This window comes from Pempheris klunzingeri, chromosome 17, assembly GCF_042242105.1.
Source record: "Pempheris klunzingeri isolate RE-2024b chromosome 17, fPemKlu1.hap1, whole genome shotgun sequence".
Classification (NCBI taxonomy): Eukaryota; Metazoa; Chordata; class Actinopteri; order Acropomatiformes; family Pempheridae; genus Pempheris; species Pempheris klunzingeri.
In genome coordinates this window covers 9,808,113-9,868,670 of record NC_092028.1, presented here as the reverse complement: position 1 = coordinate 9,868,670, position 60,558 = coordinate 9,808,113, and the positions used below count along the sequence as shown (strand labels likewise).

The 60,558-nt window shown below is 42.0% G+C and overlaps 4 protein-coding genes and 1 non-coding gene across 6 annotated transcripts; 1 reads left to right on the top strand and 4 right to left on the bottom strand.

Moving 5' to 3' along the window:
• The first annotated feature begins 27,025 nt into the window (after positions 1 to 27,025).
• s1pr5a (sphingosine-1-phosphate receptor 5a) lies at positions 27,026 to 29,619 on the top strand. Its single transcript, XM_070848469.1, has one exon. The coding sequence runs from the start codon at positions 27,295 to 27,297 to the stop codon at positions 28,489 to 28,491; it is 1,197 nt and encodes a 398-aa protein (XP_070704570.1). The 5' UTR covers positions 27,026 to 27,294; the 3' UTR covers positions 28,492 to 29,619.
• Positions 29,620 to 31,122: 1,503 nt separating this feature from the next.
• On the bottom strand, positions 31,123 to 34,519 carry spc24 (SPC24 component of NDC80 kinetochore complex). 2 transcript variants are annotated; one of them, XM_070848493.1, is made up of 6 exons: positions 34,480 to 34,519; positions 33,661 to 33,843; positions 32,916 to 33,060; positions 32,674 to 32,778; positions 31,804 to 31,880; positions 31,123 to 31,715 (listed from the first exon to the last, which is right to left on the bottom strand). In XM_070848493.1, the coding sequence occupies exons 2-6, from the start codon at positions 33,824 to 33,826 to the stop codon at positions 31,609 to 31,611; spliced, it is 600 nt and encodes a 199-aa protein (XP_070704594.1). In that variant the 5' UTR covers positions 33,827 to 33,843; positions 34,480 to 34,519; the 3' UTR covers positions 31,123 to 31,608. The 2 variants fall into 2 exon arrangements, with proteins under 2 accessions (XP_070704594.1, XP_070704593.1); XM_070848492.1 differs by lacking the exon at positions 34,480 to 34,519 and adding an exon at positions 34,306 to 34,436.
• A 665-nt stretch (positions 34,520 to 35,184) lies between these two features.
• Positions 35,185 to 41,368, bottom strand: kri1 (KRI1 homolog). Its single transcript, XM_070848576.1, has 18 exons — positions 41,207 to 41,368; positions 41,002 to 41,075; positions 40,799 to 40,901; positions 40,610 to 40,709; positions 39,943 to 39,994; positions 39,797 to 39,846; positions 39,620 to 39,716; positions 39,448 to 39,525; positions 39,250 to 39,359; positions 38,911 to 39,139; positions 38,627 to 38,797; positions 37,897 to 37,972; positions 37,612 to 37,724; positions 37,304 to 37,466; positions 37,066 to 37,196; positions 36,456 to 36,520; positions 36,286 to 36,381; positions 35,185 to 36,198 (listed from the first exon to the last, which is right to left on the bottom strand). The coding sequence occupies exons 1-18, from the start codon at positions 41,289 to 41,291 to the stop codon at positions 35,703 to 35,705; spliced, it is 2,289 nt and encodes a 762-aa protein (XP_070704677.1). The 5' UTR covers positions 41,292 to 41,368; the 3' UTR covers positions 35,185 to 35,702.
• LOC139217400 (Z30 small nucleolar RNA) lies at positions 36,632 to 36,731 on the bottom strand. The gene has a single exon (XR_011585610.1). It is a non-coding gene; the product is annotated as a Z30 small nucleolar RNA (small nucleolar RNA).
• A 3,726-nt stretch (positions 41,369 to 45,094) lies between the features above and the next one.
• ldlra (low density lipoprotein receptor a) lies at positions 45,095 to 56,347 on the bottom strand. Its single transcript, XM_070847297.1, has 18 exons — positions 56,087 to 56,347; positions 52,827 to 52,952; positions 52,570 to 52,692; positions 52,041 to 52,421; positions 51,822 to 51,944; positions 51,586 to 51,708; positions 51,320 to 51,439; positions 50,957 to 51,082; positions 50,036 to 50,207; positions 49,724 to 49,951; positions 49,476 to 49,594; positions 49,199 to 49,338; positions 48,892 to 49,033; positions 48,167 to 48,304; positions 47,744 to 48,037; positions 47,148 to 47,228; positions 46,871 to 47,034; positions 45,095 to 46,751 (listed from the first exon to the last, which is right to left on the bottom strand). Exons 1-18 carry the CDS (start codon positions 56,142 to 56,144, stop codon positions 46,695 to 46,697), a joined length of 2,715 nt encoding a protein of 904 aa, XP_070703398.1. The 5' UTR covers positions 56,145 to 56,347; the 3' UTR covers positions 45,095 to 46,694.
• Positions 56,348 to 60,558: the final 4,211 nt, after the last annotated feature.

Here is a 60,558-nt window from a genome sequence, read left to right as displayed (position 1 = left end):
AAATAGTTGTCAAGATAGTTTCACTCTAAACCAAGAAAATCATGCTCATGGCGTTGTTAGTTAAAAAATCATGAGAAGTCAGTAGGATTCATTTTGTGGAGATGAATCCTATTATAATATCGTGGCATTCCAATTATTCCATTTCACAAGCTAGTATTAATTGGATCACTGTTGTACCAGTTTGCATCACATTACTATTATCATGTTCAACACATGTGTATGACAGCAAAGCCACAATGGCACAAAGAGCTTTTGATTCTGATGTGTGAAGGTATTTTATTGTGTCCAGGTTTACATGCGCATGCGTCTGTTTTATCCTTTTAGATAGGGGATTATTGCCCCATATACATGTACCTCCTTCACCCAATACCACAGCACACATGTTCACAGCACAATGAAGACATTGAATGGCCCCCTGCACTCCTGGTACCCATAAATCTTCCCCATGGATCAGAGGAGAATTCCTATAGTGTGAACCTCACTGTGGCTTGATTTGATCACGTTGGACTGAAACACTGACACACACACTTGCGCACACACGCACACACGCACTACGAGTGCAGTCATGTTGCCACTGACCTCATGATGTCTTCTTTGGAAGTTTGAGCCCTGAGGCAGAAAAAAAGTGAAAACGTTCATGTTAACTGTTCATGTTAAATGTTGACAATAAAGACGTCAGGCTGGACCTGAGCTGAAATAAATCATCTTATAGGAGTTGATGATGCACGCAGTGTGTGAAACTGTCCAGCCTGTTCAAGTGGTCACAGACTAAAATTGATTTTACCGAGCAGCTCTCAGCTGCAAGTGGGGAAAGTCACGAATCAATCCAAGCTACGCTTTTCAAACAAAACCAACTCTATTTCATCTGTCCTCAAGACACACCAAGCACATGCAGCCACACACACACACACACACACACACATAACCAAAGAAAATCTGTTCTTTTACCCTCCTGCCCCCTTTGTGCTTGGCAGCAAAGCCTCAATCACACGCTACTAAAATCCCTCACATGCTGCACCAGCTATATGTGATCTACATGTTTTCTACTAAATTCTTTCTTTTGTGCAACTCGAGCTTTGTGAAAAGCCAGAATCTCTTTTTTTCCCCCCGTCTTTTCTGTCTTAAAGCCCTGACTTTATGAGTCATGTGAAAGGGAAGTAAAACAGACCAAAAGTTCAAATAAACCAAATCTATTTGATGTCTGTGTGGCTATTTATCAACCATGTCAATGCAAAATATTTCCTCTGACCACAGTATGGTGACATGTATGTGATGTTTCAATCCCAGCGGTCTATTTAAAGGTCTGCGCTCTGTCTTCTCTCACTTTTGAAGAACGTGTTGTTAAAGTGGGACAAATTGAACCAGTGAGGTTTGGAGGAATGTGTGTGTGATTGTGCTTCTGTGTGCACAAATGGACACATATTCAACATTAAGGCCTGTGGGGTACTCCATAAAGGCAGATAAAGGACGAGACGGGCTTATTTAAGTTAGAGTTCCGTTCCATCACTATGGCTTATATGATTTCCTGCTCAGTGACCAGGGGAACTGCAGTCTCCTCCATAGCGGGCTGACTGTTGTGTCTGACAGGTGGAGGCAGACTCCCAAAACACAGCTCCATCAGGTGTATTTTTGCACTCACTTACATCACGTCATGTTTCCCAGCTCCGACACACTTGATTCAAATGAATGGCTTGTCATCAGGCTACTGCAGATAATTCGAATCAGGAGTGTCGGAGCAGGGAAACATGCAGGACAGTAGGCCCCCAGGAGGTTTAGGCTCACTGTTTCCTCAGCAGTGTCAAGGTCATGTCAGATGCCCATGTCAAAGTTCACCGACGTTTAACTCAGTGCAACTATACTTTAATTTACTTCCATTGGAATTAATTGATTTTGCTGCTAAGTTGCTTTAAATGCTGGTGTGGTCAGGAATTTTGTGCTTTACAAACTCTATGCAGTCTGGAATTTGTTTTTACGATGCAGGCATATGTTTTCAGGGTGTACTGTACATGCTGCTGTGTTTCATTGTATGTGCATGTACAGTGTATACTTTTAGTCCATATGTGAGTGAGGTGACTGTGATTAGAGGGTGGCGATGCAGTGTTCGCCTCGGGCCGCTTCAGCCTGTTATTTTCTCCTCGTCAGCCCGTGCCCTCAATAGGGAGGGTGGGTCCGTGACCTCCCTCCCACGCACAACCACGGGAGAGGGAGGCACCCGTTTCACACAACCCCTCCTAAGTGTCCACAGACCCCCTCAGGCCTCCGCAGCCCCCCGGCTGAACTCCACATTTTTCATAAAAGTACATCTCTCCTCCTCACTGTGACACAGATGGCTAACATGCTCTCCTCATTGTCCACCATCTGGACTTGTGGAAGTCATCGAAAGCAGTGAACCACTGACACTGTGGCAGGGTCGAGGCAAACTTTTAAGGATTTGGGCTCCCTTCCTTTTAACTTTTTAAACTGGAGCAGATACATTAAAGAGATGTAGAGGGGCCCAGTGGTGACAAAAGTAATATGTCTGAGAGCTTTCTTTGGCTTTCTCTCTTCTTCTTGCTCCCACATTTTAAACCCTCTTTTTTTTCCTCTTTCCCTTCTTTTTCCCGCTGTCTCTCTCTTTGTTTTCCCACCCACGGTATTCAGAAACTCTCAAAGCAAAGGCACCACCGTAAAAGCCCAGGGCCTCGTTCAGTCGGGTCGCCCCGGGCTGTGTAGTCAGGGAAGGAAAAAGACAAAACAATAATAAAATTGTGGTTGGGATGCACACTGTGGACTCTGTTGTGCTGAAAGTTTGAGGTTTGGGTTCATTAAGCTTTAAAGAGACTAAAAACAATAGTGGACAGTGGGGGGACTGTGCTCAACAGCAGCACAATGACTGGCAAACAACTCTGTAGTCCTGCTGTCTGCACTTGGCGGTCTGTTGCTTGTACAAACGATTCAACCTACTAACGTTTCTGACTGAGCTGAAGATGGCATTCAGAGACTTTTGGTAGGCAGGATGTAGAAACTGTTGAGTCAGGACTGGCAGCGTATCAGAATGGCTTTCGACAGAACTAAACAATGCATGTGGCACAAATGACAATGCTGATAATTTAAGATAAAGATTTATTTATAATAGCTGACCATTTGATTGTCAGTGTTGGTGATTTTAATGCTTATCAGACAGCTTTAATTACAGTTAGACGTCGATCAAGAACAAAGCCCTACAATGCCAAGGACTGATATCACTATGCAAAATGTTTTTTGTTTTTTTTATCACTATTCAGAATTAAACATACAATATGAAGGATTTAAAATGTGCTCAGTGAAGCAGTGGTTGACTCCATGAGAACCAAGATTTTAAACATCAGATTAGAGTCGTAGGGTTTCTATTTAGCTCAGAGGGACCGTTCCACCCCCCTGTGGTCAGAGTACATTACCATAGTAAATGTAGGGGGTTTTCACCTTCAGGCAAGATGGCATCACCACAGGATACTAAGTCTGTGTTCTTAATTGAGGGTATCTACATAAAGCCAGTTAAAGAATACACTGGCTTGGTAAAGGCCATTAAAGCTGCACTTATCAATATTTTGTATTAAAAATAGACTACTTGACTGTGTTTAATGTGAAATGGGTTTCTTGTAGTAATGAACCCAAAGGGAATTATCGCCAGATTCGACAGTCCATCTCAGCTCTACATAGTCTTTCAGCATCCTTCAGCTCAATGTTTTGGTTTTCTGGCGCTCTACTGTTTTGGTTCACTCTCACAGCTCTCATCAGCATCGTTTCTCGTCGGAGCTGGCGGCTGTTTTCTGTGAAAAAGCTTTAATAATCCCACTGTGCATTACTTGCCCAGCACCAAACCACACAGTGGAGCATTTAGCGGAAAAAAAATTGATTTTTTTCTCAGGAGTTGGTGGAGCCAAAAACAGAGCTCAGAGGAGAGTGAATATTGGACTCCAAATTAATGAAATGTTGTGAAATGTTTCTCTGCGTGCTGCATTAGTAAACAGGAGGGGGACTTTTTGCTGAGTTCATTGGTTTTCTGCTGCACAGAAACTAACCAAACTGTTTACCTAACTAACCAAAATGCAGCATGTAGTGCATCCTGATTCTTACTCTTTGCGTAAAAATAACCTTTGGCACAATATGGACTATGTTTAGTAGAGAAGAGGACTTGTGTCGTTTTTCCACATTCAATTTTAAAAATGTAAACATAGATATATGGAAAACATTTGTCACTTCCCCACTTCTTAAAAAATAATAAAAACCAAGTCAGCTTTAATTACATTTATTCAAACATACAGCCCACGGTCAGTTCAAACATTCCTGCCACAGCAGTTCCCAGACTCCCACTGCTGCACAGAACTGTAAAACATCATAGGAAACACTAAAATACTCTCCAGAAACACCACTAAAACACTTCTAAAAACATTCCTCCCACTTGGCAGTCTGGGAAAGATTCAAAACAAGCTGACGGCGGAAATGAGGATGACACATAACATCACTCTTTAGTTTGAATCATATTTTGTTCAATTGTTTTGAAGTCAACTTGAATCCTGCATTTTAGCATTTCTGGTAGATTTCATGCATACACACAAACTATGCTTGTTGGTATGATGTTCAGTCTCTCTCTCTCACACACTCACACACACACAAACACACACACAGAACAGCAGGTGCCAATGCATACAAAGAGAAAGTTACACCAGAATGAAATAAGTACGATTAGTATCAGTAACACGCGTATAAGAGGAAAAACAAGATTTGTCTTGCCAACTTCAAATGTAAACCACAGAGCAGAGTGGCACGCTGTCTGTCTTCTGACTATGAGAATTGTGGTTGAAAGCTGATATGTGACTGAAGCTGAAACAGCAATCTGGGTCACCTCGTGTTGCTTATGCCCAACACTTTCTGCAAACTAGCTCATAATACAAGGGAGCTTCAAAGCGATATTACTGTTATTGTGAGTAATTATTTCAGCAAGAATTATTTCCATACCGTGTTTTTAATTTTTTTTTCCCAGGATTCCCAGAGACTCCTGATTGCTGCAGTCCTGTCACTACCTGTCACCTCTTAGTTGCCAGCATTCAGTTCTGGGCGTCTAACGCGTTTCCCACAGTATGCTGTAATAACATCTCCCTGACATCAGCTCCTAATGCAGTTTGCTGGGTTGAGTTGGAAATATTTATGGGTAGTTTATAAGGAGGAAACAAGGGGCCTGTTAACATCATGGCAGAGATGATGGGAATCCAAACACAGAAAGAGACAAAGTGTTATATCACTGCAGAGAGCGAGCAAGAGCATGGATTTCACATTCAAACCAATGTTCTGTTTCTTGTTCTCTATGTGATATCTCATTGTTCCCTGTACACAGGGGCGCCTGTAATCTCAGAGGATTTGACCAAACATTAATCAAGTACAGTTTATTTAAGAATGTAATCCCCATATTTACCAAACTGAGAGTGTGAGATTAGTTTCCCCTGTCATGTTATACGACTTAACTTATGACACAAGACAGAAGAAGTGATAGTGAGGATGCAGAGGCCCTGCACCCCAAGAGAAACATGGCTTGTTTGGAGTTGGTTGACTTATCTTATCAAGAATCACAATGTTCTGTTTAGTATCTCCAGCAAGAAATGCAGAAAACAGGTTTACAGTGTATTGGGGAACCCTAAAGCCCTGCACGCTCATACCTGTCAGCTCTACTGTGACCTTAGAATCCCATACAGCCTGTTTGTGTTTCTGTCACACAAGCAAATCTTCATTCTTAAACAGGAAACAGAGTGTGGTCATACTTGGGAGATTCTAATATATCACAGATGAAATGAATAAATTTCATTAAGAGTTACGGGGTACATATTATGGGTCCCCAAATACAAGTATGAACCTGAAAATGAGCATAATGTCTACTTTAAAACAAACAAACATTTTGGAATGAATATCTTGCTTGCATACCACTTCCTATAGTTGCATGCAGGAAGCCAATCAGTACAGGGCTTTTACTCTTGAAATGAAATCATATTCTGCACTCATTTGCATGTTAGCAGTGGTATGAGGCACATCTGTGGCAAGCTTACCAATGACGTTTGCCTCAAGGCCTCAGCCATTTGAAAGGATAATTTGGAACTGGGACATCATTTCAATGTTGTTCTCAAAAGTACAGCAAAAACACAAATACACACACACCATCTAAGGCTCAAGCATTAGGAGTGTGGCTGCCTGCAGCAACAAAAAGTTGTGTATCAAACAAAATACATTCTTATCCCTCTGACATGTCAATGATGTAAGGAAGTAAGTTGCTCGGTATATTTTTAATAGGATTTCTTCAATTAAGGCTGGAAAATGGTGAGTGATGATGATAGGTTTTCAGCACTGGTATTCATGAGTGGTTAATAACGACCGCTAATAAGAGCAGTGATGAGGGATTCCTCAGGGCTCAGACTCCAGAGGTTAACAAGGACACTTTTTTCAATCATCATGTAAAAGCGCAAAAGAAGAACAACCAGAGAGACTGACAAGGCAAAATGCAGACTAGTGAAAGTAAACAGTTCGTGAAAGACAGAAGAGAGTCTCTTGTTCCATCTCCACAGTACAGATTGTTTTCCCCAGACCTGGCCCTGCGCCTATCCAAACACCCCCGTCTGTGCCTTCCACTGACCCCACAACCCTTCCGCTAACCTCAGGACGTCACACAAGGCCACAGCTGCTTCCCAAATCTGAGGAAAAGAGTGTGCAAAGGCTAGAGGTGGAGGGGATAGACAGAGGAGGGAACTTGTTCCCATTTTAGATACTCGGGAGCATCTTCAGGCGGAGAAACGACTTTTGCGGAGTGCAGTGGTTCTACCCCTGTCACCCCATGGCCTTTTTTTCTTAGAGGGAGGAGGGGGAACGTGAGGGTTGGATCGAGTTTATATCTACAGCTGGGAGGTCAGCTTTCCTCTGGGACAATGTGAGGATATGAGTGTTTGATAGTTATGATAAGAGACTCAGTGTGTGTGTGTGTGTGTGTGTGTGTGTGGGGTGGGGTGGGGTGGGGGGTAATGGGTACAAGGGCAGCCAATCTTTTTTCACTCCCATTTTCTGGAGTCTTTACAGCCTTTCTATTTCACTGAAGCTGTGGAAGTGAAGAAGGGATTCATATCTATTCAATGATCAGCTGATCAAGTGATGATATAAATGTGTGCATGTATCATCTGATCACGGGAAAGACAAAATATATGATTAACTATTTTACTCTATACCATAACAATCATGTCACAATTTTTAAAATCTATTTTCATCTCTTGTTAATATGTTTACACTAAATGCTACGCACAGCTGTGGGAATGTCATTCGTTTTGCAGGTATTTGGGCATAAAACAGAATATAGAACAAGAACGATATAAAATTTTGACCTGGTGATGGCAAAAGAGGAAAAGTCAGGTTCATCATTAGGATTCATCCTCTGGGGACCACGAATGTACGTACCATATTTCATGGCAACCCAGCCAATAGTTGTTGAGATATTTCAGTCTGGACCAAACTGTTGAATGAGGCAGCTCAGGGTGACAAGCTGTCGACCACATAGACCTTTACGGATGTGGACAGACTACAAGCAGTGACAACAGCAGAAAGCAACACAGCCGAAGGAGAAAGAGTACTCACTTTCCTCTATTTTGAGCCTAAATCCTTTGTGTCTTTCTCTCATTGAATACAACATCCTCTCTGTTTGTGATGATGAGGATCGAGCCTGTTTCAAAGGTGACTTCTACAAATGACCACAGTCATCTGTTGTTTCAACATAAACTGAAAATAAACTGGTATACTGACTGTTTATGAGCTTGTTAAGGACTCTTCGACCCTTGACCTCAGGCCGTGGACAAATTCTGTAAATCAAAAAAATGGAAACTCTGTGCATTGCTGCCACAACCATAACTCAATCTGACAAAACCCCTTGCAGACGGTAGTTTGCAGTGCGTATCTGCTTTATTTCCTGTACAATCCGAGGAAATGAAGAGCGCTCATCAGTGGTCAGTGAGGCCATGTGTTTCCTGAACTGCTCTCAATATTGAGCAAACACACATCCTTCTGCGGGCATTTTATCTGCTCCCAGAGCCCACATCAAGGCCTCGGACTATCCTCCAAACAATGGGCTCAGGAATCCCACTCTCTGCTCTACAAGAAAGCAGGCAGTAATTTAGATAGCTGTATCTCTCTGTCTGGACACACAAGGCATGTCAGTGGTATCACTTGTTGAAACAATGCAGTGTTAATTGCTATTCAAGTGACTCTGGGCAAAACAACAAACATAGAGCAGAGATGGGAATTTTAACATTGTTTTAGGGGCTTTGGAGGTTAAACCTCTGATTGCTGCTGTTTGCTCTCTTCTGTGTCTCTAAGCAGTTGCTTTTTGAAGAAGGTAAAACATTTACAAATTCTAATGAAAAGAACGGAAAACAGAGAGCGAAACTTAAAGAAGCAAAACTATTCTGGCTGCTGGCTTCAGCCATGAGGGGATTTTTGGGAGCAAATGCATCAGTATTAAAAAATCTAGTGGGTCAAGAGACGCCCACGCTATTCCAGCCCTACACAGACATACAGAAACTAGTAAATAATGACTTCCTGTGAAAATGCAGAGCAAGAAGTGTTACCACTTCCTTTCATTTTCCTTCTCATCTTTCATCTAGACTTGTAAGAATCCCAGTGGATGTTGTTCAAAATACCGAGCCAAGCAGCATTTTTCAGTCCTAATTAGTTGAGGACTTTAGAGTGCCCCAAACGGCAAAGGAAGCGTGGGTGGAGAAGGTTAAAACTGAGCCCTCTGGGATGGGGGTTATTTTTGAGTTGTGTTATGCAGCATGGGTAATTCTAAGGTCCACTGCTTTACTGTAATCTTGTGCGAAGTGAGACCCCTTATGTGGTTAACCACCCATTACTGTCTGCAGCTCTAGACACAAAACAGTCGATAGAACAGGAAAGAAGTCTGGGCTTTCAGTTAAAGTTTATATTACTTTCTAAAATTTGTAAGATGGGGAACAAATGCGACTCAAATGATTGTGGTGGTTGAAAGACAAAGAAATTCATGGTAAAGCAAACAAATGTGAGGTTCTTCATGCGAGAATAGGCTGGTGCACAGCGGCCGAGAGGATGTACTCACGGGAATACCATTTGCATTAAGAAGGAAATTACTGCTGTTATTTTGATATTGCTGAGTGTTGCTGAGTGTCTCTACATTGTTGTTTTCTGTTTTTATATTATTTCTTTACGTACAAGTATGTGAAATATTATGTTTGTTTTGCTTTCATGATTGTGGAAACTGATTGCATGTTTCATTGTTTAATCAAATGACTATTATTATTATTATTATCATTGTTAATGGCTATTTGTATGTGTGATTTAGATGCAAAATTCAATTCAAATATTGTTTAAAAAAAAGAAGGAAATTACAGTAAAAGCCACTGAAATCACTCACAGTACTTTTCCACTGTACTTTGCGGCCTGTTCTTCATTTAGTTTCATGTCTGCATAGCAAATTGTTTACAAGTGAACACTACATTCAGATATACATTAATCATCCACATGCTATATTTAGTCTTGGAGTAGAGCCGGCAGTGATGCAACTTGTTGTCCAGATGCAGACAGACCTTCAAAACAGCACAACCACGACTGAAAACAGTGAAGTCATGGGAAAGAAAACAGACACACCCACCTCAGAGGGGAGCGCGACGATGCTGTTAACATGTCTGTCCCTTCAGGAGACAGGCAGTCAGGCCCAGGAGAACCTCAACACTGGAATCCTCCCACACAGTGAAAACAGACATGGAGGCTCCGGCTGTGAACATGACGAGACAAGAGGCAGAGGTGTTTATGACCTTCTTAATTTCTGTATTATTTATGCTTTGATAAGGAACTGAAAGAAAAGCACTGCGTGTATCCAACTATCTCTATCAAATGTCATGTTGTGCAATGGAAAAGAAAATGAAAAGGTCGACATATCCCCCATTTTCTGACACACAGTGAGGCCGGTTTGGACAGCAATGTTATGACCTGCACCAGTCATTGGGGAATAAAAGAGAAGAAAAGAAAAGCATGGTGTGTTTGTTATGGCCAAAAACGGCCAGAATCACTCAGTGTGCAGAGGCCCTTAAATAGGTTTTATAACAAGCTGAAAAAACACACAGGAGGGTAGAGCTCGACTCGTCTCTGCCTGGAATGACTGGCAAACTCACTAATCAGCTACCAGGGGAGGAAGTTACTGTTTCTAACCAATAAATAATCCAGTACATAACACCTCATAGATGTAATAAGGACAACTGGGTATCACGTTCAAACACGGCGTCCAATTTAATCCTGTGAAAGTTCTGTGGGCGCATACGCCTCAGTGTTGCTTCCTCACACACCTCACTCAGATGATGCTCAGTAAAGTCCTTCTCCAGCTGAGGAACACTACGAATCATTTCAGGAGAGTTTGTGACACAGAGAAAAATAAACGTGCATTCACTTTATGCTAAGCTAAGCTAACCAGCTGTTGCTTAGTAATGACCATCCAGACATGAGACTGGCATCAACTCTCAACCACAAAGTGAGGAAATGTATTTCTTAAATGTATGTTCCTTGTCAACTTGTAGCTTGTTTACCTCTCCAAAAAGTTTCTTCCCCTCCACCTTTTCTATTCTATTCTTTTAATTCACTGACATTTAAAACAAAACTTACAAATTAAAATTGGTTGTATTTTCTGTAAGACCTTGAATTCTGTGTCTTAAGATGACACATTTCTTACTGTCCTGCATACATGCAGCATTTATTGAATATTCTTGCTTGTACTACACATGATAGGGAATACTTTTTACTTTATGTAGATTTGACGATAACAAGGATGGAGTCCCTGTGCTGAAGACAAAACAGCTCCATTAGGAACATGCAGCGCATTTATGGTTGACAGGAAATTGGTTTTCATGGGAAAAAAAACTCAAACGCGATGGGCAAAGAGGAATTACATCAAATGAGAGGAAAAAACAGGAAACTTTAACTTGATAAAGCTGAGTGTTTGGTGACCCCTACATATTTAAGATCAACAAGTCATTTAACCTGCTGATATCGGCTTATCTAACACAAGATATACCGGAATCCCAAGGGAAAGGTGGCTGCTTTTTACCTTTTAAAAAGTTCTCATAGCTCATAGTTAGTAAATGGGTATGTGTCGGGTTTTATAATCATTGAGATATTTTATTCACATTAATCCGCATAAAACCTTTTAAAAATATACATTTAACCATTTGTTAACCGTTACATAAGAATTTAAACTGCAGTATATGGAAACACGTCTTGTCTGCAGCTGCAGGCAAAAGGCATTCACACATTTCTATAAGCACAAGTGAGATCACAAGTGAGGGGCTAAAGTGTGATATAAATGTGTTATGTGGTGTGCAAGAGCAAACACCTGCTCCACCCAGAGAAACTCAGAAAGGCTCTCTCAAGTTAAATCATTGTTATGGCACTAGAGGCCTCTGCAACTTATACATGCCAGTTCCTCTATACAGTATTTACACTAGAGCAATATACAGGCATTATTTTAAAGGGTACAGGGCAGGATAGAGAATACAACGTATTGCAGTATAACTGATTTCCTAGTTTTGTCTGTTGGCCAGGCCTGGTCTGCACAGTGTAGCACAGCCAAGCCACAGCTGCTGCTGCACAGCGTAAATATTTCACCCTTCATCGAAATACTCTCCCTTTTTTACTGGCACAAAGACATGCTGGAAGTCTGAAAAAACAAATCCTCTCTTTGTTTTCTCTCAGTGGCCTGATTCGCATTGCTCTCGGCCTTTTCATTTCACAGGTGTGCCTGCCATTAGACATTTCAGTCCAATATTTGTCACTGTGCTATTGTCTGTGCTCACTGGCAGTGACATCAGTTTGTTACTCAGTGGCAATTAATGGAATTTGTCTGTGACTAAAAAGTTTGCTCATGCATGCAATTGTGTGTATGGTTTTTGTGTGTGTGTGGGTGGGTGGGGGTGGGGGGGTAAGTCAGACACTTTGGTCATCCTCCCTTCTCTTTGAGACCTCTCTCTCACTTGTGGAGTCAACCAATCGTGTCCGATGGTGAAGGATTAATGATGAAGGAAAACAATTAGTAGTAGTCTGAAAGTAGAGACTGAAAGGAGAATCAGCATATCAAACAATGTGTGGTGTGTCTGTGGGAGGTGTGAAAGAAATGTTTTCTGTCTTTTCTCTACGTTGAAGATTCACCAGTGGATTTAAAATGTGTGAAAGCGATCACATAAGTAATATAATATGAAACCACTTTGGCAAGCGTATAGTAGGTTTTATGTTTCCTTAAACTTAGAGAAATACAAACAGAAGCATTCGGTGTAAAACCACAAATAAAAAGTGCGGGCCACCCTTTACACTCTCTGTGCTGCAGTTTCCTGGGGGAAAAAAAATGTTACAACTTGCAAACCTCGCAAAATTCACATACGTTTTGCGGGTTTGAGACCAGAAGGTTCACGACTCCCTCACACAGGAGTTTATGACTTTCTATAGCTGAAGAGGAAGGGTGAGTTTTTCCCCCGATGAGGGTTTTAATTGTTCCTACTGGTGCATCAACCAGCACCATTTCTACATCCAAGTACGTCCATGTTCACGTTTGACCTAAATCAGAGACACTCTCTGACTGTCTACACTAGCTCAGAAAAGCTCAACCAAAATGTAATGTTGTGTGATGTCATTCACACACCACACCCAATCTGTAATCACCTAGCAAGCAAACTGCCCAATATACAGAAAGAAGAAGTACGTTAACTCCAGCAGGGGATCTCCTCTCTTTCTTTCTTTCTTTCTTTCTTTCTTTCGTTCTTTGTTCGTGCTTTGCAGGCAAACATTTGTTAACTAAAAGATGTGAGAATGAGTGCATGTGCACCAACAAAACAGCCAAGCTAGCGGCTCTGTGAAGCTGTACTTGTATAACACAATAACAAAACTAACATGCTGATGTTTAGCAGGTATAATCTTTACCATGTTAGCACATTTGCTAATTAGAAGTAAATACAAAGTACAGCTGAGGCGTGAGGCGGATGGGAATGCTGTTTTGGAGGCATTTGGTCATGAACCAAATTATGGAACAAATTAAAGTTTTGCCATGATGGTGGCACTAGATAATAAGATGAGGGACCACCAAAGAATTATTATTCACCCTATTACATGCTTAGGCATGTCTTCAAGCTTCAAGAAGTACTTTAGTATCACTCATCTGCTTTCTTGCCGAAGGCTCAATGAAAATAACCATCTATTATCATGTAAAGCTCCTCTGTCTCCCCCTCCCCTCAAGTAAAAAATCTGGGTGTCGTCCTTGACGGCACTCTGTCTTTTCGAACACACATCAATAATGTCACCCGGTCAGCATACTTCCACGTACGCAACATTAATCGCCTCCGTCCTTCCCTCACCCCCGCCAGCACCGCCATCCTGGTCCACTCTCTGGTCACCTCCCGTCTGGATTATTGCAACTCACTTCTCTCTGGTCTCCCCCTCAAGTCCCTCCATAAACTGCAACTGGTTCAGAATGCTGCAGCCCGGATCATCACCAGGACCCCTTCTATCAGTCACATCACCCCTGTTCCCAGTCACATACCGCATCTCATATAAAATCCTCCTCCTAACCTTCAAAGCCCTCCATAACCTCGCCCCTCCATACCTGACTGAACTCCTCCACATAAACACACCCAGCCGGACTCTCAGATCATCATTCTCCATCAACCTCACGATCCCTCCTGCCCGTATGACCACCATGGGGTCCAGAGCCTTCAGCCGCTCTGCCCCCCGCCTCTGGAACTCCCTCCCACCGGACATCAGGAACATCAATACTTTGACCATCATCAAATCTCACCTCAAAACCCACCTGTTTACACAAGCCTACTCACTGTAACATCACTCTGCAGATCTTCCACCCCTTGGTTTTTTAAATTTTTTGACTTTTTAACTTGCTTTTTCACTGTTTGTTTTTAACTGTGTTGTACAGTGTCCTTGAGTGCCTTGAAAGGCGGCTATAAATAAAATGTATTATTATTATTATTATTATTATTAAAGCGTCTTTGGGTTTCTTGAATGGTGTTATATAAACCAAAGTTATTTTTTTCATTATTATCATTATAAACCCAACCCTTGCCACTCTCATGTCTGTGCTGTAAATATGAATGTGCAGCTGGTTAGTTTAGTTTAGCATAAAGACTAGAAACAGAGGGAAACAGCTCGCCATGTAAAACCACAGTAACTTCCCAGAGTCTCTGCTGACCCCGTGAAATAGTTAGACATATACATCCCTGTGAAACCACAACTTGCAGACTTTAAAGTTTTTGTACATGTATTAAACAGCCAAGATATAAAGTGTCAATGGGTGTGTTGTACAGGTGCTGGTAGGTGGTCTCCCCCTGAAAATACTAGGTGCATTTCAAAGATTTCAGCTTCTATAGATACAGTCAAGGCTGGCCCGTCACCCACAAGAGAACACCCTCTTACCTACAGTATTTTCAGTCACTCACTCACAACTGATTTATGGATTTAATGATTCCTTTGACAAGCCGCGCTGTACAACATTAATTACCAAGCTGCTCATTTCCTACCACAGATACCAAATGATGTCACAGGGGTATACAGTGCTGAGAGAGTGCAAAGCAAGTGGGTCAAATATTTATAGAGCTGGACGGAGACGAAGATCGTGCTGAGGAACTAAATTTGTGTGTGGTAAACAGTCTTGGGAGAATTGTGACCGATGACCTGAGCACTTCGAAGAGAAAATTTCTCCAGTAGAAGCTCCATGTGCTTTCCAGACCCTTTCTGTATTGTCGACCAGAATACTTAAATCCTAACAACGCACACATGGCAGCAGGGACTCTGACTGACTGGCTGGCTAGAGGCAGGATCATCTCATTAAAACCGCTGCTATCCAAACAGAACTCAGACTCGGCCCCCTATCCTTCCTGCTCTGCTCAATCATCTCCTTCATAAGCTTTCCACTGAAACCTTGTATTTAAACACAAACCCACTCCATCTGATCTTTAAACCTCATTCGACTTGAACACGGCAATGATCTGTTTACAGTGATTAAGGGCGGCATCTGCCCAAAACTGGTGAGAGTATCATGCATAAACACGTGACTCACAGCGAGGACAGTGGGAAAGGGATTTGGGGGATAATTGGATTGAATTGAAACAAGACGAGGACAGCGGAGCTGTTTCCAAAAAAGATCAGATTAAATAACGTGGAATCTCAAAGGCTAATCATGATAATAGTAACAGCAACCATGTGTTCAAATAAATTACCTTCTCCAGAAATGACACGGCTCTCCTTTCACTTCAGACAGCTCATCATAACAAACAATATAGTGGGATGAGACTATGCAGAAAGACATCAATTTCCGAGAAATCAACAAAAAAAAACAGCCCATAACACAATATGATTGCTTGGAGCTGTGACTGTTCTCTGTGAAAGTGTCCAGATGAGGTAGGCTTTGGGAGAGTTTCGGCTCTCTGGGAACAGAGAGCGGCGGCTAAGGTGCGTAGCTGCAAGGCTACAGTTACTCAGCCCAGAGGGTCAGACATAAGGCTGGAAAGAATATACTCCTTGTCCCCCGGCAACGTTTCACAGTGGCATACCTTGCATAGCTTCACAGCCCACAGTAACACGGGCAGTACTCAAGACAGCGGGGTGTTGGGGTCCCCTAGCCGCCATGTGCTGGGCCCCGTCACCGTTTTACCGCCCAGTCATACGGCCACTCACAGCAACTGGGGTCCCACAACTGTTTCACATCTCTGTTTCATACCTACAGCTTGAAATGACACATCATAAGCGACAGAGTGACCAACAGTGGCCAACAATCACGGGAGCCGGTCTGATGACAAGGTGGACTCATAAATCCGTCAAAAAGCACACTTGACGTCCTACTTTAACTGATTTTGTTGCGTTTGTTTTTTTTTATCATAAAACGGGCCTGAAACTTTTTATTAAGTTTTAGCCAGGATATGGGACAAAGGTCTGCTCAGAGCAGCCGTTAAAAGGGGGACATTTTAGAGGCGCTATCAGTTCATTCAGGGCAGTAAGTGAATTCACTCTCTGAGGCTTTTTTTTACATTTAGTTCAACTTTGGCAAACTTTGACCCGCCTCCATGCCATCTTCACAGCGATGACCTTTAATGGTGGCTCATTAGCTGCGTAGCACCAACCACTTGCATGGGATGCCTGTCTTTTTGGAGTTTATCCTGCTACACAAAACAGGAGTGGTTTGCAGACATAAGTTATTGTTACAAATGTATTTTTCTAAATAACCACGTGAACTTGCACCGAACTGACGCTGGCGCAACTGAGGAGCTCATTAGCTCTGACAGTTTTTTCCCCCTCTTCAGTAAATCGTTACTTAATGAAACAATGCAGAATCCCGAGAACATAATGCCATTGAGGAGTAGTTGAGAGAAGCTCAGAGAGCTATCATGTCTCAGAAACGCAGGTGAGTTTCCAACCTTTTGGTGCACAAGTGAACAAATATTCCGCAAAGACATGCAGATTCATTTTGCTGCATAACTTTCTGGTGTGACGTAACCTTGCGTGCATATTCTACAGTTTTATTTTGACTGTCAGCTAATCTCATGAAAAACAACGAGTTCATCGATATCTCAACTTTCCCATGCCTGTATGTCACGCTCATCTCCAAGCCCATTTGTTTCTACTCTTTAAAAACGGTTTTATTTCTTAAAAAGGCAAAACAATTCTCTAAAACAGCTGCAGTTTTTAGCAAACTGTAACCAAAAGGGAAGAAATAGTTGCAGCTGCAGTATCTGGGATGGTATGTATAGGTGTATGGAATATGAATTTGTGTAGCAGAATTATTTTATTATTATTATTATATTATTGTTTTCCCTTTAATCCTCCTCCTTTATATAGAATAGTTCAAAACCAGCTTCACCTCGACTGGCTACAGTAGTGAAATGTCGCTTACACATGCATCAGTATTAACAATGTAATAGTGTCATAAATAATAATATATCAGTCACAGGACACGTTTTTCTGCATAACCACTACTTTTACTTTTGATACTGTACTTTAAGTTTATAAAAGAGTATTCTTTGATTGTTGTATTGGTAATTAAGTAAAGGATCTGAATACGTCTTTTACCACTGGCTTGCACCTAGAAAAATATTGTCAAAATTGATGAGTTCACAAAGCCAGCAACTGAGTCATATAAACCATGAGTGTAATGGGTATTTTCCTTTTTGTAAAAATTAGTAAGCATTGGCGTGAGAGCAGGCTTATGTGTGTGTGTGGGTGTGTGAATTGAGTTGGGTGTTCTGCAGATCAATGTTAAGAGTGCAGCGGTACGCCTTGTGACACATGGTCGTGTATACAGTATGTGTGATCGTGTGAGCATGCACACTTTATGATTATGTGAGTGTGAGTGTGAGTGTGAGTGTGTGTGAGTGTGTTTGTGTGTGTGTGTGTGAGAGTGTGCGCCAGGCTAGGCTGGTTTTAATAGGTTCCAGAGGTTGGATATATGTCAGCCAATAAAAACACAAGAACTTACAAAGTGTTGAGCAATTCACTTCCTGTAGCAATGGGTTTATCAACTCCGGTGAGGGCTAGACACAAATGACCCGTTCTGCTGGTTGTGTGCACCAGGTTATTATATTGCGATAATACTTTCACACACATTTCTCGTTCCAGCCAAAGGAAATGACATAAGAAGGGGAGAGTAAAATGTTCAAAACCCTGCAACCAGAGAGAAAGAGACTAGTAATTTTAAACAATTCCTTATCTTTTCCTTATTAGACTGATCAGATAGATGAAACACACTTAATGTGCTTGAACATGAAGCTCTGAAGCACATTTCTAAATTTTAAATCCATCCAAAGTGCCTCCTGATGGACCAGCATTCCCTCTCTTTCTCCTCTTTTTATGATAGACTCACATGAAACCAGAGAGGGACTAACAATACTTTTGGTTTCAGTTAAGTACAGGATCAGTGAAACATACCCAGCCTGGCCTCTGTGATGGTCTGGGTGAGCCAAACAGCCTGCTGGTTTCCCCTGCATGGGCCCACACCACACTCACAGAGCAGGCTCGTAATGAAGGGTTTCTGCTCGGCTTTTTTTGGAACCACTATGGAACAATGTACAGATTATATTTACTTCACAAAATGTGCCTCAGATTTTAAGAAGAGAAACGCGTACGAGGGGAGGAAACTTTATGACGTTTGTATGAATTCATGGTGGTGCAGTTTTTTCTTGTTGCACTGCAGAACATCTTTTTGGGAGGTCTTTTTGATGTTCGTCAAGTCAAAAACATTTTTTTTTTGCTGATTATCATCATTATACGGACTATCTTGTAGCAATAAAAATGTTGTTGATGTGCTTGCTTAGTCATACACAAGATGACTAAATCGGCTCATAATATTCCCATCATATATAATAAGTGGCTTTCACCACAGTATTAGGCAACCGGCGCCAAGTAAACAGATGCAATGGAACACAATTACCACAAAGACTAAAGTGGTCAGTTATATTGTGCAGTATCTGTGTTTATTTATATGGTGTGGAGCTGTGAGTAATCCCAAAATACATTAGAAATGCCCACAGGAACTGATTTCACAACAGTCTCAGGAAAATATGAATTTACAATATCTTGTGATGTGACAGACTTATTAAGGCAAAAGCTGTCACAAGGGGCTGCAAAATAGACAAATCATCATTTTAAGGGGGTCACAAGCCAAAAAGGTTGAGAACCTCTGTGTCAAAGAAAAAGAATGAGAGCATGATTAAGTGCAATCTACCCAATATGGCCGAGCCTTTCACCTTATCAGCCGTCTTGCATTTCGCTGCATTTGTCATCTGAAAGCCTTCCTGATAGGAAGTCGGTCTCCTGAGTCTGACCTGTTAAATTTACAGCCTTATTTTCATTGGAGGTGAAACGCTTATACAGTCATTTAGTGAATAGCAATGTGTGTGTGTGTGTGTGTGTGTGTCGATTGGCCAGTGGGAGTGTATGCTGAGGCTATTGAACTGGGACAATGGAGTGTTGTAAGAGGGTATTTTTAACCACCACGCTAAGTACCCTAAAATCACTTTTACCTCATTTGCTATGGCAGTGATAGACTCCATTTATAATCCTTCTGTCTGGCCGATCTGTGACATTTCCTGAATACATATTAGATTGGCTATTGTATTACTAATCTGCCCCTACCTGTTTGCTGCCTGGCTTCCTTCATATACAGCTATGCAGGTTCATTCACTGACTAACACCCTGCTGGAAGTAATTCATTACTTTGTCCTGGGAAAAACAGCAAATAAAGTCCAGAGAATGTGGTTTTAGTGTTCTCATTAAAAAAAAAACCCCACAATGCACTAAAGAGAAGTACAGGACATCTTCTCTTGTATCGGGAGGTTCCTGAAACCCAGACAAAGTCCAAGGATCAGTCTTCGTGAGGAATGTTGAATTTCCCCAACATCATCATCACACAATAGGAGCTGTTTATGACTTAATTCCCTTGTGATGAATGCCCACGCTCCCTCTGTGTGGAAGTGAGGGAGGCTCTTCCGAGAATCTGACCCCCGACAGAGAGTGCTGGTGGGCTGTTGGCGTGTCGGTAATTGAAGAAGTTTGAATAAATCTCACAGGGGCTGGTTTCTAATTCTCATGACTCACCCCGACCATGCAGCCCGTCACACATCCCTCCCCACTTTGTGGGAATGCTCTTTTGCTCTTTCTTCCATTCTGTCCTCCAAGATGAACTCATCCCAAACCGCTGCTGTACGAACAAAACAAGCTTTCATAAAACTGCCCGTTCACATCTCACCCCCCTAACAGCTAATGTGGAAAAAAATACATATGTATTAAGGCATGAGCTAGCCTGTCAGTGACCACTGCATGGCAGCCAGTGAATTGTAAATGACAGTCTCTGTGGAGGATATTATCACCGTGGAAACGTCTCAAATGTCAACTTTAAGGAAAAGTTTTCAGACTGACCATCATACGTTGGTATGATGGTCAGTCTTTACCATGTTTGGTTTTGAAGCTGACATAGGTTCATGTGAGATGAAACTAACCAAAACTGGAGTTAAACTTTTTACTCTCACAGAGAAACCCTATTAGGAAAGAATGCCTCTCTATCCGGGTTGACCTGGTGCCTTTTTGGGGTTTATCAGTGAATGTAGGGCAGGAAGAGGGTAAAGGATGGAAGGTTAAATGCTAGAATGTGGAGACAGAGAGAAGAAAACGTCTGGAGGCCAACATGAAGTGAGACAAAGCCTCTATGGTTTGTAGAAGAAAAGAGCTGTCATCGCCGACACACTGTCATCTGCTGAATATTGCTTTACAGTTTGGTTATTTACTCAAAGACATGCGTGACGAAACACAGGCCGGCATGAAAAGAGGTGAGTTTAAAGGAATCGTTCGGCATTTTGGGAAACAGACGTAGTGGCGCTCTGGCAGTTCGTGAGATAAGAAGATTGATACCATTCTCATGTCTGTGTGCTATTAACTACAGCCAAGAGACAATTAGCATAGCATAGCATAAAGACTGCACACAGGAGGAAAAAACTAGCCTGGCTGTGATTAAAGGTACAAAAAATACATTGGATAGCAACCCTGAAGCTGATTAACACATCTAACATGTCTTTGGTTACTTTTGCAAAGAGCCAGGCTAGTTGTTTCCACCTGTTTACAGTCTTTATGCTAAGCTATGCTAATGAGCTGCTCACTGCAGCATATTCACCGCACCGACATGAGAGTGGTATCTGTCTTCAATCATCAATCTAACTCTTGGCAAAAAAAAAAGCAAGTAAGCAAATTTCTCCAAATATCAGACTATTCTTTTAATAGATGGATATGAGAAGGGTATCTGCCACCTCAGATTTTAAACTTTCTAAAAAAAAGAACAGCTCACAAAGTCACCACAAACGAAACAGAACATAAAGACGGGTCACAAATCGTGTCACAAATCGTGTGACTAAATATGACTAAAGCAATTAAGTGAAATTGGTAGAATCAGTGGCTTTATGGCTAATGAGGGGGAACGCTTGCTGTCAACAATGCTGACTGAGCTATCTTGCTTGAATAATAAATACAAAGTTGATTTCTTCTCTTCGCAGGCCAAGAAAGATTTGCGGTCAACCTAAAACACAGCTCTCTGCAAAACCTGTGGGATTCAACCTCGGTGATGCCATCGCGGATTTTAATAAACACAGCTGTAAGTGAGCTGAGACGAAGTCATGAATATGTAGAAGACGGTTAAACAATCATTGATCTGCAGTATGGAAAGTGTGTGGCAGGAGCCTGAGCTCACATAGAGCAGCTTGCCAGTTTGAAAGTGAGAACTGGTGAAAGGTTTACATAGGAAATGAGGATGTTTGTGTTTGCACATAGACACAACTGACATTCACATGTGCTTGGTTTATGTCTAATCAAAATGGCCCCCGAATGGCAGCCTCTTCCTGTGTTTATTTGTACCGGAAAATCCCCACTGACTTTAGCTACTTGAACAAAGCGTTTTCTGCCTCCTGACTCCTGCAAAAAAATGTTGGAAGTGAATTTAAATTTTGTTTAAATCGAGGAGATAAATGAGTGCATTACACTCTGCAGAGGCTGTGTGGCTTCAACATGAATGCAAAACTTCAAGTGTGTTGTGCTTGTAAAAACAGGAGGCCTGGATGGGAGCAAAACGCTATTAGACGTTCAGATCTGGTGAAAGAATTTACACTTTCCACTGGCCCACTACATAAAGCATACTGTATGTAAATGCCTACTTTTTACAGCAGTCGGAGGCCATTATTTAAAAGATTTGCATCTGTTTGCATGATAGAGAAAACACAATTAGATGAGAAGCAAAAGAAAAAGAGATGATCGAGCTAACAGTGCTGTGCCCGTGCTTGGTTTTGGGTTTGAGGCTGTAGATGCAATCTGATCTGAATTTGCATGCAAGTCGGATAAGAAAAGAAGCAACAACAAACATGCAGACAGAGCAGCTGACTGGAGACTAGGAGATTCAGGTACATTCGTTTGCCTGACAGAAATACCGGACAGCATGGAAGCAATGGAAAAGAAACATATCCAACATTTACATATGTTCTTCCCATTCTCCCTTATTAGGAGCTCAAAGCGAGGTCGCTGCCCTGCACAGCTGCACATGAAACAGTGTGGCAGAGAAGCAGGACTTTGACAAAGGCGGGCTATTTCTAGGATTCCCATAAATCTCTGGCAGCCGTTGCTGGACAGTACATTAGAGTTCCTGTGTTTTTCTCTCTGTTTAAAATGGTTTCTGTTGTAGCTGTTGTCCTAATCAGCACAGATCTCTACCACACAAACACACAAGTGGAGCAAAACAAATCACAACCTCAAGTTAACCTTCACTCAAGAAAGACCTCACTTTCCAAATGGCTTCAAAAACTATGCCCTTCTTTGGCTTCTAATTCGTGGTTAACACCTCATCTTAAATATATTGAATAAAGTTTTTCCTGGTGAAAAAGGAGTTCACTCTACTGAGCAGCCAGTTTATCTGCCTTAAAGCATACATTCAAAAGCTCTACATTTTGGAAAACACATGTAGTGAGCAGCTGGTTAGCTTAGCTTAGCACAAAGACTGGACACAGCCAGCCAGGCTCTGTCCAAATTAACAAAATCCATCAACTGGCACCTCTAATTATCGCATTACATTTCATTTGTTTAAGATGTACAAAACAACAGTTCACAGTTATGTGGGGTTTATGTGCTGGATTATTTCTAGGCTGAAACAAGCAAATAAGACATAAAGTATTAATTAGTGGGCTTTAGAGGTGCTTTAGTTGGATTGTGTTACCTGTGAACAGAGCCACAATGCCTCGGTTCCAGTCTTTATGCTAAGCTAAGATCAGCAGCTGCTGGCTGTAGCTTCATATCTAATGGAGATCTAATGGGGAGTTGTGCCGATTGGCTCATCTGGAAAATGAATACGCTCATTTGAACCATAGTCAAAATCTAGCCGTAGTTCTCAAAATGTCAAACTGTTTATTTATACCTCATCTGAATGTTCCGTCTTCAAGCATTTCCTTGCGAAAAAGGAAAGCAGTTATCATCTAAGTATCTGCCTTACAGCACGCTCTGACTCGACATTGAAAAGTAAAAAAAAAAAGCATTAACAACTGATTGTGTGAATTAGAAAGGTGTGAATTCTTTCTATTGTCTGTCTGAAACATCATTTAAAAAAGAGGTGTGTTTTTAACTGTTAGCAAGAGGTGAGAATGTCACTTTGAGGTGTGATTTTGCATCATATGGGCCACCAACACCTCATAGCAGGGAAACGTAAAAGGTTAAAGTGGGTGATACAGGGCTTTCTTTTTTATAAATGTTTTTACAAAAAGCACCGTCAAAGAAAGACGGGCCAAGCTACATGACCTGTCATCGCTGTCCCGAAAAGAAGGAAAAAAACAGTGAGTCACTTTAGGATTATTTAGTCAAACATCTCATCAGTCACTGACAAACAGCAGCCAGACAAGCAGCAAGTAAAGGAGACAACACAGGCAGCAGTAAATCTAAAGCGGGCTATCATGACAAAAGCAGGACTGGCTGACTTCCTTTCTACAAGCGCATTAACGTCACAGGAAAAATCGCCCAGAGCCAGAAGCGTTGGACAGAACATACTGAATACAGAAAGCCCCCCTCCCCGCCACTACCCACCCCTCCAGGCTGAGAGACAACTGGGTGCGTCGGCACTGGCCGGTCTGTCCTAAAAGTTAGCTTGTGGCCTCAAGGAAGAAGAAGGCAGTGACGGAACAGTTCCCCACTGTGGGGACAAAAAAAGACAGAGCAAGGAGTCCTGCTGTCACGTCTTTGTGTGTTAACTAATCAGAGGCAGCACGCTGAGAGCTTGTCACAGTGGCACTGCGGGGGGTTGACTGCCACTCGGCTTCTCGAGAAGACAAGGGAGGTTCAACCTGGTTATCACTTGGGTGGGCCTCGGGGAGAAGAGGAAAGGCAGAGCAAGCTGACGCCAACTGGAAATCACTTAAATCGGACAAAACAGTGTAGCCAGACAAACAGGTGTGGTGAGAGGAGCTGCTGACGCTAAAATAAGGACCATTCTGTTGATGCAGGAGAAAGAAAAAAAACTTCTTTACAGAGGCTAGAACTCAAGAGCTAAGACCACCAGGAAAGAGCAGTCTAAGATTAAAACGACTACATTATCTGCTGTAAACCCCCGAATCTTCCATTAATACACGCTGGGGAAATGAGTAAGTTGTTGATTATGTGCTCTAAGTGTTGGTTGCACGTCACTCTGTAGTCACAGCTCCCCATTTGTGTGTCAGTTCCTACCAGTGACTTCATCTGTGTTTTTCTCAAGGATATCCCTCTCCTTTCTAGGCACAATGAGGCAGCTTCCTGTTTAGAGAGGGTCCGGTCCAGCCTTCGCTCGCCCGGTCCAGCCTTATGTAATTTCCCCCTTGTTCTGCCAGCGTCCCAGCAATGTCACAGCCGTGGTTTGTGGGGGGGATTCTTATTTTCAACCACCTTGATCGTTGCACTGCCAGTGATCAAATAATAAAGCAATAAAACAGAATAGAAGGGAGAGGCGTCGTTCATCCAATCAAATACAAATCACTGAAATGTCATGGGTGGAGGTTTAGATTTTTGAGACCGGCGAAAACTATTCAAAATGAAAAGTAAGAACTTTCAGTTTCATGAGCTACAGTGTGGAGTTACATGCAGCACAGTGTGAGACGAGGGTGGAGTGGAAAAGAAAGAATGTGGGGCTGCAACAAGCAGTTATTTTCATTTCTCTTAATCAACTAATTATTTAGTCAACAAAATTTCAAAAATAGTGACAAACGACCATTGCAATTGCCCCATCTTTAAATGTCTTATTTTGTCCAACTCACAACCCAAAGATTTAACCTTTATTTTACCAGAAAATGTCCCTTTGAGATTAAAACTGTCTTTTACATATATTCATATTCATATTCTCAATTTGTGTATAAATAAACTTGAATGGTTGGTGTATCAATTAAAGTGAAATGTGACCAAAATCCCTGAAATTGTACTTAAAGTTCATTTTAATTTGTGGCATATATGCATGGAAAGGTGGCTGGAAAAAAAAAAATCAGCAAATCCTCACATCATTGTTCACATCGTCCAATAAAGAAATCAACAAATCATTTTTAAAAAGTAGCTATCTGACACCAGCAGGCACAGACGCACTGGATTTGGAGACTTTTTCTGTGATCTCTCCAGCTGTGACAGTAATGAGATGTAAAGGATGACTAAACTTAATTTAATCCCAGTTGGGAAAAACATTAGTGATCTAAATTTCTTTAGCACTTATCACAACACAATTACAATGCAGCTCAGAGGGGAGTGAAAGCTAGTTGAAGTTAACCGATTGAGCCAGAAGGCTGCTTTAATCTGCTGCAGGGTAAAGTTTGTACAGTTTGATACATGCAGGTATAGATCTAGTGAGATCTAGTCTCAATATAAAAGCATGATGTGGAAATTTAAACCCTCTTGTGAAATCAGAGACATCTTATCCAGCTGTCAAACCTATCAAATGAAAAATATAAACACATCAAAGATTCTCAATCTGAGGGAGGACTGGATTTGAAGAATATCTGAAGAGGTAATTGAGCCTTTTGAACACAAATTATCATTCAAAGCAGATTATTTTAGCAAATATCTGGAGAGAGAAAGGCATAAAAAAGTGTTGTTTTTTTTTTTTTATGTGTGAGCTAAAAGATAATTACAGATTAAATCTACCTGAGTAAGTTCTTTTCTGAAATTCGGGGTGTCTGAACTGCATAACAGATCCAGCCACACAAAGTACTACTGACAAATTAACTTGTGGTTTTTAGTTTTGAGTTTCCATCTGAGTGTGACCTTTCTCTTGTACTGACTGTGGGAGAGAAAGAGAGAGATTTTCACACACTCTGAAAAACCTGAAGGGCAACATTGTAATGAACAGCAGCCACAAGCTCTCTTCAAACATATATTCATTACAAACGGATTAGAAGGTAAAAATACACATGGCAACATGTCTGGAGCAGCCTAACTGTACCTGAGGGCAAACTGATAAGGTGGAAATCTCACTTTCTTCCTCTTTTGTTGAAATGACAAACACAAACATATAATCTGCCACGGAGCTCTGGTCCCTCCTGAGGGCAAATCAGAGGCAAATTCAAGAGGTCAGGCGAAGGAGGGAGGAAGATCGTTGAAGGGCAAAAACATTATAGACCAACCCACTGCATGTTGAGTCCTGCCCTGCTCTACTCTGCTCCCACATCACACTCACATGTCGCTGTGGTGCGGTGATCGACTCTCCTCCGGCCGTGGGATCACCTCCGCTGCTGCTGCTGCTGCTGAAGTTTCGCTGGATTTTTACAAAAATTTTTTACAGGTGCGTGAAAAAAGCATTTTAAAGTTACGTAATTACAGTGTTGGTCTGATAAGATGCCTTCAGATGCGTGAATTGCGTCTCCGCCGCTGCGTAATACATTTGCTTTACTTTATGTTATTGGTAATTTTAGGCCGTTTTTAACTGCATGTATGACAGTTAATGTTGGGTATTTATGCGAACAAATCATTAATCAATAAGACCTAGAAGTCTGTATGAGTTGAATTTGCCGGGTTAGATACAAAAATACATGCGTAAATACGCATATTTATGCGTATTTACGCACAAATTACGTATAAACTGCGAGTTACTTTGTGGCTGTTCTGTCCCACAAGTTTAACACTGACTGGCAGGAAAGCGCTGCCTCTAAAGGACCAAGGAAACAAGTTTAATTCAACGTTGCTTTAAATTGTGTTTTCTCTTGAAGCCTAAAAACTTTTGTCTTAGAAATAGTGGTCACGTTCCGAACTCAGCCTCCCTCATTAATCATGTAGATATGATCACTATTGTGTGTAATCATCTTTGTGTGTTCTGGATATTGGAGAGAGTTTTCTAAATTAATTAAATCCTCGATTTCCTGTAGTTAATTATGGTGATTATTATTATGGTCATTATGGTCATTAATACTAACTTGCTTGTCCTCTTGTTCCATGCAGGCTGACTCTCATCGCCTCCTAGTGCGCGTCCTGGGCATTGAAAAAATGTGATTTTTTTTTAAAGAGGAAAACTTCTCAAACCACAGGAAGTCCTATTTGATAGCATCAAAAGGAACATTTTTCCCCCTGCGAGCGACAGCCGGCTTCTTTTGTCTTTTCAGTGCCAAAGAAAGAAAGAAAGGAATGAACAACCAGAGGACTATGTGACACCTTCTCTGTGGATTTAATTTCAAAATCAGAAAAGAAAAAAAAAAAAAGCATCTACCTCTGGAAGCACTAAACATGGCCACAGAGTCTTTCCACGCTGCCTATGCTGCCGTAGCCCCTTCCGCCATCCCCATGTCCCCCTCCACAGGAAACCTGTTTCATGAGTACCAGAGCAATGCGGTCATCATAGCACACTACAACTACACAGGCAAGCTGAATGAGAGCAAGTACAAAGACGGACTCAAACCAGAGGCCATTGTGTTCCTGCTGGTCTGCCTGCTCATAGTGGCAGAAAACGCTGTGGTGCTTCTGACGATCTGGAAGAACAAGAAGTTCCATGTGCCCATGTACTATTTACTGGGCAACCTGACTCTGTCTGACCTGCTCGCAGGTTTCACCTACATGGTAAACATCATAATGTCAGGCGCCAACACCTTAAACATGACCCCGGTGCTGTGGTTCCTGAGGGAAGGCGGGGTGTTCATCATGCTGGCTGCGTCGGTCATCAGCCTGCTTGCCATCGCCATAGAGCGCCATGTTACCATGGTGAGGATGAAGCCGTATCAGGGGGACAAACAGGGGCGGATGTTTGCCCTGATTGGAGCGAGCTGGGTGTTGTCTGTGTTCCTGGGCGTCCTGCCTGTCCTGGGCTGGAACTGCATGGGACAGCTGGACAAGTGCTCCACGGTCCTCCCACTCTACGCCAAGAGCTACATCCTCTTTTGCATCACCATCTTCAGCTTCGTCCTCATGTCCATCGTGGTGCTGTACGTCCGCATCTTCCGCATCGTCAAGTCCAACACCCAGCGCCTCGCTTCGGTTCCGCAGCGCAAAGGCCTCTACCGCAAGTCCCAGAAGTACATGGCCCTGTTGAAGACAGTTACCATAGTCCTGGGGGTCTTCATCGCATGTTGGCTGCCCCTCTTCATCTTCCTCCTTCTGGACTTCTGCTGTCCAGCCAAAAGCTGCGAGGTGCTCCTTAAGGCAGACTATTTCCTGGGCATCGCTATGTTCAACTCCCTTCTGAACCCCATCATCTACACCCTGACCAGCAAGGACATGAGGAAGGCCATTCTCAGGCTGCTCTGCCGACACTGCCTCTTAACCAAAGACGGACAGGTGAAGAAGATCGGGGTGCCCTTCCTGGAGTGCAGCACCAGTAAAACTGATGCAGCCTCTCATAGACTGGAGGGACTGGAGACCACAGTATCCTCCGGTAACTTTACCCCCTCTACTATCAAAGCCATTTACCCCAGGATGTCTAAAACATGACACAGTGGGACGGAACATTGAGAGCAAGCATTCAGCCAGGCTGCTTCTCTTTTATCTAAGTGTGAAAGGAGCTGACGTTTTGTGTTGAGCTTTGCCATAGCTTTGGCATTAATCTTCATGGAACCGGATAAGCTCGATGTATGTGATCAATGTCAAAATTGGGAGAAAGACATGGACTTTTTCAACTCTCTGTTCATATTTTGTTATAGCAGTTTAATCATGAAAAACAGAGATGGTGAATGCCTGAATGGTAGCTGGTTTCATGAGGAAAAAACTGATTCCATTTGTCTTTTATAGACACTGAGAAGAAGGCCAGTATTTGTCAGAAGATATTCCTTCTGGAGAAAATGGGTTTGTTTTTACACATAAAATGGAATCAAAGACTGGGCTAGGGCGCAAGCATGACATTTATCCTTATCTCCTCTCCCTGTGTAGCATATAATGATACGTCGTCACAAACAGAGCATCCACACCCAAAAGCTGCAGCCAAAACCATGTAATTTCTGCCATGTGAGTTTTGGTCAGCTGGGTAAAGGTCCCCTCAGTCGAGATCAGAGGCTCAGCGGCCTGGAGACGCACTGAACGCGTCATATGGAGAGTTGTGCTGAGCGGTTTGCAGCTCTGGAGGTCCCTCAGACATATGTAGCGACACATGATGAATGACTAAAAGCAATTAACTTGACAGTGGAGGTTTGTCGCCGCCTTCTCGGGTTCTAACGAGCTAGAATATGGCAGTGATGTGTTGTAGCTTGTGGACAAACATTAGTCTTCGGTGATTTTGCTTGGAGAAAGTTCACCATGAAATGATAGGAACTGAGTTTTCTTGTGAAAGAGCACAGATGTAATCTCATCCTACACAACAGAGTGTGTGGGCTTCAAAGTGCCCGGGAGTTTAACCAAGGTCACATAGACATGACAAAGAAGACGTTTTTTCCAATTGTAATATTGTACATAAATGTAAAGAGAAGAAATATATATATTTACTGATTTCTTAGTATTCTTTGTAGATATCTATAGCCTTTTCTGAGCTTATCAGAACTGCATTTTGTATTGTAAAAAACGTCAGTTAAGTTATGATGCCAGTTTTATATGTGCACTGAATAAAAAAAAATATGTGAATGATGTTAATACAGAGGTTTGTTTATTATTTTCCACCGAAGATCCAACTTTTCACTTGTTAGTCTGAAAGCTTCACATCTCTCGCTGATCGACAGTCTTCCTGTTTCTCACTCCTAAACAAAACTTGAATATACGCACACACACACACTGCTGTGATGATGCATACAAAGTACAGAATTATAAACTACAGGAAAAGCTAAATAATGTAAATTACATTCAAATAGATTTACTATGAAAATGTCACATCTATTCCACAGGCTGAAACAAAAAATATTTATTTTCTCATTTTTATTCCACACTGATGAGATTTTAATAATTTGTAGTTATGAAACAAAATACTCTGTAAATACAGACACTATGAACATGACTTGTTTTTCTTAAGCACCACCAAATGTTACCATGTGAATAAATACAGTGAGCAGAGACAGAAACAAACGTCCCTGCAGTGTATAATTTTTCTATGGAGCATAAAAAGCTCCGTTTGTTGACACAGAGGTCTTCATATAACACGATGGTAACTTCTAAGGTTGTACTTACACTTCATAAATACAGCACCACCACTTACTAAAGGCCTTTAAGTTACACCATAACATAACATATCACAAGTCAGCTAGTGTTTAAAATTAAAAAGGTACACAAGCTGATGACGAGTGAAGTATTAACGGTGAATCTAGTAAAACATAAGTGATAATTAGTTGTGGGTCTACTTTACTGTGTTGAGTATTTACATTGAAGAGTGCAAACCTCAACCTCTCACTCAAACATGAGAGACTTCAACGTGACAAAGATGAAAGTAAAAAATATGGCTAAACAGATAGGGTCTCAGTCTTGTTTTACAAAAATCCACCTCTATACAAACCACTTGTTAACCACTTAATATGATATGCGTCTGAGGTGTGGACGAAGTTGCAGAACTGAGCTGTTGCTGCTCCGTTTACCGTAAGGAAACCACATACTGGTGCCTGTTTCCTCCACGTTATGGTACGTGTAGGAGTGTTAGCACCCCCAACAACCTTATGTCAGCCACTCGCCATGCTGCAGTGGTACCCAACTGTCCTTTTTCAAAGAAGGAGGATGCCTCACTTCTCAGTAGAGCAGATGGGAAAATACTAAAACCACACACTTGCTTTGTGAGGCATTAACACTACGTGGGCACTATCATAGCCGCGTGAATAGAAGGTTATATTTCAGACAGGGGAGATTAATACCAGACAAAATGTTAGTCTGTAATCAACTTTTCAAAATAAAGCGTCCTTAAACCCACCCGCCAATGTGAGCCAGGCACGCTTTGTCTAAACTATAAACAAAGGGGGTGAATAGGACTACGAATCAGTGTGATGCTGATCTTTAGTAAATTTACAATAACTCTTTACCACATGTTGCAACTGACAGTGCAAAGTAGCTAGCAAGCAGGCAGAGAAGTTGAAATAATTAGCTAAAAGTAATGAAAAATTATTTGACTAATTAGTGAAATGCATGGATAAACGGTTAGAATTGTTATCTTCTGCCTCTAGTTGTATAGTTGTATGTTTGCAAAGGTAAAGGCTGCAAATAGTGTTAAAGAGCTCATCAGTCAAAAACATTGGGATCTATGGGCCTAAAGTATAGTAAACTAGTCTGACTAACACATCTACGAGCCTCCTGTGAAGCTTTCTGCAGCATCTCACTGTCTGCATCAGCAAATGGATTTTGCTCAGTTGTTGTGGAAATGGCTCAGTTGTCATTCTAAGTTTGTGTAATACTAAGAAGACCGTATAGGCATTCATGACTGTTCTCCAGCGCCATCTAGTGGTCATCGCATGGGTCAGCCTCGTCTAACACTACAAAATGTCCTAATGAAATCATACTGCTGAAACCCAATTAGAGAATAAATACTAAATCAAAGGTCTGAGATATTTAATTTGTGAAACAATATAAATGTTGTATAGAACAGTAGAGAAGAAACACATTTACAGACAAACGAAAGTAACGTACTAACAGTTCTGACAGCACCTCCATCTACCATTCAGTGCTGACGAAGCCCCACAGCTGGTCGCTTATGTCGCTCCGAGATCGCTTAGAGGTGTCAATGTTGACGGGAGTGGCCAGATCTGCCCCATAGTGCACTGCAAGAGGAGAGCGTAGACTGATGACCTGAAGCCATGTAAACAGGCACACAGGATATACACAAACAATGACAACAGGAGACTGTACCTCCTTTTATGGTGTTGGGCTGTGTGTCATATTCCCACTTGATCTTGGTTATTAGATAGTACACCTGGGCCACATATCTGTTGAGAGAAGATTCAAAACTAAAACCAGGAATTAAATTAAACTAGTCTTTTTTTTTTTTAAGTGCTTGTTTCTGAGTAAACATCTGTCTGTCGAGGAACAGCTGATTATTATTTGACTGCATCATGGAAGCAACTAATCTTTTTTTTGTTTGTTTTTATCAGTTATTGTATTTATTATTTTCTTGATTAATCATTTTTGTCTATTCAATGTGAGAAAATAGTGAAAATGCTCATAACATTTTTCCAGAGTCCAAAGGTGAAACCTTCCAGTGTCTTGTTTTGTCCATTAAATCCAGGTTGTCTGTGTTGTGTTTGAACTCTTTAATGTCACTTTAATCTCTGTGTTTTTAAAATAAAAAGGTTTGGCATTTCTGCTTAAAAAATGAAATGATTCATGAATTATTTGCCAGTTATTTCTGACAATCAATTAATTGATCAATCGTTTCAGCTCTGAGCTGCTTTATGTCCAAGAAGGTGGACATAAAAAACGTGCAGTAGACTGACTTGAACGACTTCATAGACATGACCGTCAGAAAGACACCATCTACTATGGGGGGTCGGTACTGGATTACATTGTGAGATTACTATACAGTACTCTAGTTATATACAGTGAGATCCACCCCCCGTACACATCTCCCTGCAGAAAAAATAACTAATACAATAAGTCAGATCCACACTTACTTGTAAGTAATACAGTCAATAAAGAGCGTGTGGTGACTGGCAGTAGTGTCAGCAGGAGGACAATCACTTGGACCAAAGGCTCTGTCATTACTCAATATCTGAGACTCACACTGCTGAAGGGATGACCTCGGTGGTGTCCTCATCCACCTCATTCTGAAGCGTCTGAAGCTCGTGTTCGGTGTTTCTCAGACTCTCCAACTCTCTCTGCAGAAATCTGGGCGAGGATTAAGGACGCTAACAAAGAAGGGGGCAACTAAAGCAAAAGCAAGACAGGATTCATAGATGACACTGAAAAGATTTGGACTCTCGTCTTTTCCGTGCACACACACACACACACGTTTAAAAAGATACTGTAATTCTGAGTCAGCCATCTGGCTCCTGGCCGTACACTGCCTCAGCTGGTCCTCCAGGCCCTCCAGCTCATTCTCCCTTTGCTTCTTCTCCTCCTCCATGTCCAGCAGCCTCTGGCCCACACTCTCCTCAATCTGAGCCATTTCTGAGGGAGGAAGTGATAGCAAAATGACAAAAGAATAAGAACACTGAAAATGAAGATCAGGCTGGATCCTTCTCATGTAGAAAGTTAAAGAAGGTAATATTAGCACCCAGGTGTCAGTAGCCAATGTGATTACTTACACCCAGGGGTATGATGGAAAGGAAATAATTTGTGTATAATGTACCCTACCATTTATATTTGTATCCTATTTTGGCTCCTTAAGCCGTTGAGGCATGTAGCTAGGACATGGAAGCAGCTAAACCATTTCTTTGTCTAAACATTACCTAACTGAGCCTGAAAACTGAAAATAATAAAGAAAAAAATTAAAATAAATCAACTATGTCTAACAATATAAAGTCAACATTGACTTCTGGTTTCACAGTGGGCATGAACCCTGATGTCCTGAGTTAGATTCATTCATCCACCACGATGTCAACCACACACACACACACACACACACACACACACACACACACACACACACACTTTGTCGCTCTTCATACCACGTCGCTGGCCAGGTGCTTTATGTAACCGCATAGCTGCCATGTGTAATCAGACTATACAGGACTGAAAATAGATCATGAAATGTCTGTGATTACTTGCCTTTTAATACCTGCGTCACAATCTTTTTTGTTTCCACTTGTTGGTCAAAAAACAGGAGATGCTCATCCTTCACTCCTCTCTGGTTCTCTGGCTGGCTGCTGTTGATGAAGGCCACCAACGCCTCCCCCGTCTCCTCCAAGTCTTGAAATTTATGACCTTGGGACATTGTGGTGATACTGGCAGCTAGAAAGCACACGACAGAGGAGATTTAACTCTAAATACTGTGGGTTTCATCAATATTCAAAGGTGTTACTCAACTACATCAGTGACGAAGATGTACATTGTTCTTTAATGTACAAAAAGTGCTCATTCGAACTGTTGACGTCTTTATCAACACAATGCTTGGTAGTTTTAACTAAAAGGACGCATTAATGACTCAAAGTAAAAAGCTCAGATATAAATACAGTCAAAGATACTCGAGCAAAAAGTGAAGTATTTTCCGTTTCGAAGTGAAGACGAAAAGAAGAACGTGAGTTGGAAACATCTGAAATAAAAGTTACCACAAAACCACACTTGAGAAACTAATTTTAGCAAAATATTAATTTCGTACACTAAATCTGTTGTTGAAATTTTAACTTAACAGTCAAAGTAACACACTAGACATGTAACACTGGCTAAATAAATGAAGCCCATCGCACTGTTTACCTTGTTCACAGCGACAACAGCACAAACGTTAGATACGTGGCTCACTAAATTATGCTAAAATGAGACTGACACGCATTAAAACTTACAATGTTATCCACTGTACTGTCTAACTAGTGAAAACAGTGTTTACGGAAGAAATAAACTCGTTTTGGTAAAAGTGAAGCAGTATCGTACCGTGCGACTCTCTTCCGGGATTCAAATTGAGCGCGCCTCTTCTTCTTCTTCGTTGGTCTTTCATCTCGAGCAGCCTTTCACGTGCATACCGCCCCCTGCTGTACAGGCAGGGTCAGGGAGTTTCTCTGAGACGGTCAGTTTACCGAAATGTATGCGTTTTGGACTCAAGGAAATTTGCTCACTTCTTTTTTTTATCATAGATCTCTCGTTTCTCTTGTTCCACAGGCCTTCTGCTTTGTTGTAGCTCTCCTCTCGTTTGGCACATTTACTCATCAGTGTGTCCGGTATTATGGAGAAACCAATGTAGTTTTATGGGTTTGTGTCCTGGGTATTAAACGTGTTACAACAAAGAAATTAAAATGACACCACCCCCCCGGATCTACAATCTACAGAGGTTATGAACACTAATCCAGTTTTTACATTTATTTCTGACAAATATTGACAACGTGTTAATTCTGTCTTCATTGAAATGATATATAATCTCTTATGCACCTCTTTAATTTAAATATGCCACCAATTCTGACTTTAAAGCACTGGTTTATGATACGAACAAACCAAAAAAAAAACATTTCTAGTCATTTCCGCCAAACCTTTGACTTCGTTCAGGTAGTCTTAAAATAAGTGTAGCCCAGTACAAAGGTACACTTGAACTTATATGGTGTATGTTTTTGTTTTAAACATAGAACTTAATGAAATTTAGCCAGTTTGTGAGGAGTTTACATTTACATGACTTCTATCCAGTCCAAACATTATAAGAATGTACTGTTCTGGTTTATTGCCTTCATTGACTCGACTCAAACCATGTACAGTTTATCTACAGTTCACACATTAGCGAGAATCAGCTGAGGAAAGGCAACGGCCAGCATACCTGCAAGTGTGAATCAATTGGAAATACAGAAGAAAGTGCATCTCACAAGCATTAGGCATATCTTTATTCTTCCATTAAACGTAAGAAATAACTTGCCTGAAAATGCAGCAGTCAAATTTTAACTTGAGTTTGAAACCTAATACAATGAGAAATGGGTTCAATTACCTATCAAGCTCATTTTATACTCCGTTATAAAACATATGAACAGAAGAATCCGAAGTTAGCCACCATTTTTAAATAAGTCACTGAGGCCATAAAAAAAAAGAAACCTTTTGATTATGAGTTTCATTCTTGGACCATAAAAACCTATGGATTGTACTGCTGACAGCAGAGATGGTAGCTCAGCGTAGGCCCTTTACCCCTCCTTGTTTTTCTGCTTCTCTTTCTTCTCCTGCGCTTTTCGTTTCTGCCTGCCGAGCTGTCTGAAGAACAGTCTCTTGGGGTTCAGACCGTAGGCCTTCAGTCTCTGTCTACTGAACTCCCGGCCGCCTATGTTCACCCCCAGGGATCCTGATGGGATGCGTCTGCCCGACTGCTTGTGCTTCTTGGACCATTTTGGCCTCTCAGTCCTGTTTTTCACCTCTGCTCTAACGGCAGGCTCCTCGGCTGTACCCACCGCCTGGGGCTCCTCTTCCAGCTTCTTTTTCTTGGGCATCAGAAACTCCTCGACCTCTTCAGCTGCATCATCCCCTGCCTCTCTCAGAGTTTGGGTTAGCGTCTCCTCTGTAGAGCCAATGCCCGAGACAGCCCCGCCGTCCTCAGCTCCTGGCCCTTCCCTCTCAGCGTTCTTCAGACGATCTCTTCGCTTCTTCCCCACCTTGGTCTTAGCTTCTGCATCCTCTTTATCTTCCCTGCAGATTAAATAGAGATATATTGTTATGGAGGGTTTATTATCAGGGGAACACAGCTGATTAGGATGTGCACCGTTTGAGACTCACTCAGAATACACAGAGCTCAGGATTTCCATTTTCTTCTTTTCATTCTGGGCCTTGATTTTATAGTTCTTCAAGTCGCTCATCTCTTCCTTGTCGGACCTGAGAGACCAAGAGAAGTAAATGACCTGAGAGAACAGAGCGGGCCTCCTAAACACGAAGGACAGAGCCAGTACCTGAACATGCACGTCTTCTTCAGAGAGCACCAATGGTTCAGCTCCTTATCGTTGGCATTTAAAATCTGGGGGGGGAAGAGAGTTTTTCATTAGTTCAAAACAACTCGTCTCACTTTCCCGGCAGAGTTTTGGCTGCTTTAAATATAACCACATTTGCTGCTGCTTTAGCGTGCGGTCTGCTCAGAGAGAAGATTAAATTGAGATCATTCCCTGGTCAGAGCTCTCCCCAGAGGAAAAGCAATACCAGGTCAGTCACCTCAAAACTCATCACAGCAGCATTAAACCAACCAGCAGCCAGCCTCATTACATCCACAGTTCTCAGTTTAAACCCATTACAATTAACCATTTGCTAAACCCCTCCCCTTTACAGATATTATCCCATCACAGCTTAGCAATGCTCAACTGATGTGCCCTGCCTAAGCAGAAGGTATGCAGATATTAAGTTGATTTTTAATTTAATGCAAGAAATAAAAGATGTTAAAGATAATCTGTAGAATCTGTGCCCTAATGTGCATCTGGAGACGTTTCTAGAGAGACCAGAGTCAAGGTGTAGGAGGGAAGGCCTTCGAAGTCGGTCGATATTTGGAGTTGGATGTGCTGCTGTTCTCACCTCCTCAGTGCTCAGGCCGAAGTCATTGGCCAGGACCTGCCTGTAGCGGAACCGGCACGGGAGATCATCGATGACGTCCTCATAGTCCAGTTTATAGTACTCATCCAAGTACTGCTCAAAGCTTTTCTCCTCTAGAACACAAACAGTGTGCCATTAGACAACTACAACACGTTACTGCATGTTGAAAGACCCAAGATGGTTGCTATGTTTCAATGGCGTGACGTTCACCCGTACTTACGTGGATCAAACACAGGCTTGTTTTGGGTGATGACCTCTGCAAAGTGAGATTTTTTTCTCTTTTTGCCCATTTGTGGCAGATCCTCTTTCTTCAGCTTCATCCTCTCCTTTTTCTTCTTCTTCTTGGAGGCAGTCTGCTGGTTGGGGTCGTAGTCTGCATCCATCTGTTTCAACAGGGTGGCTTTTGGTGAGCAAGTCCCTCTTTACCGTTGTCAAAAAGTTGTCCAGGTGAATTTTGCTGCATGGACCAGCTACAAGGATAAAATAATGCTTCATGGACAAAAAAAAAAAAAAAAAAAAAAGACTCACAATGAAGTTTCCGTCCTCACAGTGGAGCTCAGCACCATCATACTCCTCTCCATCACACTCTTCACTGTAGTCCTCTTGTTCCTCTCCTGTCCATGTGTCCCAGTTCCAGTGCTCTGTTGTACACACAATAAGCCACACATGCAAACAATGAATTGTCACTCAGAACTGTCTAGAGTGGAGTTTACCACAACAGACAGATAGTGACAGAGTTACTAAGACATTCAGGTAAAACCTGCAGGTTTCAACGCTGCAGCATCAGCTAACGTGAAGAAAACACAGGCTTACCCTCAAGTTCTTCATCATCACCAAACTGAGGCTTTTCATCTTCGTTCTCTCCATAGTATTCATCTCCGAAGAATTTCTACAAACACGGAGGTAAAAAAAAAAGAAAAAAAAAAAGGCACTGATGAAAAAGAATGAAAAACTGAGCATGCTCTCTTGTTAAGGAGCAGTGGTAGCTGTATGTTTCCCATCCAGCATGCCTGTTGGTTGCTTTTGAGCGTGGAACCTCTCAATTGGGAGGCAGCTGAGTTGAATTAGTGAAACACGGGGCACCTGTGTGAGCTGGGCAGTCTTGTGAAAGCACTGACTTGGGTTGAATCAACTAACTTCAATTAACAGAACATTGCTCTCAGGTGGAGGACACTGCCAAACCTCTCAAACCTCCTCGTTGTGACGAAACTGAGCTACACATTCCTGAGGAGTCTAATTAGCCAAACACCAGTGTGAACTGCAAAATGTCAGCCCTCAATTAGACATTAATTGCCCCAACTTGTAGCTCTTAGATTTTTTTACCCGGTGAATAGCAGCAGTATGATGGCATATAACGCAGTGTTTAAATTAAAGGAGAGAATGGTTATTTAACAAAGTGCAAAATTAAGAAAGCTTTTGGTTTCATTGATAGTACAACTTTAGAGAGCTCCAATCATTTGAGGACTCACTAAGCCCCGCCCCTTGGTTACTGTTGCTATGCGTGTCAAGCTTTCTATTATTATTCTATCCATGTGACACCCACCTGCATGAGCTGGTCGTGCTGTTGTGGATCAAAATCTCCGTCCAGGTCAGTCTCATTGAAGGCGAGCTGCTCGTTGCCGGTCAGCTCCTGAAGCCTCTTCAGCTTCTCCATGATCTCATTTCGCTTCAAGTTCTTCAGCTGCTTCAGCTGCTCCTGCTTCTGCTCTTTCTCCTGAGATAGTTGTTCAGAAAGGAAAAGCAGAGGAAAAGGTTGATTTGCATTAGCGAATGAATTAAAGCATATTAGAGTGTTAGATTATTTTTATTTTTTAATACGACACACACCTTTTTCTTCCTTTCTCTCACTTCCTCCCTTTTGCGTTTTCTGCGGTCGTCTTTGGAGCGCACAGAGGTGGCGATGTTCCGGGGGTAGGTTTTGACCTCCTGAGCGTCAGGCTCTTCAAAGCGGAAGTTGTAGCTTCTCTCAAAGTCCTCCTGCCTCTCCAGGAAAGTCTCTCCTTCCTCTTCAGAGTCCTCCACATCATCCTGGACCACCTCATCGTAGGTTGGGATCCTTAAAGCACCAGGAGCGTTTATTGTACATGATGCAATGTGGCTGCACATGAAATGCTTCATGTTTCCTTCACTGGGAAAATAAACATAACCACGCAGGAAGCAACATACCGTTCATCGCCGTCGTCCTCCTCCAGGTAGCCCTTATTAAGGACATAGTCTCTCAGGAAACACTCCTTCTCGTCCAACTCTGGGTCATTCCAGTAGTCCCTTAAGTATGTCTGTCTCATCACAAAACCATCCCATTAGCAAGTTAAACACATGCCTCTAAAACAGCTGCTTTCTCACACACTCCCCTCACACACTCACCATGTCCTTCACCTCCTCCACACCCTCGAGCTCCGCCTGGCCTTTCAGCCACTCCACATAGTCGGCCTCTTCTTTATCCTACAAATAGATTAAAAAAGCAGAGAGGTTTGTCCTCATCTGTAACTCTTGTGTCTCTATTTGACATGGGAAGTCACCGGTAACAGCATCCGACCTTCTCTTCCTGCGTTTTGATCCTCCTGGTCAGCAGCTGGGATTCTCCACCTCCCTCATCGACATCATCGTCGCTGTCGTGGATGAACTTACGGAAGCTGAAGAGAAAATATTTTAGTTTTCCGTAAACAGTCTCAGTTATGTAGGCAGATGCCTTTTTATACTGGTTGAGTCTTACCTTTCTTTCAGCTCCCTCTGCTCCTGAATGTAACTCGGAGAGGCTGCTCTCTTTGAAAGGAAACAGTGGTGATTAATAAAACATGCGTTACTGGTAGGTACCTCCATATTCCAGAGGGAGCCAAATTATCTGGTAACACAGTCTACCTCTATTCTACTGGCTGCCTCCTCGTCGTCACTCTCATCATCCTCATATTTCCTGTAAAATAAAAACAAAAGAGTTTTCCTTACTGTTGCAGCTTAGAGTATTAAGGTGTGAGACAATATTACAGACTCTATGTATTTATTGGTAAATAATATAGTTGACAGAGCTATCTAAGTAATATATGCAATAATATGGCACCAAAATTAAATAATGATTTTTAATAGTGAGCCATTTGAAAAAGATTGTAAGTAAACACAGGCAAGACATGAGGCTTAAACAATAAATCTACATTCTAGTCATCCCACTTCAATCAAATCTTTTATGTCCTGTGTAACACTGGGCATAGAAGGATAAACTGACATGACTTGTTAAATTATTGGTTATGACAGACCCAAAACATCAGTTTCAAAGTGACATTTCCTTCTATTTGAATGGAATGTGGGCTTTCTGTTTTTGTACACAGATATAATATGCGCTGTGCCACCAATATAGTTTGATCACTTGCAAATATGATATTTCTTTATAAGCTCATTGTGTCTCTGCCTGAATGTCGTACCCTAGCTCCTCTGCAGCTCCTTTAAATAGCCAAGCCAGTTGGGACTGATGTCCTAATCTGAGGCACTTTCTGAATCTGAACTGTGGTGCATCCAAAGCTTGCAGCTCACTCACCCTTCCTTTTCCAGTATGACTTTACGTTCATAGTCCTTCAGGTACATGGGCTTAGCCGCTTTCTTTGATGCTGAAGGTATCTCCACACTACTGGATGCCCCTGAAAGCATTCAGATCCCTTGTTTATAACAACAGATGTTTAGAGACATTGAAGTCAACACCAGTGATGTATTTAAATGTTCAAATCACCCTCCGAGTAGAACTTGGCATCTGCCTGATAGATTTTGGGGTCTTTCTTCTTCAGCAGTGATAACGTCCTGTAGAAATCCCTCTCTATTCCAGGGTCCAGCTCCTAGGAGGGTAAATAGGAGTGGACAGCCTATTAAAACACCAGGGCACGTTGTTGAGACACTGGTATATGCTGATACAGGGTAGTAAGCAGTGATGCTAACCACTTCACTGTCATCAGAGCTGGACTCAGACTCAGAGTCACTGTCATCATCTCGGTCTCCGTATCGGTCCTTCACTACACAGCAACAACAGAGGACACACAAATGTTATTCCCACAAATGAGACCGCAACAGGCAGCCACACTTCCCCACGTTGGGATGTTAGCCTGGTAGCTTAGCCACCGTTAGCTTGCAATGTCGCACTTACGTCTCTGTAGCTCTTCTTTCTGTCGGTATTTCTCATATTTCTGCGCGAACTTCGAGTTTATTTTCAATTCCGACTTTCCAGACATGTTTTTGATGAACGGGTTAGCTTTAAGCTGTAAATAAAACTACACGATACCAAAGGGAAGTCATTCCCACAACTACATGCGCGTGTGAGAAGCTTAACCACGTGGTTTCCGGTGCACCGGTCACGCATTACGCAAACTGTCCTGTAGGGGGCACAGTAACACTAATTTGCATTAACACTGTTTTTCTTATTTTATTAGAAAAAAGATTCATTCACATTATTTAACATTCACAAAATAATTTCCCCAACATTTGTTACCTGTTACAAATAAAACGGGGTTCTTGAAACCTTATGCAAATACATTTGAATTTGAACCCCCGAGAACCAATTTCCTTCCTCTTTTATCTTTTTTAATTGTTTCTTATTATCTGCCTTGTTTTCATTGATTCTTAATACAATAAACAGACATAAACCTACTTACAGTAGAAAAGCTTTACTGACATTCAAAAGTTATGTCCCAACATTACAAACACCAACAAACTAGCTGTTAAGAAGTTATAGTAGAAGTATTTACAATTAGTTTGTCAGAGTTTCAACCAAAACCACTTAAATATAGTGTTTTAAAAATGTTTCACTGTCAGTAGGTGTTTCTGACCTTCTACCTAAAAACTTGTTTGACTCTCTTTGACTAGAGTTGTTTATTTCTACTCCATTTACCTAGAAAAAAAATCAGCCATCGTGAGTGTGTAATCGGACAGGACGCTCTGCTTTCCCTGGATTATGGGAGAGGATGTTTACTGACTGTGGGAAGAGCTGAGGGGGTGAGGGGGTGAGGCTGTGTGACGCCTGAGACTACACAGCACGACGTCAAGTCCCATCAGAGCAGGTTGGGATGAACAAGAGCTTCCAGAATAAACCTGTCTTGACTGACGTGCCTCTGATACGACTCATGACAGCATTAATATAGGTCAAAGACATCACGGACGTCCCCTGAAACAGAATAATATCACTCATACGCAGACATGTCAGCAGATAAACACAAAGCTTTAACCCAATTCAGCTACTGCGTATGGACCATCCACAGATGGCCCTTGTGAGGCGTATGATGAAACAACAGTATGGTGGAAAGTATGACTGTGAGTCTAAAGATGCAGTATCTCATATTGCTTGTAAGGTCCCTCTAAATTAACACTTTATCAACTTATCAATACTTATTTTTAAATCTAAAAACGAAATGTAGACTATCAGCATAATACCAGTACAATATATTTTACTACAAGCTATTTTTGTTTACATCACATGAAGGTTGGCTTTAGAGCAAATCATTCATCATTCCACATGGATCAGTGTTAGGGCCCCTATTATTTAGTCTGTTTATTAATGATTTTCCACAACAGAGTCATTGAAAACAATATCTAATATATGGCGATGACACCAACACTGACTGATTAGAAATGGTATTTCTATGAATGCAGCCAAGGTAGTTATGCGTGCTATGATACTCTCACAAGTCTTATTTTATTATATGATGGGACAAATGCTCATTACAGCACCCAATAATCTGGATAAAAACCAGATGTATATTATTATTGCATGATTCTGAAGAGACATATGCCTCTGAGCTTTGAGCATCTCCCTCCTTTATTTTCCTATCTAATAAAGACATTGACCCCTCCCCTAAATTATGAAAAAAAATAAATTGATCTAAATCTATGAACTTCTTATCTCCATGAACAACTTTAATCAAATATCATCAGCAGTATCATTGGTCAAGCTGCTATAAGGGGAATGGTGTGTGCCTCCAAAAACAGGCTGATGTCTCTTTGCAACAAAACACACTCCGACCAAAGGTGGTCCACTGACTGAGCATCCAGCTGTTTGGTTTTTGTTTATGTGGGATCAGTGATGTTGTATCCTCACACACTGGGAGATGATGTTCACATGTCTGAAACATCAGGTGAAATTTATTGGGCAACGTGACTCAAACAGAATTTATTCCATTCATCTGCAGAAGTAACTGGATTGATCTAGCCAGTCCAACTTGACCTTTGTAGTTAAATTAATGATTAATGATGTCAAGGGATTCAGATGAAACTTTTCTGTGAAAAACAGACACTCAATATAGGGCTGACTCAATATAGTTGTATTACTAATCATATACATTGGAGTTTTACATTAAAAGTCAACATGAACTGCTTGTTTTTTTTAATCTTTATGTTTGCCCACGTGTCTATAGATGCGTCAGTGCATCCTTTGACTTGTGTTATCAGCTCAACACTTCCGCTCTTCCTCAGCCTTGAACTTTGCACATGACATGCCCACGGGTGGGTTTGACCACGAACTGGCAGCTTGTTTTCCTTCTCTTCCATAATAGCTGCTGTTGTGGTTATTCTTAAACGTGATGTTTTGATGTGTTTTGAAGAACTGTTTATTCAAGCTATAGCCACATGCTTGTGATTTAATTTTCATTCATTTAATTTTCATGATGGCTGATTTTAAGACATGATAACCAAAAAGTAATTAAACTTTCCAAAGCGCAAAGGAAACCCAGGAAAACACTGATGAACAAACAAAACAAACTGCTTGTCAGTATGTCTAGCAAGATGTGCCTGGAGTCATGGGAACATACTCTACTCTCTGCTCCAACCACAAATTCATTTGATATCCTATTGGCTTAAAAAAAGCACATCAGTTTACTACATTTCTCCATCAAAATAATATACTGATCAACATGTAAACAATGTAAATACAACATACTAACAGCAGTCACAGTGTTGACCTATCGCTGCCCTATTTGTCTCGCAGAATTTCTAAGAAATTGTGAGGTTTTGCCTTCCACTGTGACGGCCTGACTTTCTAGGAAAAGGATTCTGTTTTCCATGGAAGAACTACAAAAGCCCAGTCAGCCCCCACCCCCACACCCCCCCTCCATCCCCCCCTTGAAAAACAGAGAGAAAAACCTACACGTTTTCGGCCATGGCTGCATACCAAAGCTGTTGGCTGGGATCAGAGGAATATGCTGCTTTACATTTTTCAAAATCTGTCATCTGCCACATACCTTCACTGGCCTTTCAGCCACACATGGCATCAACACAGAGAAGGAAAGTAAGACAAGGCTTTGTATCGTGTAGTAATAAAGGGGGGGCACCAATAACTATACTAATATATATACAATTATAAAACATTTTTGAAAAACTGGCAAATAAATCAGGGTCATGTCTCACATGGTACTTGTTCACATTAAATACATTAGTTTGGGAGCAGAGAAATGGAAAGTTTTAAATTAACATTATTATAAATAAACTTAACTGGTAAACTGTGGAAATGAGCTCATCTTAATGGATAAACACTTAACATTTAGGTAAATAATGAGAAAACATATTTGGATAAATGGTGAGAGCATCCAGTTTCCACCACCCCAGGTGCTCCATGTACAAATGCAAATCTGAGCAGCCTGAACACGTTACAGCTCCACATTATGAATAAACATTTTAACAATATCCACTTTTATAGGACTTAAATTATATCCAATTTCTAATCGGTTCATAAGAACATATTTGATCCAAATGAAGCATATCGTCATTAATCTTAACATTTTTTCCCTTTAGATTTGATCGTGCTATTATCATTTGTTTGCATACATTTCTATACTCCAGACTCCTCTAGTCTAGTAATCTGTCATGGTCTTACTGTACTTGCTAGTTACATCACTTGAAGCACGAAGTAGAAAACATGGTGAAAGAGCTCAACAAGAGTTAGTTTAAAATCAAACCGAGACTGTCATGTGTTTAATATGACTGTTAAAAAGTTCTGCATCAAATGTAATTCAGACATGAGTCTTCAGACACTGAACCCAGGCAGTGGTGATTCTATAATAAATAGAAGCATTTATTTATGTACAGCAAATGTTTGAAGTTTACAACAGAGTCTAAAACACTGGCATTACAAAAAAAAACAATACAATATTTACATTTATGAACATTATATTTACACTCTCAATCTGCAATGTTAGTCAGTGACTGTAAAATGGTTTTATGTACAGCTTCATTAGCACTTTTTTCTAACTACAAGGCTCACGACACTCATTCACCCACATGACAATAGCATCTCTGTTAGGTTTAACCTCACCTGCATGTATCACTGCCATGTCCCTCAAACAATTCACTGTAAACAGGCAGACACACTGATTTTTATACAAATCCACTGAGTTCAATAGCACCAATACGAACATGTGAACAAATTACGTCATTAAAAAGGCACACAATTGTCAACAACACAAACGAACTGTGTTTTCAAAACCGCAAAAGGGCACGTGGCTTTCTTTTGTAAGGAATGCTGGAATAAGGCAAGTAGAGGTTCTGGTCCTGAGGGAGGATGTAAAGTTACACGTGCCACGGTACAGAACGTTAGCCTCGGTTACCCCATTGGTAACACATGGTTGCATCAAAGCTTTTCTGTCTTTGAGGAATGCGCTGGTCCTCCCCAGAGGGGCATAGGGAAGGAAAATTTAAAGGTAGCTCTCTGATGCACATGCAGCTGATCACAAATCAGGACGATAACACTCTGAAATAAGTGAGAGCTGCTGAGGGAATGTCTGAGTTGTGACCATATGGAGATCTGAAGAATCTGAAGGCTATTACAGGATAAATCAAGGCACAGACACAGTGTGTGGCGTATGTGAGGTTAATTACAGCTGTGTCTTTAGGTCCCTTTGTTGATATCTACCACTACTGAGGCAATAGCTGGTGGAAAACTCCTTGAGGTCACGCTGGTTAAACTGGCAGATACAGAACTCATATTAGCATTACATTCACCTACTGTATGCTCGACACCAGGAAGTTACATAATAATACATACGAGGTGCTTGTAGGTAGTTTTAAGACAGAGCCAGGCTACTTTTCCCCCCCATTTCCAGTCTTTGTGTCAAGTTAAGATAATCTATTGCTGGCTGTAGCCTCGTATTTACCAATCAGACATGAGAGGGCCAAGAAAGCAAATAAGATTTGATAAAGTTCTATGAACGGACAAAAATAATAAACAGTGATATTTACAACACTCATCTATGAATTCTACCGTACACAAGTCACAGGGAATTCCCACTTTGCATTAAATGAGACATTATGTGGTTTTAACCATGACACAGTTCCCTTGTTATACCAACAGCATTGCAGTTGGATAACGAGAAAAAAAAGAAAAGAAGTTAGATTGAGGAATCCACCATGTGATGATTTGGCATGATTTGGTGAAGAGTGGATTGTCGATTGTTGACTTGATGGGAAAAAAAATGTTTCACCCTGTTTTTTCCACACAAGAGCGCTTGTTCGTGTGTGAGGATATAGTGGTTCAAGCTTGTTTGATACTGGCTTTGACTTCCATATCTTTGTGCTGTGTGAGGTAAGAATACTAAAGGACGTCCAATGTAGCTTATCATCAAGGCTCTCCTTCCCACTCTGCCCGGCATTGTTCAGTTTTCTGTGAAGGCTGGATTGTCTGCCTCTTCATCCAAGCTCACAACTTGTGTCTGATGGGACAGCAAAGAAAAAGAATGTTAGATAAAACACTTACTGTAGCCTGTATGTGCTGATTATAACAAAAGGTGAGGAGTTACTGAAGAAGAAGAAGAGATTTGAAGTGACTCACTTTTGGGTAGGAGTAGCCGTCAGGGCTGTGGCTCCTCCAAATGTGCACTTGGTCCTCAGTGGTTTTCTGATAGACGGGGTTGTCGAAGTGAATCGTGTTGGTGTTCTTCAGCCTGTAGTTCCTCCATAGCAGCACACCACCAACAGCCACGAGACAAACAATCACTACAAGGAGGCAGGCGTAGGGGGAAAGGTGACAGGAAGAGGTGAGAATCTGTTATTAATTCAACATTTTGTATTTTAGGAAATGAAGTTATATAATAGGAAAAGCAACTCACCCAGAGGTAGGACGATATACAGAACTGTTGGGGTGGCGGAAGCAGTGTTAGGTACAGCTGCAGCAAATCCATGTCTGAAATCTGAAGGAAAGGGAAGCACAAAAGAAGCTAATGATACATGAAGGTGACCTGCACTATACACATTGTATGTCAGAGTTGAGAGCGATGCAGTCAAAACGATTGATGGTTTTGGCATTTTGTTTTTTCAGCACATCAAGAAATGTACAAATATATCCCCCCATTCACCTTCATCCTACAACGTCTCCCTCACCCTCTGTCAATAATCTTCACATGAAGTTAACCCAAAATAAAGTAAATGATAAATAATAACAGCAATAATAAAATGACATATACATTATTGATAACCAAGCAAATAGGTCAAATTTAAAAAAATACACAAATGATTTACAAAGCTGGTACCTAAAATAAACGTTACACTACCTGGTCACATCTTTCATACCAACTTGTTAAGGTTGTGCCTACTTATTTTCAAAAGAATTAGGAATTTCCCCCATGTTTTATAGAAGGTATCAGGCTTTCTTTTAATAGCAAAAGTTAATTTGCCAAAGGCAAGACACTGAAATACTGCAACTTGCCTGGAGAGGTGACTGGAGCCCCAGTGGTTGACTGGGGAATCTTAGGCTTCGCCGGCTGGGGTGATGGGGTACTTGGTTCGGGTGTGGTGGTCCTTACAGGAGGCTTGGTGGTGCGTACCGCTGGCTTGGCAGCAGTGCTGGTGACTACGATGGGCACCGTGGTGGCGCGGACCACGGGCTTAGGTGTGGTGCGGACCACGGGCTTAGGTGTGGTACTAGGTGGCACTGGTGGCCGACGAGATGGGGTCATAGCTGGAATGTGAGGCTGCACAGGGGCTGCAGGTGTTGGCACAGCTGGTAAAGTACAAAAAACAAAGAGTGAGAGTCAGAAATAGGACCGCTTGAGCTAATGAAATGATTCTGTTTAGAAAGCAAAAATTCACTCATTATGACTGCAATATTCTAGCTTAGCTCTTCACTCACCAGGTACACATGTCCTCATGTCCCTGGCTAGCATCATGTTGTCTGGACAGACACAGGTATATTTGGGAGGATGTCTGCCCACTTGAGGAGCTGCCAGGCACAAGAATTCACAGCTGGACACCTGGCACCAATCTCTCCCTGCAATGGAAAAGAAGAAGAAGTTAGCAATGTCAGCATACTAAAGCAATGGTAACACATTTTGGGAAATTCGCTTCACTGCTCTTTCTGCTGAGAGTTAGACTAGAATATTGATACCATGCTCTGAGAGGTATATTTCAAACTTCAAACTATTCCTTTAAAGTCAATGATTTGATATTTTGTATGTCAAGTATGTTCATGCTCAAATTGGCAAGTTTTATGGATTTGGACACTTGAGCATCTTCTAAAACCCAAACCAGTGACATTTTGTAGGGTTAGAGCAGAGGCTTCCTACCAACCTGCCACAACAAAGCCCATAATAGCTAGTGATATTAAAGAATTATTGGTGGCTGGGAACCTATGGATTAGGTTAGGGAAGTTTCTGTTGTGGCTGCTTTTCAATGAAGTAATAATATAAGAAAGTGCCATCATCTATCTGATATGCAAACTAAAAACCCTTATTATCATTATTATTAGTATGATTCTAATTTCTCTGCCTCTGACAATGACACAACCTAATAAATTTGATCTTTACCTGTGTTACAGAATTCTGAGTAGTGTGTAATAAGTGTGTGATGGTCTCCTACCAGCAGGCTGTTTGAGGTTATGGTAGAGAATAATGTCCTCTGGTGAGGATAGGTGCTCCGCCACAGGTGTGATGTCACCACCCGTCAGCCTGTTTGCACTGAGGATGGCATTGTTACTGACGTCTGTCCAGAACACGCTTTCCTAGAAGCACAACAACACAACCAATAGTGAGACTGGGGTCAGTAGTGGTGGCAGTGAGGATTACTAGTGATGAGGCTACACGTGTAGTCAGGAGTTTATGGCATGTTGTATTTGACAGGCTCCGGGTTTATGTGTAACTCAGTTTATCAGGAGGTAAACATTTACCTCAAACACAGTGAGTCCCAGCGGGTGAGCCAGCTTGTGTTCGTCTATGATGAGGGTGCGTCGACCACCGCCCTGCACATCGATACTGGAGAGGGTGTGCAGTTTAGAGTCCACCCAGTAGAGCCGCTGGTTCAACAGGTCTGGGGAGGAAGTAGATGAGTGAAGGGGGGGGGGGGGTCAGCAGGTCAGACCAGAATGACCCATGGCACTCACATGAATCACATGAATACATAAATAAGCAACTTGAAACCAGAAAGAGATGAATGCTAGAGTTTACCGAGTGTAATCCCATTGGGCCACTCAATGTTGTCGGTGACCAGAGCGGAGCGGTCTCCTCCGTTAAGACCTGCCCTCTCAATCTTAGCGGGATTCCCCCAGTCAGTCCAGTAAATGAAGCTGGAAGGACACAGATAAGTTGTATATAAAATACTGAAATCAATGCATCCCTTTAGACAGCACACAAATGAAGAAAACGGAGAAAGAAGTTTGGCATTACTGTACTTTTATCCGCGCTATTAAACTTACTTGCTGTGGGGGTCGACCACAATGGCGCGGGGTTTAGATAAGTTTTGGTGGAAGAGAGTTTTGCGGCGGCTGCCATCAGCGGTTACCACGGTGATGGTGCTGCGGATGCTGTCAGTCCAGTACAGGTTACCATGGACCCAGTCAAAAGCGATGCCTTCAGGAGCATCGATGTCGCCACTAATGACTACGCTGTGTTGAGTGGAGTCTTCAGCCGACTCCATCTGAGCTCTGGAGCGAAAGTGAAGAGGTGGCATCAAGCAGGAGTTAAGGAAACAAAAGCTTTACTTTCATTTTGATTTCAGTCTTGCTCACCTGTAGATCTTCTTTTGGGAGATGTCTGACCAGTAGATCTCTTTGGTGGCCATGTTCATGTCAAGAGCCACAACGTTCTTCAGACGGGGGATCACTCTGGTGTACTCACTTTTGTCCAAAGTCATCTTTCTGATTTCATGACAGTTGGTGAAGAACAGGTAGGCTACTGTACCTAAAAAAGAATGGCCGAGTTATGTCTTAAGAAAACTACACACACACATATATATATATATATATACTTAGTGTTTGTTATGACTTTTGCAGTTATCTAGTTGTTTATATACACTGTTGCCCATAAAGTTGGAATCAAATGTTTTTTTACCTCTTCTCATGAAATGATTGTGACAATGTGATTTATTCTTGATAAATAAAGTGTATATCTTCTCAATTTTATTGATCAAACTCTTCCAAACATATCACAGTGAACTAACTGTGTATTCAGGCTTAAACAAAATTGGGGGTATTGAACAATTATTCCAACTTTATGGGCAACAGTGTAGTAAGGCGCTGCCGTTAAGCCTTGCTTTCATTTTTTCCCAGGGGCCACTTATTACTCGTTAAATATTTTCTCCATAGACCACATTTGTAAAAGGGACGTCTGTAAAACTGATGACCGGACACCTCCAGCTATAAACATGGTCAATTATCACTCTTTGTATGGTACATTTTTAGGCCATGGGGTTTAGTCTTTGCAAAATGTTTCCAAAACACATGAGTTTTTGTTTATTTCCTTGTCGATAGTAAGTATTCAGCCTTGACCTAGGAGTCTACACAAGGAGGGAGTTAAATTCTTTGGCTTCATATTATAACAGAGAAAATCACATTTGAGAAGACTATTAACCATCTTTGACCATCTAAATGTTACATCACATTATGTAGCATGCGAACACTCTGGAAAGAACACAGAGAACTGATATGTACCGATGGCCTTGCAGGCTTTGGTTGCTGGGTCAACTTGGTATCCCTCCTCGCACTGGCATTTGTAACTGCCTATCTGGTTGATGCAGATCTGGCTGCAAGTGTCCGGGTTGTCACACTCATCGATATCTGATTCAAACAAAGAGCGAAAAAAAAAGAAATGAAACACACGTCAGTGTTAGGCAACAGGAGCAAAGATGAGTCATTGTGTCCCTAATCCAGAATTACAGGATCTCATGATCTGACGACACAGTACGAGTTTGCGTCAGTGTAAACAGATTGTTTGGCATCATTTCATGATCTAAAGTTCATGAGAGACAGCACAAAAAAGCACACGGATGTTGTAGCTGTGTGGGAAGCTGTTACCTTCACAGCGTTTTTTGTCCACCAGGTGATATCCAGAAAGACACAGGCACTCGTAGCCGATCTTCAGGTCATTGCAAATATGGGAGCAGCCGCCATTATTGTACAAGCACTCATTGGAGCCTGCGGTGGGAAGAAGAAAAGGCTGACCATCTTTCTTTTTCCTAGGGTGTACAGCAACTAACATTCTCAAGCTGTGAACACCCTCATTAGATTCATGAAAGTAGTAATTAACCAGTCAGTTGTGAATGAGAGGCCTCTCCACTCACCACATTCTCTAAGGGGCTCATCTGACCAATCCCTGCAATCACGCTGCTTGTCGCACACCTTCTCCATGTTGATACATTCCCCGCTGCGACACTTAAACCTGGTCGGGCCCTCACAGTGGGTTGCTGTGTGCAAGAAATAAAAATTTCTAGTTCAGTTATAGACACAGGCTGGAGATTTTGCACGTCTTTCGGCTGCTGGCAACCAGGATAAGAAGGGAAGGGGAGGATATTCGTACCATTGACGCAGCCAATTTCATCACTCATGTCCTTGCAGTCGTACTGTTGGTTGCACTGGCGGCTACCATGGATGCAAGTGCCATCACCGCATTCAAACTCATCAGGACAGCAGGTGGCACGAGCTAGAGGGTTGAAACAGGTAGAGATTTGGCATGAACACAAGAGATTGTGACAGCATGTGATCAACAGGAGATGAAGGGTTTCGCGATCTCGCTCACCACAGTCAGCTTCGTCCGATCGATCGAGGCAGTCGGCTCCTCCATCGCACTTCCAGCTGCCGTGGATGCACTCTCCGCTGCCACAGTGGAACTCCAGGGACGAGCACTGATGAGTGGGAGCAGTGTCAGGTCTCTTTGTGCCACAGTTCTGAGGCCACTCGTCCGAGCCGTCGGCGCAGTCGGCGTCGCCGTCGCAGGCCCACAGGCGCGGAACGCAAACGCCGCTGTTGCACTGGAAGGACGCAGCGCTGCAGGTGACGGGCGGGCAGGAGGCCTCGTCGCTGCCGTCATCACAATCCGCCTCATCGTCGCACACGAAGGAGGATGACACACATTGGCCGTTCCCGCAGCGAAACTCGGTGGCTGTGCACTGCTTTGGCACTAAGAGAGAGTTGACATAAACAGGGTGATCAGAGTAATGACAAACCAGGGATGAAGGAAAGGGGTGAAAGCTGTGGGTTCTGAGAGCAATACAACAAGATCAATCACATGATTGAGGAAAGTGTAAGACCGAGTTAACTGAACTCACCACAGCTCTCTTCATCAGCTCCATTCTCACAGTCAGCTTTTCCATCGCAGCGCCAGGTGCCCGGTATACACTGGTTGAGGCGGTCCGCACAGCTGAACTCTGTCGGTCTACACGTTTTGGCCGCTGGAAGTGAAATACACAGAAAATGGTAACTGAGACGACACAATCATCAGACCGAGGGGCCTGTGGGACGGACAGGCGTGTATGCAAAGCCATAACAAGTCCACAAGTCGTGTTGAGCAACACGTGATACTCACAGCAGGTACCAGGAAGTTCATCTGTGCCGTCTCCGCAGTCATCAGTGCCATCACACACCCATCTGACTGTGATGCATTTCCCATTCCCACACTGAAACTGCTGGGTTCCACATGTTATGAATGCATCTGTGACAGACAGACATAAACACACAATTCAGCTAAAAGGGACATTGTTTTAGTTATCATCTATCAAGGGCCGATAGAGGAAGACTCCCCGTAAACACAGACGTGGCTGCAAATGAAAAGTGAATGGAATAATAATTCTGAGAGCTATGAAAAAAAAGAGTCTGCAGACATGCTGGCTGCTCTGTGAAGTGCTTGGTGCTAATTGCTAAAGCTAGCATTACAACATGCTCACAATGCAAATGCTGACATGCTGATGTTCAGCAGGTATTGTGCTCTTGATCTTAGTTGAGTGTGCTAGCATGCTCAACATTTGCTAATTAGCAGAGAAAAAGGGGAAAGGCATTATTTTGCAGGTACTTGGTGAGAAACCAAAGTGTAAAGGAAAAGTTTAGGGATGAAAAAGACTCTGTAGACATGCATCCTGAGGGGCACATGAATATTTGAAATACATTTCCATCCTAGTTACTTAAATATTTTACTCAAACGCAAACATGGTGGCACTAGAGGAAAAGCTGATGGATCGCTAATGTCATTAGGATTCATCCTCTGGGCACCATGAATGTCTGAACCTAATTTCATGGCGATCCATCCCATAGTTGTCAAAATGTGTCACTAAAAAACAAAAATGTCAACCTGCTGCTGGTAGTGTTAGAGGAAAGTTCAGGGGAACACCAAAGTCACAGCTTTATCTTCTGGGGACCATGAATGCCTGTTCAATTGGGTTTCATTACAGTATGGCAGGGTTTATGCCCACAGCAATGTCACAGCGAGTGATGAATATGCTACCAGAGGAGAAAGGGGCCGGGGGGGTAATAACTCAAGCACGACACACGTGAACAAACACACACGTGTCTGTTGGTGCTTGTTTAAACAGGTCAAACAGTGCTACTTACTTCCTGTGTTCAAGCAGTCCAGCCTGCGTTTATCTGGTGTTATCAGGGAGCTTCTGACACAGTAAGTTCATAGTCACATTACAAATCTCATTTTCCAGTCATTATTAACACTGCTGACAAAAAATTATATGCTGATGACACAGATTCAAGCTCCCAACCCCCATCTTTAAGGGACCTGATGAAGCCACTGAAGTGGAAGAACTAATTAGACTGTATATCAGAGAGAAAGGTACTAGTGGCCATTTCCCCATCTGGCCCTGGGAGCTCAGAACCCTGGATAGGCACCTGTTTCAGCACAAGGGCAGAGGGTGGTGTTTACCACTAACACCGCCAGTAGCTAGGCACTCAGCTTCTCCGTGGCCTGATACAGCAAGATTTGTGTTTTTTTTAAAAAGAAAAATCTAATTAAATATTTATATGTAAGTGTTTACAGTTTTATAAGTTTGTGCCCCATAAGAATAGATGTAGGAGAGACAAATCATCAATTACACATGGCTATGAATGTCTTACAGCATAATAAATCATAAAAGCTTCTCAGTGAGGTCGAGCATCTGGTGCTGTCGGTCATGGTTTATGCTTCAGTTAAACAAGGGCAGGTTTTATTGCTTCCAGCAGGTTGAGGAGTTGTTTTTACCACTGTAGTAGTATTTTATATGAGCCGCCAAACGAGTGCAATCAGTCCCTTCAGTGTTACTGCTGTGAAGTAAATCTACTACTGACCATTAAGGCCATCATCTCTTTATGATTCCAAGTGAAAGGCTTGTGCATTATTGCCCTTATCATAAAGATAGTCAACAGTTTCATATTGAAAAAGCTGGTCTCATCAAAGGTGTATCCTCATGGGTAATAAAAAAAGAATGAATACAGTACATGGGACTCGTGATTTTTTTACGGTAGTTTTTAAACTTTTCCTTTTCCCTGAGTGGTGTTGGTGTTCACTTTATGCGTCAGCCCTCATTCCCTGAAATCGATGGCATGTTCCACGTTGGATATTTACTCAGTGGGCTTAAAGTTCAGACCTTGACAGACAAACTGGACTAAGAGCAAATCAGTGCTGGGGAAAGTGCTTGTGTTTGTTGCCCATTCTGTGACGTCTGGTGCGTTTAATGATTGGCCATGGGGAAGGCAGAAAGGGAAACTGCCCCCAGTTTTTTTAAAATATATATTTTAGAATAATATCTCCTATATGGTGCAGGTCAGAAGGTTAAGATCAACACACCTTTAAAAGAATCAGATGAGATAAATCTCTCCTCGAGGTGGCACAAATAAGGTTTCTCAGAGAGGCGACTATTTCACAACACGGGGGACAGACGCATTTCAACACACGTCTCTGTTACTGGTGAGGAAATGTGGATGGGTGACAACCAGTTCCAACATGTTTCACCACACAGCATTTCCCAGAACCAACAAACTGGGAACAGGTCCGACAGAGACTTCTCATCAGTCTTCAGAGTAGAGCCAAAACTAAAGGAATGCTGCAGCATAACAACGTCTGTTTGTACTGGAGGATGAGATGGAGGGCTTCCATTCATCTCCACAATACAGGGTGTTTCAGGAGCCGGGAGAAAGCCTCTTGCAAATAGGCTGGATATTGCATCATGTAGGATGAATATGTGCACTTGCATTACTGGTGAAACCCAAATCCACCCAAATGTTCCCATACATGGGTTTTCCTACAGTGGTCTATTTGGAAGTGGCGCCCATTTCCACATTGTGAATGACAACAGCTTCCAAAACCGGCTTTTCAGAAACCCCGCTTGACATCTTTACACAGACAGTATTCACGCTGCTCAAACCTCATTGGCTGCACAGGCTGCTGCTGCGAGCTGAGCGCCACTGAATGAAAGGCACAGAACATGCAGCTTCATTCAAAACCCGACCAGGTTTTTTTGGGGTTTTTTTTTTAAATAAAGAAGATAAAAAAATGTGGCCTACAAGTGAACGCTGCGACCACTAGAAACACGCATGAGTGAAAAGGAAAGATTTGACCTACATTCTGCGCGTAATTGCGCCCTCCCCCCATCACCTTGCATCCGGTGCTGTCAGAGAAGTGGGCAATTTAAACCCACACACACTGGATACGTGGCCCAAATCACATTTTTAATGTTATTTGAATAAATGTGTCTATCAAACAACATCACAATGAAGAACAGCACTATTTTACCTTTGCCTAGTACACGTGCCATGTCAGAAACAGAGGTAATTAGTGGCGTAATGGTGAAGTTAAAATGATACACTTACTTGTGTGAACAAGGGCGCAGATGAGAAACAACAATGACGCGTAACGCGGCCGTCCCATGTTTCTGAGCCGCTCTGGAAGATGCCACTGAGGTATCTGTTGGTTCAGGTGACTTTAAATAACACTGATGTCAGTGATGTGACTGCTGTTTCACACCAGTGGTAGCAAAGACTCTGGTTGGTGCCCCTCTTCTGCTCCGCCGTGTTAAGGTGCTCCTGCTGGAGGATCTATGGAGGGATGCTCTGCACACTGTAATGTTTGACAACAACATCAGACCCATTTCAATGTGGTCCAGAGGTGGGAGGGGCCCGAGAGGGGCCCAAGAGGGGGAAGGCGGGATCTGGAGTGGTGTGATTTCTGAGGCACACAACCCCAACAATCGGAAGGCGGAGCCCTGTGGAGATGGATTTTTACTATGAGTTTAACCCTTTCAGAGAGGCAGCAGAGACGCGCACACTGTATTTGGTTACATTAGTTTTATTGGAAACTCGCTGTAACCTCGGCGCAATACACGCGTAACCGGGAATTTGGACGACCTGGATGAGTGTTTGTCAGGGGCCCTACAAGGCAGTTTGAAGTTCAAGGTCGGGTGTGGGGGTAAGCTGAGATGTGGAGACTGAATTCGAAATATTTAGAGAGAAAAGTCGACAGTAACCAGAAATATGGAAAACCTGATCTTACTGCGTGGGTTTCACCAACAAGCACCTTATTGTTATATTTATATACAATCCAGTCATAGCATATGACCTTGGATACTCCTACAATTATTTCTCCAAAGGTGACAACTTTTTTCTGTCCTTTTTTTTTCTTCAAAAACTATATATTAGTTTTTTCCCCCCTCAATATATGTAATTTCTGTCTAAATATTATATACTGAAATATTCCAGCATAAATCTTTTTTCAAAATATCTGATTTCTAACATAGACTCTAATCATAGGGGCTACAACTTTAAAAGATAAATATGGTATTTTTATCTTTTTTTATTCACGAAAAGTTCAAAAGTATTATGAATGAATAAATCCACAGCAGAAAAATGCAACAAATAAAACTATTCAAGACCCATTGTTAAAGATTTACTTCCTCAATTTGGACAAATGGGCTGAATTTTGGTCTCTTCATGGTGTGTGTCGACATTAACAAACGAACGAAACGATTATTGACAGCTTATCGAATAATACTTGACATTTATGGGCCGTACTTGGCTTCCACCACTAGTGATGATCCTGATGTTCAAACTTCAACAATACTCCAAGTCTGGGGGCACAAACCTACCACCTGGTAAATAAGATGTTGTGAGTCAACTGGTCTGAAGTCCAACATCTGTCCCAGTGTGGCCTGTGATAGTCTGTGCGATTGGCAGCTTGCCTTCAGTAAAAGTTTAATATTTAAATACCAAATAACCAATTCAAGAGAAAGCAGTGGTCTGGTTCATATGGTGCTGACGTTTTTGTGGGTAAAAGACATATAAAACAGGCTAACTGACCATAAACAATCATTATCACTGCTTTCAACTTCATATCACCACTTCCCGAGCTTGCCGAGGTTGGTCACCTCTCATAAAGAAAAAAAAAACAAAAAACAGCAGGTTTGTTCAAGTTCAAAGTCTCAAACTTTGCCGGGTCCATGTTGTAGTTTACAATGAGATTTGCATCAGAGGAGGAGATAAAGTATGTCTAAAGAGATAAAACTTCAAAACAACAACCTTGAACCAAGCAGAGAAAGCAGCATATAGAATCCACACCTGTATCTGTAATCCAGATGTTTCCATTGAACATGATTCATGGAAGAGGAGCACTGACACTGGTTTTAAAAAAACAAGAAGCTAAAGCAGGGGAAACATTAAGTTGGCCATAGAGGTACGCAAATGCATCGACCCCGTTAGAGGGGTTATGCATTCAGATAACACGGATCCCCCCCCCCACCAGATAGTCTTTATTGACTGAGTCCATTTTATCATGTGTAACCTTCAGTGTTACTCCAACACTGATAAATGTACACAAAAATAGTTGAAACATGAAAGAAACACACAAGTGTGCCTAATCCCTGTTGAATGTGAGAAATCCTTCCAGTGAAGACAAAACATCATCTGGTCAGTCTGGTTACCTCTCCCTTCACTTCGGAGCTGAAGACCCACATCGCACAAGCCACACATGGAATTCAAGGATCAAGGCCAAGGCTGTCTCGCTGTTGCCAGCCATAAAATATGAACAGCAAAAGTGGTGTTCACTGAGAGAGGGAGGAAGTATATGTGATACAGATGTAGCGCATGGGTCAAATATCCACATCCTTTAGTAAAAGCAACGATATATTCTCGTGAGAGAGCTCCATTACAAGTAAAAGTCAAAAACCTCCTTAAGTAAAACATTCTGAGGTATTATAAGCAAACTAATAAGTGACATTTTACTACTGTAGCTGCTCGATGTGGAGCTACTTTGAATTACTTTATGATCAGCCAGTCCAGTGGTGCCAAACCTAGAGATCGGGCCCCTCCTAGGGGTTCAAAACCTCAAATTCGCCTCATGTGGAAGAGGAAAAACAAAGTCTGGCTACGGCAAATTATTACAAAATATAATTCATACTTTGCTGTCTTGGCAAAATCTGAATAATTTTACTTCTTTGGGCCTCAACAACAATTATTTACAAGGGAACTTTCTCTTTGGTGGAACTGCTTACAGCTCATACACACACATAAATGTGACTTTAATCCACCTGTTTGAGGCCAAACAGGTTTGGAAACAATGTGACTCCTTTTAGTGTGGAAAATTTCAACCTGCAAACTAAATCTGCCAAACAAATGAGGTGCAGCATAAAGTAGAATTATTTTCCAGTGGGGGGAAATTATATTTACTCAAATACTGTGCGTAAGAGCAATTTTGAGGTACTTTGAATTGACTTGTGTATTTTCATTTTATGCTTCTTATCAGTTTTATATTTCAGAGTGATATATTGCATTTTCTATATCCCACTACATTTATCTAAAAGCTATAACAAACAAACCTTATGATCAGGTTATAAAGTACAGTTATAGATGTAACTATCTACTTGTTTAACTACTGTGCTGGCAGTAATAATCTGATAATATTGTAATAAAACACTGTCAGGGACCATTGGAGGATGGAGGAGTATTTATATAGTGTCATCTTGCTACTTTTACAGGCAGGATGAAACAGCCACTCACATTCTAAGAGCTCTACACATCAAAACGTAGCGTATTCTTCACCAGAGCCACCTACTGTACCCAGTGTTGGCCTTTTCCAGAGAGCAAACCCGCTCACCTCTAACCCCACTGTACTGCACGCTGGGGTGCATTTAATAAGAAGTGACAAGGAATTTCTAGGCCTCTGCTAAAACTGGGTCCTTTGGGTGACCGACTGTGAAGAGTTTCCTAAACTGTGCCAGAGTTAACCTCTAAATTCCCGAGAAGATGTCCGGCGATTGCTGTGAGCCACCCTCTGATTGAAAAGATAGAGGTAGAAATTCCTGCCGTCTCCCCCGACAGAGAGAACATGAACAGAAACAAGAGTGCCGGTGAGGCTTCTCTAACAGAGACTGGAACACACCCCTGTATTACAACTGATTCTCTCATTATGCTCGGCCTCTGTCAACAGTTTCTGGTTCTTCCTGTATGCCATAAGAGCCCTTTTCACATTCACCACTCCTCCTGAGAAAACAAACAGTGTGTCGGCTCCAACAGATTTTCTCTATTCTCCTTAAGGTCAAATCAGGTTCTCCCAGATGCAGTTAAGCATGTTTCTTCCTCTGGGCTCCTGCAGGCAGGAGTGAAAGCGGGTGGGTTTTGCATTCACAGTGCAATCAGAGGATAAACAATGATCTCTGGCTTCTATCTATCTGCATTAAATATTCAAGACGTTATTGTTTGTGTGTTCAGCTATCCATCATTCACTGAAAATACCACCTGCCAGCAGGGGGATGCGTTCCTCATGGCCCTGCTGTTATTGTGGCTGCACAGTAAATGAACTATGTCTTGGAAGAAGTTAAATTTGGCTTCCTCACCTCGGACCTGGAAAAGAACACGAGACAAACCCTGTGTCGAAAGGGGATGAAACAACGAGAGTTTGAACAGTCCCCGTCCTTGTTAGTTTTGCGAGGGATGAGTCAGATTTATATATGAGATTCATCAAAGATATCCTGTAACACACAAGGCTCCTGTCTAATCTCTTAGGTGAGGAATACAAATAGATCTAAACAGAGAATGTTTATAGGGGAAACAGCCTATCAATTCTGAAATAATGACAACCACAACTGTACAAATACACATTCACATAGGAAAATGAGTCTGGCGAGAGAATCATGCTGAGGTTCCTCTAGAACTCAGCCAAGGCATGAGAAATCCCCCACACAGCTCATTCATGGCAGGTATAAGCTGTCATTGTTTGTTCAGGTGTTGGGGCATGTGCCTCTACATACTGTGATGTGTGTGTGGCGTGTGAGGAGTGAGGATAACACTAAGAT

Coding starts and splice junctions, on each gene's coding strand:
- s1pr5a (XM_070848469.1), top strand. CDS start 27,295: ATGGCCACAGAGTCTTTCCACGCTGCCTATGCTGCCGTAGCCCCTTCC.
- spc24 (XM_070848493.1), bottom strand. CDS start 33,826: ATGTCCCAAGGTCATAAATTTCAAGACTTGGAGGAGACGGGGGAGGCG. Junction 31,881..32,673: donor GAGGTCATCCCTTCAGCAGT/GTGAGTCTCAGA, acceptor TTCTCTCAACAG/ATATGTGGCCCAGGTGTACT. Junction 31,716..31,803: donor GCCCAACACCATAAAAGGAG/GTACAGTCTCCT, acceptor CTCCTCTTGCAG/TGCACTATGGGGCAGATCTG.
- kri1 (XM_070848576.1), bottom strand. CDS start 41,291: ATGTCTGGAAAGTCGGAATTGAAAATAAACTCGAAGTTCGCGCAGAAA. Junction 39,526..39,619: donor TCAAAACGCAGGAAGAGAAG/GTCGGATGCTGT, acceptor ATCTATTTGTAG/GATAAAGAAGAGGCCGACTA. Junction 39,360..39,447: donor TGGAGGAGGTGAAGGACATG/GTGAGTGTGTGA, acceptor GTGATGAGACAG/ACATACTTAAGGGACTACTG.
- ldlra (XM_070847297.1), bottom strand. CDS start 56,144: ATGGGACGGCCGCGTTACGCGTCATTGTTGTTTCTCATCTGCGCCCTT. Junction 49,339..49,475: donor GCCCAATGGGATTACACTCG/GTAAACTCTAGC, acceptor CTTCCTCCCCAG/ACCTGTTGAACCAGCGGCTC. Junction 48,305..48,891: donor TAACCTCAAACAGCCTGCTG/GTAGGAGACCAT, acceptor TTTCCATTGCAG/GGAGAGATTGGTGCCAGGTG.